This window comes from Spea bombifrons, chromosome 4, assembly GCF_027358695.1.
Source record: "Spea bombifrons isolate aSpeBom1 chromosome 4, aSpeBom1.2.pri, whole genome shotgun sequence".
NCBI lineage: Eukaryota > Metazoa > Chordata > Amphibia > Anura > Pelobatidae > Spea > Spea bombifrons.
Genome location: NC_071090.1, coordinates 7,597,815 through 7,669,903, shown reverse-complemented (window position 1 = coordinate 7,669,903; position 72,089 = coordinate 7,597,815). Strand labels below are relative to the sequence as shown.

General features: G+C 40.5%; 1 protein-coding gene and 2 long non-coding RNA genes across 3 annotated transcripts; all 3 read left to right on the top strand.

The window, feature by feature from the left end:
• Window positions 1-21,104: 21,104 nt before the first annotated feature.
• Window positions 21,105-23,891, top strand: LOC128491276 (potassium voltage-gated channel subfamily A member 2-like). Its single transcript, XM_053463567.1, has one exon. It carries the CDS (start codon window positions 21,762-21,764, stop codon window positions 23,604-23,606), a length of 1,845 nt encoding a protein of 614 aa, XP_053319542.1. The 5' UTR covers window positions 21,105-21,761; the 3' UTR covers window positions 23,607-23,891.
• A 185-nt stretch (window positions 23,892-24,076) lies between these two features.
• Window positions 24,077-62,198, top strand: LOC128491283 (uncharacterized). Its single transcript, XR_008354028.1, has 3 exons — window positions 24,077-24,888; window positions 60,498-60,552; window positions 61,701-62,198. It is a non-coding gene; the product is annotated as an uncharacterized LOC128491283 (long non-coding RNA).
• Window positions 53,718-54,857, top strand: LOC128491284 (uncharacterized). The gene is made up of 2 exons (XR_008354029.1): window positions 53,718-53,872; window positions 54,618-54,857. It is a non-coding gene; the product is annotated as an uncharacterized LOC128491284 (long non-coding RNA).
• Window positions 62,199-72,089: the final 9,891 nt, after the last annotated feature.

Below are 72,089 nucleotides of genomic sequence, written 5' to 3'. Positions count from 1 at the left end.
TCTTCTGGACCAGCTAATATGGGTTGTTGAATAGTTAAACTTAATGGACTAAATGTCTTTTTTCAACCTAATTAACTATGTAACTACTCAACAATAGTTGTGCTGATTGCTTCAAGTTTAGCACTTCTCTGTGTTTTGGACCTTCCAAATAATGCTTGAAGCCAAGGCAACAAATGGTCTCCTATGCTTTAATACACCGTAAAATGTCATTCAAAGTACATGGTTCATCAAACAGTGAGTAAATGCAGGCTCTTTGATGATCAGTTGCTCAGAATGAAACACTACGTCATAGCACAAAAGTAGAAGATGGCTACTTTTGGGTGGAAGAGGAGACACCAATGAATAGCATAACTAAATATCTCGGAAGCTCATGCACCAAACCTATGTTGCTGGTATCCTATAAGGCATTATGAGTTTTTTTGTTTGTTTGTAAGCAGCATACATTGCTTACTTTCATTGAGAAAAGTGTGAACAGTAATAAAATACATTTCACACTTTATAATTAACCCTTTAACCCCGGCTCTAACGCCCCTACTCAATACGCCGGTTAAAAGAGATATCACTGATCTCCCCAACCGACCCATTTACACTAAGGAGGGCTGTGCCCAGGGATAGGCAAAGTGTCCGTACAAGGACAAATAACAATATTGGTGCCTACCCTTGGCTGCGCAGAGTCAACACATTCCTACATAGTTTACTTCCCTGCCATGCTTCCTTTAAAAATGGAGCACAGGCATGTGATGTCATATCCCGATGCTCTGTAGGACAGTGAAAGATGGGCAAAGATGCTAAATCCCCCCCCCCCGAAATAAAATGTATGGGTAATAAGCGTTCATCAGGAAGCGACATATATCTTCTGACTGCTCTGGCCTAACAAGTGTGCTAATTAAAAATTCAAGAGGAGGAAAAACATTAAAACTGTTACAGTCCTTGGAAGGCATCTGCTGTTTGGTATTGTGCAAGTGTCTGCAAACATTAAATGCTGTGTTTTAGCAAATGATGCCGGGTTCTATTAGATGAGATCTCATTAGGGAACTGATGGGAGGTTTTTTTTCTTCTCAAGGACGACTCTAGGTGGTTTTCAGAGGTATAGATTGGAACGGATGGGAACCATTTCCATTGTCAATGTGATATGTGACCTTTGTACGGGGTTGTCATTCTGTGTGACCTGCTTTCTTCCGTTAAACCCTTGTAAATATTTTAATAAAATTTTAACCTTTGGTTAAAAAAATAAACTATTAGCTTAATAAATATGTTCCTTAAGGGTCTATTTAACATGCTCCGAGCTGAGCATTATCATTTAAGATTACCGCGGTTATCTGCTAACTCAGCTGCAAGGACCTGGCAAGTAAAGTCAGAAGGAGCTCATAACACCTCAGACAATGCCAAATTCACTGTTTGGTGAAAGCCTCCATAACGAATATTGTGTGGCCATTCCATAAGAACACATAGGCACAAAATGATGAATTCTGACCCTGGTGTAGCCATTACACATAGCGTTTTAATAGAATTTCAGCCTGGGTGGAATATATTTTGTGAAATGCCGCTCTTTCCCAAATATCTGAGGTGAGCGTTGTGTCTTGGCAGCAAGATGCAAAAAAAAAAAAAAAACCCAAGAGCTCGGCTCCCATTACCTCAGCCTTCGACTTTCACTTTGAGAAGTGATCAATAATTCTGCATTACGTTGTTGAGTGAGGATCCGTAGCGGGCCCCGTGTAGCTTCCGTTCTATCCTTGGGGGAATCGTTTCTTCCTCACAAAGCAATACAGTTTCTTTAATGTATAGAGATAACTCAAGTCATTATGAGAATTTGCCATTATAATGCGTGCCAAAAAGGATCTGGAGCAGGATAGGAGAACTTTTTATAAGGTCAAGTTTCCCAGTAAGTAAAGTCCTGTAAGACATTGGGCCTAAAAGGTAGAATTTTAAAAATGATTACTGGTTCTCGGTGCTTCAGAACTCAGTACGTACCAAAAATCTGTCAAATAATAATTTTTTTTTAAAAAAAAGGTGCTCTCGAGTTGTAATGAGTCCCTTTTACAAACTTTTTGTTATTATTTTATTACAGGGATACGCCATGCATCATATGCACCTTAATGCATTTTTTCCCATAATTTATCACTTTATATTCATAAAAATACAGTAACAATTCCAAGATGATGTGTGAACTTTCTGTAAGCTCATGTCCCAAGTCCAGGTGTTGCACATATGACAACATATAGAAATTACACACAATTGTGATTGTGTACATATACAAATGATTTTGTGACAACATTTTCTGGAATACAATAGCTACACCAAAAGTATTCCTGGGAAAAAAGAGTTGGACAATCACACTATTACAATTTTCTCATACCACTACCATTATTGCGCCACAAATGGTATTTTAGACATTGATGTGTACAACGTATGTTGTATGTGTTTAAAATCCACCAGTCTGTGTCTACACCGCCAGAGGTTTTTAAGTTAGTAATTTTGATGAGGGGAAATATTATTTAAAAGGACTCTCTAGCAACAGCTCATGCATCAGGGAATTGCCACCAAGTAGCCTCTGGATCCATAAAGCTTCAAGACATGGAGAGGGTCCTATAAGTGGCCTTGGTATGGGAATGTGCTGGCTGTCACAGACAATTTATTAGAAGATTCATGAAGGGTTATAAATACCCTCTCCAATTATTTCCACCTCGTACCTCTTCATTTACTATAATTTTGAGATTAAGTGTCTCATTTATAAATGGTTCTAAGGTAACGTGTTTAGTTTGATTTACCAATCCACTCCAAAATAAATTATTATTTAGTTATTAATTTATTTGAGCTGGTTTTACGAGTAATATCTTTTGTGTGTTATCTTAGCACTCCTACGTATATTTGTTTTCCTTGCAAGGATAGCTTTGTTTTCAGTTGCAACATGCATTGTGGAAGCATCTGAATCCGGCAACAACAGCCCAGACATGCTTCACCAATGCAGACAACATGTATTTTAGACTCAGTTCATGCATTCCTCGTTAATCAATAATTCTGGTATCCTCAAGACTAAATGTTTATATAACTGGCTAATTACCTGAAGGTTTGGTTGAACAACTTGGTATTTGCCTTTCCAAAAAGTGGGTACTTACAAGCACATTCACACCAGACGGGCCTCGGAAACCATTAGACAGACCTGGACCATTACTTATTGTTGCACCAGTTGGAGCATATAGGTGGACCAGATTGGAAAAACCCTTAAGTACAGCCTGCCTGGTTCCACTTCTTCATCTCCTCCGCTCCAACATCTTCACCAGGCAGGAACAACCCCCCCCCCCGCCTCAGTTGTCCCACCACATAGGCCTAGTTTTGCCCAAACAGTGCTACCCTCTATTTTCTTTTTTCTATGTCTTACCCTAGATGTGGGGCAGATCTTCTTGGATCCACCAAAATCCTAAAGGAGAGGGGTCAACCAAAAGGTCAGCACACCTAACCCACCAAAGAGTCTTGGAGGGACCTAGATCCACTGTGGCATTTTCAACTATTTCAACATTCAATGTGACACATGCACATTAATAATGGATTCATAAATCAAGAATTTAAAAGTGCAATTCAGCCCAAACCAACAACATTACACACCCATTCGATCTTACCCTTAGGAGCAAGTTCTTCCATATCATAGTGAAGAGGGCAGGGAGGTGGATCACCGGATCTCAAATCTTCCTCTGGAGCCCCACATCCCAAAGGGATGGCAAAAGGTCCTACAGAAAAGCTGAATCTTCTTGGTCCTCTTCCACTGAAGTCTTCGAAGTAAGTTAGGATCCAGAAGGCCAACTCAACATCTCCACAAAAAAAGAATCTTTTGCATGCTGTGACATTATCGTGGGTATTTGTTAAAGTAATACAATTGCAAATTGCAATTGAAAAGTAGTCTTACCACAATGGCAACCAGCACAAAAGTCTACTTTTTATACACAATGAGTATTTAATAATATCAATGTGTGTGACACCACTTACTGCAAGTTGGAGGCTGTAGAGAAGATCAATTCAAAACAGGAAAGGGAATATTTATAATTATGGTTGTTTGCGTCCATGTCTGACAAAATGACTATTCATTACACATAATTATTTTTGGCCCTAGGTCAAGTTTTTCTCAGCCTGCCATAAAATATCAGGATGGTGGTAACTCTGTTCCCAGAGCTACAGGTCGGCCTGTGTTGGCCCTCAGGTCAGAATCAAAAAATAGAATCCAGGGTCAAAACTGTGCAACTTTGAATCCAAACTCACAGGGATCACCCCCGACCTTTGACTTAAGCTAATTGAATGTTAACAGCATTGAAAGCTTCAACTTGGAACACATTCTTTCCAGCAATGGACCTTGTAATGACCTCTACATTGTCCACGTATAGTGGCTTCAGCTTTTAGTGAATTATGAAATAATCACTCCTCCACAAAAAAAGCCTAAAGTATTGATTTCAAGTAAATATTAAAGTCTTTCTTTTCCGTGGTTTTGAATCAGAAGAGACATCCGATGATTTCACAGCTCCTGGGGCCTACAAAAGTGTTACAGCAGCTACCAGACACAGCGGGACTGTCCCACAAAAACAAAGTCTGTTGGGAAGGTATGCTTTACTATAACTTTGTTTACTTTCACATCTACCTGTATATTTTTGCATTTTTTGGACATTTCACCATCTTCAATGTTGTAAAAGGAATTCTCATATTTTGACAGCTGCAATTTTACGGTTGTGTGTTAGAACGAATGTGGAAAGGCCTACGAAAATGATACTAAAGGGGGTTATCCCTGTTACATTTTCCATGATTTACGTTGGCCCCGTACCAGTACATAAAAGGGACTGCGTGGTGATTTACGAAGAGGTCAATGCCTAACAATCTCGACTGGCAGCCTGTGCTATAGGAAAACACAGCAGTATTTATGGCATGTGAAAAGGGAACGGGAGAAACTCCGAAACATGGGATCACTATTGATTAAGTAAGCATTTTAAAGGAGAATTTAGCGTGGATCTTCCATCCATGGATCCCCATTTAGGAGAGACTCTCTCCTCCCTGTTTCATAAAATCTCGGAACGTTTGCTGGATATGAGTACATTACTAACATTTACAATAATGTGTTTATAAACTAAATTGTGACAATAAAATTATTCTTATTCTAATAAATTCTGTAAAACCCTCCCGTTCCATAAACCACATCCTCCTCCCCGTAAAAATATTCTCGTGGCCATTTGAAATATTGGGAGGTATGGTAATAGGCAGAAAGTATTTAAAAAAGAAACAGTGGTTACATCACAGTAGTCATAAATGGAATCTTTCTGCTGATTGGACATTTCCATCAGTTGCAATGATGATAAAATTTTTAATTTGTAACCTCCATTATTATGTAAGATGGCTTATGATTCCCATTTTATGAGGGCCTTCCCATACATTTTCATAGGCTTGTGTCCCCCACTTGCTTCGATGTCCCATACTTGAGAACTATCTAGGTGTGACCTGGAGTCTCCAGGTAAAGCACTCCAAGTAAGTCTTGGCCACCCGCCACCTGATTGGAAGACCCACCTTATGGACTCAGCTGCTTGAAGATCCACCAAAGGCCACGTGCGGCCTGTGTGGATTTTACAGCTTTCTTTGCCAGTTAGGGGGAGGTAAGAAATCCCCGCCTGGCCTATAATCCCCAGCTAAAACGGGATTGTGGCACAGCTACCTGTGACTGTTGGGAGGTATGTATAACGTACACATTTAGCCTATCTATCGATCCATTGTTTAAGGTAGGGATGGACAAATCCGCCATTTCTTTGCCATGTGAAATGCTTCCGATGTGTTCCAGCCCGATTCACCTAAATTGAGGCCATGCCGTGTAGGTAACTGGATTGATGTGTAAATGTAATGAGTCTGAGACGTGGTAGTCTTGTATTGACTCACGTAGGACCTACATAGGACCTGTAATAAATGCAAAGGAATGAGGTATTAAAATTACCTAGGTGAACTCACTGAGCTATGTCACATGATGATATTTAACCCATTGAGCGTCAGCGCGCTGTGTAAAGGCTTGAAAGATAAAACACTGAATCTGTACTTTAAAGGGGTTTTGCTTGGTGACCTAATCTTTATACAGCGTGCATCACTAATTTATGGTATTTTTTTCCCTTTTCCAAGAAAAACACAAACAGAAGGCCTGGGGAATGTTTCCTGGGATCGAAACTACTCCAAGTTCCAAGATTTATTCTTCTGTCAATCAAATCGTTAAGTCTCTGTAAACATTGTGCATGGTCGGACATAGACGGTTCCTTGTGATATTCATCTCTGTCCTTTTTTAAGTCTTCTGTTTTGTATTTGGTAACTATGGAGACACACTTAGTAGTACTTGTATTACCTAAGGTGACATCAGTTTCTTGAGGTCGCAGGGGTGAAGAATTTTGGGATTCCTGCTGTTGAACTAGAATCCCGGTGGACTTGTTTTCTTCTTGGTGTCTAACTTAACAGGTGAAGCTCGTCAATCTTGTTTCCCAGACAAGAAGTATATCGGCAGCTTTTTTTACGGGCTTCCTCTGACAGGACAAAGGTTCCTTTTTAGTTTCATGATATACAGTCCCATGTAACTCAACATTTCAAATTGCCAAAGAGGGGAATACTTGCTTAGTGCGGTGTTAAAGGCATGTTTTTTTTAGTTGACTTGTTTAATCTAACTGCTATGGAACTAAGTATTTTAGAATGAAAACAAACTAATTTGTATAAAAGGGAATCTTTAATTTTGCATACATATCAGTGAAATAATTTCCCATAGCCCGTTTCAAATCTTGGTTGACTTCTTTTGACCACCATTAAACCTTTTTAAGACTGTCCAATAACTAAAATGAAATGGGGGTTTTCCAAATGTTAGGGTGCGATTTATGTTGGTACACTTTGCGTCAAAAATGTTGGCTTGCTTTATGTAATTAGTGTTAATATAGTCTATATCCAGCAAATCCAAGGCAAAGCTTATAAAAGCACAACCCACCCACTCCCTGCCAAGATCCACCCTAGTTTGCCCCACTACATCGTGCCTGGCAATAACACCAGGGAAGTTACCAGATAGGATGAGTGAAGTCTCCATTAGAGAATATATCCCAATCAAATATCTGTAAGTACCTCTCTTTAGTTTGTCCTTTTCTTCCCCAGACACAGTTGCAGGACCTTTATGCCTACTCTAGTTGGTTGTTACTAGGGATGTAGAGAATCATAACAGGGTCCTGCGCAAAAGTCCTCTAGTAGACCTCTATAACTCAGATGTTTCTACCACTAACTGGCCCTGCAGTAATTCAGGAAATCCCAAAAAATTAGAGAAAGTGGAAAGAGGTGTGTGCCAGCACAGTCCTTCAAACCAATGCTCCTGTCACTGGTCCTACACTTATATCCCACAACCGGAGTCCTGGTGTGATGGTTTGTGCCATCACAAACCTCTTTTCACTCTTTTGCTTTTTTATGTGCTGCACGGCTAGTTTGCAGGGATGTCATAGAGACCCCCAACTAGCCCTCCTCTATGTAGTCACCCAGCAGAGGTGCCCCTTGCCTTTCTAGCTTGCCTACACTATATGAACAAAAGTATTGGGACAGACCTCTTAATTATTGAATTATACAGGTGTATAAAATCAAGCACCTAGCCATGCAGTCTGCATTTACAAACATTTATGAAAAAATCGGCTTTTGTGAAAAGCTCAGTGAATTAAAGCGTGTCACTGTGATAGGATGCCACCTTTGAAATAAGTCTGTTCGTGACATTTCTTCCCTGTTAATATTGGAAAGCGGAAGTGTTTAGGAACAGCAGCAACTCAGTCAGGAAGCAGAAGACCACGCAGAGTGGGGCCACTGAGTGCTGAGGCGAATGGTGCGTAAAAGTCTCCAACGCTCTGCTGATTCCATAGCTGAAGAGTTTCAAACTTCCCCCCAAAAATTGAGTGGTGTAAAGCATGCCACCACTGGACTCTGGAGCAGTGGAAATGTGTTCTGTGGAGTGATGAATCACGCATCTCTGTTTGGTGGAGGAAGTATAATGGTATGGGACTATTGGGCCCTTTACTTCAAGTGAAAATAATTCTTAATGGTTCAGCATACCAAGACATTTTGGACAACGCTAAGCTTCCAACTTTGTGGGAACAGTTTGGGGAAGGCCCTTTTCTATTCCAGCATGATTGTGCCCCAGTGCACAAACTAAGTTCCATAAAGACATGGTTGGATGAGTTCGGTGTGGAAGAACTTGACCAGCCGCACAAAGCCCTGACCTCAACCCCATTGAACACCTGGAACAGAGATTGCGAGCCAGGCATCCTCGCCTGGCGGATCTCACAGATGATCTACTGGATGAATGGGCAAAAATTCTAACAAAAACTCCCCAAAATCTTGTGGAAAGCCTTTCCAAAAGAATGGAAGTCGTTATAGCTGCAAAGTGGGACCAGCTTCCTATTAATGTCTATTTAAAATGTGATGTCATAAAAGTCCCTGTTGGTGTAATGGTCAAGTGTCCCAATACTTTTGTCCATATAGTGTATATGATATGGACAATTGGGCAGCTGTTGCCTGGGACAGCCCTAGCTTGGGGCAGTTGTTCTGTGTTAGTGACATACCTACACTGTTACATATGAAGCTGAAATTAATGTACCCATTTAGAAGGTTGAATTCCAAAGCAATTTGATTAATTAGTAGGCTATTTCATCAATTTTATACCCTTGATAATTTGCTTTCAAACCTGAATCAAATGCCATGGGAGCTGGTCATGTTTAGTGAGAGTGTTTATAATGCTGACAATCAAACCGGATAAACATGCACATAAAGTACTGCAATATATTCAGACAGCTGATTGATGTAGGATTTCATCCAATCAAAATATGTTTTAATGCCATTAGTTAAATATAATTAACCTTACAGACGCAACAAAGTCAAAGTGAATTTGTCTTCTATGCTATTAACTTCCATATGAAAAACACTCTTGATTTTAACGTCATGGTACCGAATGACTCTTTCCTCCAACCCTAAATTTTACAGTTCTGTACACATATATGCAGACCCAATCTGGGAGACCGGCTGGCACGCTATGTGAGCATAAAAACGTTATGTTATTAGCAGGCCATGTGCCTTAAAATGTCCGGCCTACCTCCTTATCCCCAGCCCGGCCCTGCATGTATGCTTAAAATAAGCTATATATATATATATATATATATATATATATATATAACTACTTGGACAAGATATTGTGTTATAATACACGTGTCACAGGCTGAGAATGGGATTTACTTTATTACACTATACAACTGAGCTGGTCTTTGGATCAGGAACCCATTGTTGCCTAAGCCTGCTGGTTATATAGGGAACTAATGGCATCTGGTAGTGTCCATCTACTAATCTACTTGGCTACCCTTAATACTTAAATAAAGCTAATGGTACAGGAGAAGAGGTGGCGTGTCATACATCACATGACCTACTGGCCCGTGTTATGCTCTTAGTCAAGGTACAATTTCAAAGGCTGCTAGTTCTGTTGTAAAACAGCCAATGATAGATTGACCATGATCACAACTACTCTGTCATTGGCTGCTCTTTCTATCTCCCTGAGGTTTCCATTTTTTATTTCTGCTACTTTTGAGATCCAATCAAAACTTACTATTATTTTTAATAAAATGTATATGACCTGTAGTGTAGGATACACCATGTAACGTGGTCCATATGTAGTCTTCATAGGTTTCTCATGCTTTTCTTGAAAATCTTGGGTACTTTCAACCAAGAAGTCCAATAAAAGCTTCACTTAGGGTTTATATGTGAGTTGCCAGGCTTTATGGTATCTTCACAAGATACTCTTTAGGTAAGGCCCTAAAAGGAATGTCTATTGAAATCATTGGGGACTGAAAATAGGAAAAGTCATAGAAATGTTGACTTCCTTGCCCTTCAAAATGTGGCCCCATATCAAGAGTTCCAACTTTACTGCTTAGTAATGTCCCAAACATTTGCAAGACATTTAAAACCAACCATTTCGCATAGAGAACCAAATTGGAATTTTCCAGATGCTGAAATCAACTTTTTCCATTGGATTCCATCAACCCTACTTTGTAGGCAATGTTAAATCTAAAACGGGTAAATTTTTTAACTGGCAGAAAAACCCAGAATATGTACTCAGAGACATTTTTTTTTAAAATGTTTCATTCCGTTACTGTTTCAACAAACCATGATGAGGAAATTCTATTTTTCAATAACTTATCCAAGGTCAACAGCGCTTTGCAAACATTTCTTTATATTCCCAGTGCAATTTCTCATGTGTATTTATTCAGCACATATGCAGCCTTTATTAAGTTTGTAATGTTTTCCAGTGTGTTCAGGTTATTATCCCATCATTACTTCCTGAGTCGAGTACGACGACGGCGGCAGTATTCATGGAGAACAGAAATGTTATAGAAAAAGGTTTTGTACAATCCAGACTATATAAACAGTGAGGTTGTCTGTGACCCTAGACATCTGGGACCTCATTCACTCGACTAACCAGAAGGTTTGCCTTTGACAAATTGGTTTATTCATACGTTGTATCCTCAGACTTGGCATTTTACAAGTATCTTAGCACGTAGCATAATACCAGCATTCATTTTTTTTGTTTATTTTAGGGCATGAATGTTGTAAGAGGTAATCATTTATAGACAAGAGCGAGAGAGGAGGGTTACTAAAGAAGCTATAAGAAGAGTCATAAAGGCATCCTTGAAAATCTAATCGTTCTCAACAAAGTATACTCAACTTCTCAAAGAAAAATATAGTTTTTTATGTTTTATTATAACAACCTATATCGTTTATAAATTGGCAGAACTTTGAAAGACTATACCATCTGAATTATTCTAGTTCTATTAGAAAATGCTTAATTTATTGGCAAAAGAAACTAATCATTTTTTAACTCAGAATATAACCAGAATCTTAAAAAAAAGATAAGAATTTATGGTAAAGTTACTGGAGCCATTGACTATTATTATTATTGTTGTAATCTTTTATCATTTTTATCATTTTTTTATCTTTTATCTTTATCTTTTATCTTTTGTTTATATAGGGCCAAAAAAGTTACGGTGATCTACTTTGGGGTACATACATTCAAAGAGTCTGACAAAACTAGAACTCACAGACTAAGACAAACTGATACAATAGGTAAAGTAGGGCCCTACTCGAAATCTTACACTCCAGAGGGGATGGGGTATAGAAAGATATACGTTATTGAGAAAGAGGGCGAAACAGTGCCATAGATGACTGGGAGTTTTATTAGTTTTATTAGTGGCAGATAAGACGCTTCTCTGAAAAAGTGGGTTTTGGGGGGGGTTATATTGAGAGGGAAGGTAAAAGCTCAAGGTTAGGTTGACGTAACAAGAATTCTATATTATATATAGTTTTGGATTTTGTTAATGGCAGATCATGTGATATGAGGATGTACAACCTTGAGTTGTTCCAACAAGTTCAACAAATTAATGATTTTGAAAGCTGGGATGATTATAAAAAAGAGCTTCTTGCCCCCCCCCCAGGCGTTTATGACACGTTCGAGTTGGCCATTGTACATAGGGTAAGATGTAGAGTCACATTAAAGTTCCAGACCTCAGAGGCCCCTTTTTGTCAAAAGCTTAGTTGACTCTTCATCGTAAACTATTAATGCCGGTCCAGTTAGATGTATCACAACCGATTGAATATAGCAATAACCGTGTTCATGACATTCTTGCCTTTTCTGCTTTGTGGCTTTAAAATAAAAATAAATGGCTTAACACTGATTTGAATTAGAGTTGGACTATAATTAGAAGATGGCATACATTTTGGACCATACAGGTGGCATTTAGTCTTTAATGTAACATTATGCAGATTGTCAGCTGCAGATTCCTACGGCCATCTTCCAGGATACAGTTCAAGATTCCTCATCTACATATTTCAAGTGGTGTCCAGTGGTCACCAACTTGGAAGTTGAGTAGAAGAAAAAAAAGGTTCTCCCTATTCTGTTGGCCAGAAGGGATCCATCAAGAGCACAGCTCTCTTCTACCACGCATGATCATAACATAACCCTTGTTAATGGTTTTATAATAAAGAATTATGATGATATCTGTAATAAGTCCTCTTTTTTCTTTCCTAATCACACTTTTGTTTTTGTTTACATTTTCTTAATATTTGTCACACCAGATATTTTACATCTGGAGAGGCTTAAACAGGCCCACATTCTGTCACCAAGATAGTTTCTCAAAACTATGGGCCCAAATGGCTCTTATCTACTGTCAAATAATATGTAAGAACTTATTATGTGATGACGGTTTCCTAAATTCACATGTGTAAAGCACCCTCTTGTGGTCAGAGCTTAATTTAATTTCTGCTGCAGATCCTAAATGCACCGATGATTTTGATGTACAGTTTGTAATTCATCAGGTTATGGAAGACACTGACTCTGTTGAGACTGAAGTATGCTGATCCAACAAGTGGAAATAATGTTTCTGAGAGTTCATATGGAGAAAAAATATATAAATTACCTTGTCATTTGATTCATTTTAGTGAAATTGGACGGATAGATAATTTGAGGAAATGCAAGAGTGATTTGTGTAGCAACAATGTTACTGTTAATGACATTTAGATCTACCAACTCATTGGAGAACCTGCATTAGGAAGAGGTGTTGATGGGTAAGATTTATTGTCCCCTTGTCAAGTGTGCTAATCATACCTAAGTAGCTAAATAACTGGAAGATACCATGCTTCAAATACACTATACGGACAAGAGCATTGGGACACTTGACCATTACACCAGCAGGGACTTTTATTGCAAATACATAGACATTAATATGCGGTTGGTCCCCCCTTAGCAGCTATAACAGCTTCCACTCTTCTGGGAAGGCTTTCCACAAGATTTTGGGTAGTTTCTGTGGGAATTTTGCCCATTCTTCCAGTAGAGCATTTGTGAGCTCAGGCACTGATGTTGGACGAGATGCCCGGCTCTCAATCTCTGTTCCAGTTCATCCCAAAGGTGTTTAATGGGGTTAAGGTCAAGGCTCTGTGCGGCCGGTCAAGTTCTTCTAAACCAACCCCATCCAACCATGTCTTTATGGACCTTGCTTTGTGCGCTGGGGCACAATCATACTGGAATAGAAAAGGGCCTTCCCTAAACTTTTCCCACATAGTTGTAAGCATAACATTATCCAAAATGTCTTGGTATATCCCCTTCAGCATCCAGGCCGGAGAGCCTTTTCTAAACAATATTGAACCAGCACAGGGAGAGAAGAATGCAGCATGGTCACATAATGTTACGTCACGTGACCCTGCGGTGAAACAAGGCTGCGCGGACCAAAAGCTTCAGGAGAGGTAAGGAGGTACAGGTGGTGTATAAGTGTATGTGGGCATGGATGTGTCATTGGTGTGAGATGGAGGGTGTGTTAGCTTGTGTGGTGTGTTAGAATGAGTGTGTTCATGTGTGCTAGAATGTGTTAGCATTTGTAAATTTGTGTAAGTGTGTTTACTTATGTTTTTTTAAACAAAAGAAATAAAGAAAACTAAAAACATTTTTTTTTAACTACTCCATCTTATTAGTCATTAACAATTTACTAAGTTCTACATATTATTGCTGAGACTCTAGTTCAGCCTGGTGGGCCTCCCAGGAGGATCCCTGCTAGATATGTATTTATTCCAGATGAGTTTAGGTAGTATTACGCACCATAAAGGAGTATATTCACAAACAAAGGTGTTTACAAAAGTGGTCAAGATTTCAGCTCACTTTATACTGCCCAGCAAGATCCTCACTGTCAACCAAGGATCTGACCATGCTTTATGGATGTAAACAGGTCCTGTACTGTCGGATACCAGATCTGCATGGGATGGGAGAGGGCATACAGGAGCAAGTAAGCATGGGCAGGTAAGTTAAGTGAAACGTTTTGTTAATCTCTTAAGAGGTAGATTGTGCAGACCTTTCCAAATATAAGTAATGTATGCATAAATATTTTCTTAAGAGCAACTTAAGTACAGAATGTGGGGTGACTAAGAGTCATGCATGAAATAAAATTTTTCTCCTATATTGCTAATGTGCATTATATCTCTTACATATGTAGATGATGGGTATTAGAATGAAGGGTCAAAATAGCAAGTGACCAGTCTAAAATCATGGTCATTTTAAGCACTGACCACTAGATGTCAGCATTGTTCAATGATATATAAATACGCCCGTCTGTATCATGAAGTACTATTATTGATTCCTGCAATAACAGGGAGTAGTGGTCTCTTACCAACTGCAATTTTAATGTTTCCAGCTGGTGCCGCCAAACGCTTAACTCTTTTAGTGCCAACCAAATGTGTGAGATCAGATGGGCCGCAGAGGTCTCCTGCTTCTTATAGGTGGAAAGGAGAGGGTGCAGCTGAAAGAAGGGGTAGGTTTGGCAAATAGAGTAGACACTGGTGTGGGGTAAATTGAACATGAGCAGTGATGATCAAACACCAATCCCTTGCCCAGAGATTAAACACACTAATCTAGAGGGCTGGTAATCGAATCGTATTTTTGGAGCTTTTGGGTAAAATATGGAATTTTCCCAGATGTATAAATTGTCTGATGTCTCCCTCGCACAGACACAAGACTACCTACCATTTGCTGCTTTTATCACAACTTTGTCAGGTCCTCTGGAAAAAAAGGGATGCAAACTTCCTACTTTGCATATTGAAAAGCAGCACCATGTAAAGTAGGAATGCTTTGTTTATACACTTCTGTATATTATGGAATTCTCTATTAAAAGCAATGTGCCTAACTACCGGTATATTAAGCCATTAAATAAAGTGAGTTTATAAAGACACTGAGACATTCAAAGGTTCTGTTTTAAAAACTATTTTACAAACTTAAGAAATTCATTTTTTCATTTGTCAATCAATGTTACACTTGTCAATCATTAGGCATAGCTAGGATCTCCCCAGGGTAGGCTACCCTACTACTCTTCTGCAAGAATAGTTTCCTTCAAAGGCAGGCTGGCTATGTATAGGATGGGGCTGGCTATGTATAGGATGGGGCTAGCTGCATTCAGGTGTAGCTTTTAGTAAGCTAATAAACAAGAAGAGGTTTGAGCTAACTTGTACTCCTTCTCATATGGCAAGCCTGGCATATAGAGTAGAGATTTCTACTGGCAAGTAGAGATTTCAGCTGTGATAAACGAGTCAGTCAAGCACCAATTAGGATGCTCAGATAAATAAGAGGTTATTAAATTGCCGGACCGTCGATGATGAGACAGTCCTGGCACTTTAAGGCCAGCATCCGCGTGTGGCCGGACATAACTTGCCACTGGAGCAGCTGATTGGGAGAGTGCGTGGTGCTGTTGGCTAAGCGGCCCGCCAGGCGTTTGTGTTGTGTTCTGCCAGTGTTCCAGTCCAGGCCTGGGATATTATACGGGAGTCAGCTGTGTGACCCTGAGATCCAGGATCAAACCCCGGTATGAAGAACAGCAGGACAACTTCTGCTGCATATGCTACTATTTCATTGAACATGCTGATGCATATCACAAAATAAGGGTTTCCTTTTAAGATCACCCCTGCAAACTTTGATACTTTAGGCGTTGCAGACCTTGCTTAGTCAGAGCATTTCTGGTTTAGGTTAACTTCTCCTGGAGTGTCCGGGCAAAACCTGGAGAGTTCCTAGGTACGCTCAGGGCATTCAATAAGCACAAGTCCGTACTTGCAGAGCATATAATTAAATACGCCATGCTGTTTATCATCAAGGAGACTGGCCGCTAGCAAATGATTATTTTCTACTCTGTATATTCCGTTAAATTCCCAGTACAGGCCCGATACACACATTTTGTTAAGGGACTGGACAAGCTTGTAGCGTCTCTATGGAAACTAGCATTGTCCTCCTCCTGTGGTGATGTTAGAGCAGTCGGCCTGCTTCAAACACCCATGATTTTCTGTATTGTTGTTGAGTCATCTACATGCTCACAAATCAGATGATCTGTTCCGTCTTTAACCCCTTAAGGACAATGGGCGGTCCCTAAACCCATTGAAAATAATGCAGTTGGAGCCCGTACATGTACGGGCTTTGTCACAAAGGGGTTAACATCTTTTTTTGTGTGATGCACAGAAGGTGGTAGGCAATACAAAAGCTGGAGTGAAGAGGGAATACTGGTTATAAAAAAACATTTGGATAAAAAAAAAAATGGGATCAATAAAACGATCCATGATCTAGATTTTAGAGATTGGCTGATCTTTGTCTAGCACGCATTCACTCAAGAACATTAAAAGGAGTAGATTAATTTGCTAAGAAGGAGAGTTGGATGAGGTTGGAAAAAGCATCAAGCTTTGGGAATTTGGGACCCACTGGTCATTTTACCCAAAGATCATATTCTATCACACAACCCTCCTGTTTTAGTGTAAGAAAAATCTTCAATACATAGAGATGTCATCTAGATAGTCTTACTGCTTTTACTCAAGATTGATTTCAAAACATACTTCCTACCACCGTTTCTCCAAAATGTTCCTTCTTAAAGAAAGAGCTGTTTAAGACCCAAATCCTCCTGATCCTCTTTACTTCCTGATGTCCTGATAAGAAAAGTTATCAACAGGTCACAGTCACAAAAATAGTCACAATGAGGTCCACCTGACCTGAAAAATAGTCCACAGATAATCATTTTTATCTTGATGATTCATTTTTCAGAAGATATTTAATTTTGTTGTGTTGCTGACTACCACCTTTGAAGTACTCCTCTGCATTATAGGGGAATAAAACTCAATTAAATAAAATAGTTCTATGTCGAAGCAATCCCTTATGCTGCAGGGAGCACTATAGGTCATGGGCGTCCAACCTGCGGCCCTCCAGCTGCTGCAGCACTTCATCTCCCATTCTCCTCTGCCAGCCCCTTGGCTTAAAGAGCATTATGGGAGATGTAGTCCTGCAGCAGCTGGAGGGCCGCAGGTTCGTCCCTGCTGTAGGTGGTGGTCACCAACACGTACCTCTTAACAGACCATAAGCTCACAAGACCAGGGTCCTCTTTTACCTCTATACCATTGTGTCTTAGCATTTATTAATTATTTTATTATTTAAAATTGTTATTATTATTATTTTTTAATTATTTATTATTATTTATAAAAGTTATTGTTATTGTCAGTTTTGTATATTGCCAATTTTATTGTTATTGTTAGTTTTTACTTTCCTCTATTGGAATAGTGCTATAGAGAGGCACACAGTTGTATATAAAAAAAATCCCAATTTCACTTTAAAACTGATTTATTATTAAGGGATATAATACATTGTGGATTCTAAAACTCACAATGATATATTTTACTCACAAAAGTCATTCATTATTTTTGTAGGGATTAGCTCCTGGTGGGATGAGGGTACTTCTACAGATGTTTCCTGTGCTTTATCAAGGACTACACATTAATCCTTGCAAGCACAAATGATGCACGTGTGATTACCATCCGGAACCCTGGCAGGGTTAAGAAAACGTATGGAGAAACCGTGTACTGTACTTTCATATTTGTGCAAATAATAGTAAATACTATTTCTGAAAAACAAGGAGAACAGTAAATATCGGCCAACAGAAATAGAAAATAAGCAAACCGCATTTCCAAGAATAAATATTTAGCAATTTATTTCTCAGTTGTTTTAAGATTATTACTTTGATACAGCAAATCAGACAAACTACCCTCCTTAAGGACAATGGGTTGTGCTTAAACCCATTAAAAACAATGCATTGTGAGCGCGTACATTTACGGTCTTTGTCATGAAGGGGCTACATTTGTAATGATTATGTAGAATGGCAGTTGCAGCCTTACAGAAATCATTATAGAACATGTACAATCAAGCCGTTTTGAGAATAGAAAAACAATTGTATAGAATAGTTGCTGGTTTTCTTGACACAAAGGCTAAAATCCCTTGTACACGATCTCCAAGGAATTGTGGTTATTACTGAATCTATCAAAATGTGGTTTTGATGAGTATATTTATACTAGCATTATGTGCCTCATTAATTACCTCCTCTCTCTCTCTCTCTTTGTTTTTCTCTACCTTCTTTCCTCTTTTTCCCTTTTTCTTCTCTCTCTTTATCCTTGTCTTTTTATCCCCATCTTTCTTCTATATCAGCCTTTGTCTTCCCCCCTTCTCTTCTGTCTCTCCCTCCCTATTTCCATGCACAGCTCGTTCCTTGGAGCTCTCCTGCTCCGTGTGGGAGGTGGTGGAGCTAGATTGGGGATGCAGGGATAGCCCCAATAAATAGCAAGGATTAGGCTGAAGCAGGGCTAAGAATGGGCAAAGCCAAACACTCCCTGTTGCTGTTTCCCTTGAGGACTGACGTTCAAATACTATTGAGGTAGTATTAAGGAATTCTTCTCCTAAATACTTGATTTTTTAATATTTAGCGCTCTTATCTATTGCCTATTCAATATGTTTCTTAACAGTGAAATTGTATACCTTGGTAACCATACTAAGGGGAGGGTTGGCAGGGCCAGTCAACTGACCCAGTAATAAAGCAGCACAAAACATAATCACGGTTAACGCACAATATTCAGTCCTGCCTAAAACACATTGACAGAAACAGATTTTAAAACAGATAAAAGGGACTAAAATCTATCAGTCAGATCAGCCCGGGGCAATTGCCCCCTTGCTAGCCTTCCTCTGGATCAGACTTTGGTGACTTGGTACATTTTATTACCACCACTGGCTCACGGGTAGCAGTAATAAAACCTTTTCTCTGGTCTATATTTGAACCTGGAAATGTCTTAAAATAGCGCAGTGTTAATTTAATGTGAATGAGAATACATGGGTGAGAGGTGTCTTTACAAAGTGTGGGGTTGCATCATAAATGACCTTTGTGCTGTGCGCTGGGTTGTCTCCTAACCTGAAGAAATAAATACTAAATTCATAATTCTGCCACATAAGAAAATAAAAACCTTGTCAAGTAACATAAACATACAACATTTTTACCATGGGTAGGGGGGGCAACAGTACTATCCACTACAAACCAGTACTGTTATTGGTCTCAGTAATAACGGCAATCAAAAGTACCCTGATAAATACCACAAGCCACTCAACACTGGGTTGGGTCGTAACTAAGGCTTTTGGCTCCTGGAAAGGCCTGAAGGTCCCAGAAGCACAGGAAAAGTGCTGCCCTTTTTCCCAATGGAAGTTACGGCCCTAGGGTGACCCCCCCTAAACCTTACACATGATCAGCATGTGTGTGTGCAGGAAAAGAAGGTGATAATCCGGCCTACGTGTCATATTATGACTCTCAAGCACCCCCTACACACTCTAACCCCATCTATCAGGTAGATATACCATGACCCATGCTAGGCCATGTCCGCCTGAGCGGCTCCAGGGGTTCCTCTTGAATCTGAAAGTCCTCAAATTCCCTACATTAAACAGCTTAAAACTGTTTTAAGAAGCAAAGTTCATGTCATTCTTTCCCGTATAATAATATCCAAGAGGTTCTGTAAAACAGGAGCACTTTAAACACTTTCAAGGTTCCTGGCACGTTAATTTATATAAAAGAGAAAATGTTTAATGTCAAGTTAACGGCCCTATCCAGAAAAAAAGCTAACCTACTATTTTTTTCACAATAACTTTTTTTTTTTTACAACAATCATTCTTCTCTCAACAATCGTAAGAAGCTCTGACACAATTATGTCCCTATGGCTCCCCAAATATTATAACGCAATTAACGACATTCATGGAATTACTTTTCATTTTCATGCCAAAAATGTTGGCTATAAGCTATAGAAACATAGAAGCCATTTGGCCCATCTAGTCTGCCCCGATGTAAAGACTCAGACCTTAATCAGTCCTTGGTCTCGCCTTACATTCAGGATAGCTTTATGCCTATCCCATCCATATTGGAATCCCCTCCCTGTATTAACCTCTGCAACTTCTGCTGTGAGGCTGTTCCACTTATCTACTACCCTTGGTACGTATGGAATAATGGAAACGTTCAACGGTGACCTCTTTCCATTGACTAAAACGCATCTATCCCTTCCAACCTCTCGTGAGGACCTCTTAGCTCAATAGGTGACGGAGTCCCTGCTGCTTAATCTCCTTATATGGTAACACCACCGAGGACTGTATAATCTGGTTTATGGGACGTCTGGCACCCCTCTGGTTTAAACAAAAAAATAAAGCCCGCTTTAGATAGAAATTTTTAAACAGCACGACATTGAAGGCTAGGAGACGGCACAGGTGACTCTGGATCAGCGAAGAGGTATTTTTTTTTTCATTTTCTGGATTTTATATGCCCGATTAATAAACAGCACTGTATAATCCCATGGTAATTGAAAACCTAGCTCAGGGAAACTCTGTTTCCCACGCTGATTTTAAACATTCTACGGCAATGACATCTGTTTAGCTTTTTTTTTTTTTTTTTTTTTTTCTTCCTTTAAACACGCGGCAAACCTCTCTAACCTACGAATCAATTCTTTCCACGGCAGAAAACCAGCTAATGTATGACACTGGGCAGGCATTGTGTGCAGGAGAACGGTTCTGCAAAAAGACCTACACAATTATTTATCTTACCCTGAATTACATGTGATTTAATTAGTCTGGCTCAGTACGTTCCCATAAACCGTTAACCCGTTGCCTGCCTACTTTCATACAGGGTTAACCCTTTTGTTCGACAATTCTCGCTGCACAAACACACAGAAATCTCATCTGGCACGAAAAGGCTTAACGGGCGATACTAGCTTAAGCACCAGATGTCGTTATTTGTGCATTCACTAACCATTGTTTTTAATTGGTATCCGAGTATCTCTTATGTATTTATTTTCCATGCATGCAAAAGCGCCAACACAGGAAAATAATAATAATAATAAAATAATAACAATAACAATAATAATAAAAAAAATATATATATATTAAATTGTGTTGGGAGGTGACAGACGCCAACCTTAATAATTTTAACACCTTGAACATTAACCAATCCATAAAAAAAAAACCCTAGCAGACTTGTTGATCAAACGTTGTCTTTTTGTTATTGATTGCGGAATTTGTTTTTTGGGGGGCATGTAATAAAAGCATGCGCAAAAAAATAAAAAAAAAAAGACAAAGAACAGATCAAGTGTCTTTGTTCAACTCCATTAGCTCTGTTATATAAAAAGGCGCCTCGTGGCTGACGGTCGACATCCTTATACAATGCCGTATCCTATTATTCTTTGCCTAAGCATCTGAATCTCCAAACTTAGACACACCATTTGAATACTTTGCATTGCTACAGAAACAGCAGTGAAATACAAAACCCCTTCGCACCGAAAAGGCAGCTTTAACTCCTCCCAAGCTGGGAGACGCTGAAAGCTTAAAATAACATCCACACAAATTCTGCACATAGTCTCCAACATATATCATCCGTGTCCCCTGGTACCTGCCACACATCCGCAGTCAGAAGGACATGGGACTCCCATTTAGCTCGCGGCGTATTAGCCTTTCGGGTTAGTTAATAAAGAGCTGGCAGAGACACGGGGAGTAGAAATACAGTCGACAGAGGAAAAAAAGAACAGATTGCATGCTGAAGAGGCAGGCATCTGCTTCAAAGAGATGCCTGGTAACTATGGATGAGGAGAAAAAGCATCTTTGACGTCAGGAATAATGATTGGTCTCTCATCCGGGTTCCCTGTGCTAGAGTTATTTGTGTACACAGAGATTTGCACTGGTCCTACTTTGTGAGGAGTTCTTCGTCTATTCGTACATTTTGGAGACGCTCCAGTTCAGCTTCTTACAATTATCTACCACCCTTTCTCCCTCTCCTCGTTATCTCTCGGAGGGAAGGAGGATTTGTGACATTCTGCAGAATGATTGGGGCTGATGAATATTTCATGGTTCTGGAATGGAGATTGCTTTGGTGAGTTTGGAAAACGGAGGAGTCCCAGCTGTAGCTGGCAGTGGGGAGGATGGGGGCTCTGCTATGGCAATCAGCACAACAAGCAGGAGAAATCTGCTTCAGATCCCTAGAGCTCCATCTTGGCTGAACGATTATAGCCAAGAAAAAGACGACGGTAAGGAAAGCTGCCAGCAACCACCTCAACCTCAGCAGCAATATCAGCCACCGGGGACCAGCCAAGTAGGAGGTGGAGGAGGAGAAGGTGGAGGAGTTGTGGGCGATCACTTGCAAAGCAGCAACATGATCAAGAGCCATACTGGCAGCAACATTAAGGACTGTGGAATTGAGACAGTAATCCGACTGGATGAAGAAGAACCCCATACCCACCAACCCCACTCGGAGGAAGACGAGGACCCCCACTTTGACCTGGGTATCATGGACCATGAAACCAACCAGAGAGTGATTATCAACATTGCTGGTCTGAGGTTCGAAACACAACTATCCACCCTCAACCAATTTCCAGACACTTTGTTGGGAGACCCTGAAAAGAGAATGAGGTTTTTTGACCCCCTAAGGAATGAATACTTTTTCGATCGTAATAGGCCCAGCTTTGATGGCATTTTATATTTTTACCAGTCTGGGGGCAAGATCCGTCGCCCGGTCAACGTTTCCATTGATGTATTTGCAGATGAAATCCGTTTTTATGAGCTGGGTGAGGAAGCAATGGAAAGGTTCCGGGAAGATGAAGGTTTTCTCAAGGATGAGGAGAAACCCCTTCCTCGAAATGAGTTTCAACGTCAGGTATGGCTAATATTTGAGTACCCAGAAAGTTCAAGCTCTGCCAGAGGCATAGCCATAGTCTCCGTGCTCGTAATACTTATTTCCATCATTACCTTCTGCTTGGAGACCCTGCCTGAATTTAGGGATGAGAATGAGCTTCCTCCAGCACTGTCCAAGGTTCTGAACAACACCCAGCAATCTGCTCCCCTCAGTGGCCTCACAGATCCCTTCTTCATCATTGAGACTACCTGTGTCATCTGGTTCACATTTGAACTGCTAGTCAGGTTTTTTGCATGCCCAAGCAAGTCTCACTTTTCTAAGAACATCATGAACATAATTGACATCGTGGCCATTATCCCCTATTTCATCACACTAGGGACTGAGCTGGCCGAACAACAAACTAACAATGGACAGCAGGCCATGTCTTTGGCCATCCTCCGAGTCATCCGCTTGGTACGAGTTTTCAGAATATTTAAACTTTCGAGGCATTCTAAAGGACTCCAGATACTGGGACAGACGTTAAAAGCCAGCATGAGGGAGTTGGGTTTGTTGATATTTTTTCTCTTCATTGGAGTTATTCTTTTTTCCAGTGCAGTGTATTTTGCCGAAGCAGATGACCCAGAATCTCATTTTTCTAGTATCCCCGATGCTTTCTGGTGGGCCGTAGTAACCATGACTACTGTGGGCTACGGGGACATGAGACCAGTGACGGTTGGAGGTAAAATTGTGGGTTCCTTGTGCGCCATCGCCGGTGTGCTGACCATTGCTTTGCCAGTTCCTGTCATTGTCTCTAACTTTAACTACTTCTATCACAGAGAAACTGATCATGATGAGCAGGTGATTCTCAAGGAGGAACCGAGCAGCGGACAGGGCAGCTGTGCTGGTGATCTTAAGAGAAGTCCTAGCAAATCCTCATTCAACAAGTCTGTAGTGCACTTGGAGAACCTTGAGGGTATCAATAACGGGACTGGGTCATTAGAAAAGACTAATCTTAAAGCAAAGAGCAACATGGACCTCAGAAAGTCCCTGTATGCTCTGTGTCTGGATACCAACAGAGAAACAGATCTGTAGGATCAGCTTCAACCCCCCCCACCCCTCAAACAAGCATAAAACGGCTTAATAACTCAACACGGAATTGTAAATGTAACAATAGGGAATTTTGTACTCTCTAAGTAGCAGTTGAACAGTATTTGCTGTTGAAACGCATTTTATACGTTTTACAGTATTGCGAAACACGCGTACATTTTATAACGGGTTAATGTCCTTGAGTGAGATTTTTTTTTTTGGTTCTCTATTATAATAAAGATAGTTTATTTTTAAAAGTTGGTTACAAAATGTAGCTAGGGCCAGAGCAGAACTCTTAAATGCATTTGTAAAATGAACACATTTTTTTTTCAAAGATTACAACTTCCGTCAGACTCCTGCAGAGTATATAATATTTTGTTGGAAATTGCATTTAATTTTGTACTGTTACGTACCTATATAAATATATATATATATATGTATTTTTTGGAGTGTCCAAGATTGGCACGCTTAAGATGAACAAATATTCAAATTTACATTTGTGAACAAAGTTATGGTGAATTATAGTTCTGTGCTGTGAATTTGGTGCTCTTGAACCTAGCAGGAAACAACATTTTTTTTTCTGAGAAAATATTGTATGCTTATATATGTGAGCCTTAATTTATTATTGTAGATATGTCGGTTTACATACAATTTTATTACATTTTATTTTGAGCCCTTCTCTTTTAGTATCCAAAGGCATTTTTTTTACTATCAAATAATGAGGCAACCAGTGGTAATTAGTGATTTTTACGGGTTCAGGGACAACACATTCCAAATTTATAGCGAAAAACCAAACTTTTTATCAGAACACATGTAGCAGTGGTATAAAGCCCTATGTATATTCAGGTCTCTTTTTTTAAAGTTAACGTTTCAGCTCAATATCACACATCGGAAGGATTTTGTAACAAATGGCTGTGTTACATTAATCTAAAGGGGAAAAACCCGAAATTTCAGTTCAATTTTCTTCTGCAAAATCATCTTATGGTTAATGTGAAAAGGTCGGAAGAGACTTTTCTAGTGTTTGTCAAATCTCCGTCTCTGTGAAGACCTGCTTTATGTGATCATCACAAGAGGTTTCCTGGAGTTAAAAGGATATATAAAAAGACTCAAATTGGATTAATGATCTACAGTAACCCAGGAGCACTGTGTTGAACTCCGGGGTCTACATGCCCATCGATGTACCCCTGAAGGATCTTTTATCTATTCACATTATATCTGCAAGCCAAGGACATGAAGACAAAGGAAGAGTGAAGACGCTGACCAGAGGAACCTTGTTCTCAGCAGAAAGGTTGGTCTTTAAATTTTACATTTATATATGATGTATGACAGGTGTTGTCAGTGTGGGACATTGATAGCTTAAGTCTAAGGCTGGACTTCCTTGCTATCCTGTTCATCTATAGTTTGTTTTCTGTTCTTTGGAAGGACATTGACATTGGTCCAATTGCCTTCTTGCCTGGTTTGAGTTTGGTTCACTGGTAACATAATTTGTAGTACCACCATTGGCCACAGGGGGTGTGTTGGTAGAAATAGACAACAAACTACTAGACAGCATTTATTTTGTGTTGGATCCTTTTTGTGCTTACTCACGTATCCTGTTCTACGAGACAGAGAAATTCTGCATTGATCCTTTGCCTCTTTTTGACAAAGATTGTCTGCTTGTGTAAAATCACCTCTAAATTGATTACATTGGTGTTCTACAGGTTTATTCCCTAGTAACTGACGCACAGTAGATTGGAGACATTAACCACAGGGATTTCAGTTATTCACACCTAAACTAAGTGTATGTTTTGAGTGGCAAGACAAGATGTAATGTGGAGGCATAACATTTGGATACTGTAGTTATTTTAATCACTTCCCCCCCCCCCCCAGGGTTAATCCAGCAACATATGGGATGTGTGTGATGTATTTATCTGGCAAACTGTATTAGCAACATGGGGCTCTATCTGTAACGTGTGGCAAGCACTGTAATGGTAATTCCCATGAAATCGCTGTGGAAAGGCCTATTAATTATTCATCTGTGGGAAACACTGCAATTAATGTCACAATGATTTGAGAAATAGGGCACAATCCAAATAATGTGAACTGTATGTACCTAAAATAGGCCTGGGAAGCCTACTATCATATATCTGTTTTTTTTATGAGTACTCCAAACATGATCAGCAAAATAAAAACTGATGGGCATTGTAAACTGGAATGTATTCAAGCCAAGGTGAATAGGTCTAGGCCTAGGAAGGCACAATGTAAATACTGAAAACCTCATACAGATACAGAGATATAAGATTTATGCATCTTATGGATGTGAACTCTCTGGGTGAAGCCCTGCTTCCCTGGGCCTCCTGACCAGTTTCTTCTGTTTTCTGGGCAGAAGAGAAGAGTTTGGCCATGCCAACTCCCCTATCCACTTCCTTCCACTCCACTCCACTCCCTGTAAAAGCTGTCTGGGGTTAAACACATGCTGTCCCGTCACAAAGCCACTCCAGCAGAAGATAGTTCCAGGTAGCCTTCCCTGGGGAGTTCCCAGGTATACATAGAGAGAGAGGGGGGTACTTTTAGTGGGCCAGCATGTTTATAAATGAGACGTAGTCATCTAGCCTTTAGGCGAAGGTGATACTTTTTATAGGGCCTTCAGGACCACTGACGTCTCTTCTTTATGATTATGTGGCTCTACATCTCTTTCTTGGCTGGCCCAATAAAAGGTATCACCTTTGACTAAACACTCCATCTTCTCTCGGACCAATATGGCTATTTCCATTTTACCTTCAGCTTCAGGATTATATCTTCTTCTATAATATCACGGTATAACTTACATTCCCTTATCACATTTATATAGAACGAAAACGTGATGTTGGAATATGATTTTAAGCCAAACATGACCTTGTTCTAAGGTATTGATGTTTAGATTTTAGATCCCAAAGATGGTCATTAAAGTGCAGCTTCTGAGATCAAGAACAGGTATTTTATTCTCTCTTCTAGTAAAGACTAGCGGCTCTTTAATAAGCAGAACACTCCTTAAGCACTTTCTAAATGTAAACACATGCGATCGTATTTATGTCTGCTACAGATAAGCTTAGAGAGGAACGATTTGATAGCCTGTGAAATAATTCATTATAAGCAAAGATGGGGGAAAGAGTACTTCAATGGGTTAGCACACTAACGGTGACACTGAGATAGAATTGGCTTGACAGCTTCCTATGACCACTGGCCAACTGTGTTATCTCATGTGACACAATTTGATTGCAACCCTCTACGTCAGCTACTCCCTGTGGCAAAAAGGAAGAAAAAAGACAAACATATGTACTTGAAATCATATTAGCTCCTACAAAAAAAAATAACATATATATATATATATAATATTTCAAAATTTAGTCTTATCTGAATTCATTTGGGCCATGTTAGTTACTAAAACACGTAACATTCTTTCTTATTTTATTTTATTCTTTATAATAAAATAGTTATTTTAGCAACTATCAACATTGCTAAATTAATTTCATTAAAAAAATGTCCTCCTTTAACCCCTTAATGACAAAGCCCGTACATGTATGGGCTCAAAATGCATTGTTTTCAATGGGTTTAGGGACCGCCCATTGTCCTTAAGGGGTTAATGAAATTATTCACAATAAAATGCAAGCTGCATGTCCAATTGCAATAATAAAAAAATCCCCCCAAAAAATTATTTTGGGGGGCTTCACACTTTCCACAACGCAACGGTTACATGGAAAGAAAATGTCAGACGGATGTTAATCGCTAATCTTTGCGATGGTATAAACACCATCTGAATCACTGCCTTTGGCACGATGTATGGGATGTGTTGAATAACAGAAGGGGGACATGGATTCTTTCTGAAGCGTGTTTGTCCTAAATCCTTAAAAATGATGGTGGAATAGTTAAAAAAAAAAAATAAAATACGGAAAGATTTCAGTATCGCATGTGGTGCTCAGCGACAGATGTTGCCTGTGACGTCGCCGATGAAGGGTGGGAGAGGAGAATATTTAGGGGTTACGCACGTGGTCTTTTGCTCTGCATACGTTAGCATAGCGTAACCCCGAAGGAATTGAGATGGCAGAACGAATTAGCGAAATCAATTATTTTTAACTCATTAGTTAGCGTCAATAAAAGGCTACACGTATTAGACGGTGATTCACTCGACATAAGAACGTGATTAGTGTTTAACTATCTTTTGATTCCTTGGCAACAAGTAAATAAAATCAATGCAGAATATACATTTATATATATATATTTAATCATATGCATTAAAGGAGCGTGCGATTAAGCATTACATTTGTATATCGCTGGAGTCTGAGTAACTGTACCTATTTTCCTGCAATACTGTAGTGGAGGATTTCTCAAGTCTCCCTTGATACAAGTGGGACATTATTTAAAATATAATTATTTGCCCATCATTAGACACATTAAAGGCATTTAGCATCGAATCAATTTTGATGAGCGCTCAAATAATCAATATTTTAAAAAGCACTTTTTAGTTTCACAAAATGTGCCAGGAACGTACTTTACCGCACTGGTTTGGCGAGAGATGTACTATAAGCAGCGTTTTATGGTTTTGTATAGTTACCCAGAAAAGTACATCTCCCGACACTTATTTCTGTGTTTTTAAGTGTGGTTCGAGGCATGGCTATGGGGCAGGGTTTTTTTTTATTTTTTCCTTAAAGTGTGAAGATCGGTGATGAGTGCTCCAGTGTTATAGGGCCACAGTGGAAACCAGATCCCCAATCTTCTTCTTCTTCACTTCCGAGCCAAAGCCTAAAGCAGGGCCGGATCTCCTAGAACCACCCATGGGACTCACTAAAGTCTTCAAAGGGTGGCAGGAAAAAGTCATGGCCTACCCCCCCCCCAGCAAAAATACTGGACAATGTGAATCCATGTAGACAATCAATTACAAACATGCTTTGCTGTAAAAAGAAAAAAACAGTGAAAAAGGTGCTTGTGCCAACAGCGGCATGGGTAGCCCCCATATTCCCCAGTCTACGTCTTAGGGATCTGACAACCCCTTCCTTCAGTCCTCAGCCAGAAGCACGTAGGTGGGCTAGATCTTCTTCTGTGGGGAAGGACCACTGGAGTCAAAGTCTGTGAAAGGCGGGAAGCCCTAAGGCTGCCAGACCTCCGTCACCCCCCCCAAAAAAACAAATCTCCGGGAGATCTGGTTCTACTGTGACCTTTTATGGTGACTAAAAAAAAGTGTAACTAAAAAAAAAAAACTGTGCCAATGAAGACCCCAGCCTATTAGGCTAGGCGTCTAAAAAAAATAAAAGTGCATGAAATGACCGGAAGCGCTTTATGCAAGTGCACTCGAAATAAAATACTGTGCCCTAGACCTTGGTTCAACCAAAAAACCACCCTGAGGCTCCAAGAACTTTCGACTTTAAGGCCAGAGGGGTAAGCTTTCCCCATAAACAATATTGTGCCACAACAGACCCAAGACCCAAAATGTCTTAATTATATAATTCAATGCAGCCAACAAGTCTTTAAAAAACGTAAAAAACAGCAACGCAAGCTAAACAAAAGAGACTTTACGGTAAATCGGAGAATACGATTTGCACACAAAGACACAAGTTTGGCGCTTTTTTATTCCTTCCTCATGGTTAAACGGGCTCCTCGTTTGCTATTACCTGTTGTTTTAGACACAGCCTTTGAGCTCAGCTCATTATTCTTACTTCTGTGACCACAGATAACGGTTAAACCACTTTAACTACAAATTCTCTCACTTTAACCCCTTAAGGACAATGGGCGGTCCCTAAACCCATTGAAAACAATGCATTTTGTCATTAAGGGGTTAAAATCTTGTTATTTCTCCTTAATGCTACCACTGCCTGCTTGCCTGTAGATTATGCTTTAACCATAAAAAACTTCATTTCTCAAATGATTTTTTTTTTTTTAAGATCATCTTTTTCACCATTGGTCAGATGCTTTCATAAGATTCTAGACAACGAGTATAAAAATAACTAGTGACATGATCCCCGTACATAACATAATCACACTTAATGATGTAATGGAACGACAAAATGTTTAACATTATTGTATAAACGACAGAGCCGACGCATCACTCATTTTTTGCCCGTCCCGTCAATCACGGCTGATTTCATCAACAATGCAATCAAATGCATTAAGGATAAAAATACGCTATCATGGTCACAACGATATTTATGCTAAAATGGCGAAATGAATACATTTAACTGTGGGGGGGTTTCCGTGATTCTGCAAAATAGAGTAAAAAATATATATCTGAATGCATCTGGCAGATTACAAAATTCGGGCTATTTTCTTTTATTTTCGTATTTGCTGTACAGAAGGCAGGGAATATTTGTTAATCCTCTTTCTGCATTCAACTGTTAAAACACTTATTCTTCTAAATGATCTGGTACAGCTTTTTGCATGGTCTCCCATGGCAACCAAGTTAAATAGAGGAGAGCTATTTTTTGCATGTGAGAGTTGCTAATATGGAAATACATCATTTTGTTCTAAGCAAGCATTCCGTTGCCACTGTCCCTTAAAGAGACACTCTAGCCGTTATACGCCCTTTAACTTGGCATTTTGTGACGTCACCGAGTAGAAAGGCAGCGCACTCGCTCTAACACTATGCACACACACTAACACTATGTAGTGTTATATATATATAGTACAGGCAACATTTGGGGTATAAACTGTTTTATTTCAGGGTACTGAACTTGAAACGATAAAGAATTTTCACTCTGACATACAATTGTCCTGGACTAAATATAACAACTTTATTTAACCCCTTAACGACAATTTGCATGCCTAAAACGAAAGGAAAATCTGAGGGTGTCGAGTCGATACAGGGAATATAAACATTTCATTTGGTGCTGCCGGGTAGAACCTCTGTGTATATTACATTTTTTGCTAGTTTTTTTTTACTCGTAGCCGTGTTCCCTTCGCTAAGCCTTGTTTAGAATTCAAGTTTCTGAGCAACATTATTTTTGCACAAACTTTCAGAAATAATTTACGCAGAGGCATGCCTGAAGGTGTCAGTGTATTTTAAAGTTCCTCCGGAAAATAAGATTCTTCCTGCTCAAGATGGTATCCATTCTACTGTAAACAACTGTGTCGCCTTCTAGTCTATTCAGTACATCTGCTTTTATCTTTTTTATCTTTTTTTTTAGTGAATCATAGCTTTTTGGGCAAAGTATTGCATGGTCCGAGAACAGCAGCGCATCTTCAGGCGTAAAAAAGAGGAGCCAAATATTTTCTCTACAAAACATCCATTAAAAATGAAATTCTCTGGGATTCCCAGTCCCTTCTGAAAGACTTTCATCACCAAAAAGTTCCCCATTACCTAGCTTTAATAGCCATGCTGCAAAACCCTTTTCTTCTGCATCCGTTCCCATGTTCTCAGTTAATTTTTTTTATCGTTTATACCCCAAATGTTGCTTGTGAAAGTTTTGATATGTAAGAATTATCATCCCGTCCACTGTGTCTGCTGTTCTGCAGGCTTTATTGCATTTTAAACAGCTTTTAACAGTTGAAACTCTGTTGCCTTGTCTAATTTTGCTGTTACTTTAGCTTTAAAAAGCAGTTAAAGCCCTTAACGAGATCTTCCGTTTTAACTCCTTAATGACAAAGCCCGTAGATGTACGGGCTCAAAATGTATTGTTTTCAATGGGTTTAGGGACCGTCCATTGTCCTTAAGGGGTTAAAAACAATATAATAACATACCGCGTTACTCAGTTAGTTATCCAAGTCTGTCTTTTTATATATATATATATATTTATATAGTGTTAGTGTCAGTGGGTGTGCATTAGTGTATGTTGATGGATTTCAAGAGAATTGCTTGGAGCCAAGATGTAAATTCCTTGTACAAAGGCAAAAACTGTTTCCATGATCTTACAAATCGCCTAACATGTTTTCTCCGTTAGCACAGACTTAATCATAGGCCTCATTGTTGGATATTGTGTGGATGTATATAAGAGTGTGGCGTTAGCGTGCGTGAGTGTATAATGTTGTGTGCGTTACTGTATGGCATTAGCATGAATGTGTATATCCACGTATACAGTAGTGTTAGAGTGTGTGTAGAGATGTATGAGGTTAGCATGTCTTTGCATGAGTGTATGGTGTTAGTATGGGTGTTACAGTTTTTGTGAGCATATGATGTTAGCATGTGTATGTCTGTTACTGTATGGTGTTAGAGTGTGTAAATGTATGTTAGTGTATGGTGTTAGCCTAAGTGTGTGTTAGTTTTTGGTGTTAGCATATATGTGTGGGTGGCTGTCAGTGTATGAAGTTATCGTAAGTTTGCGTGTCGGCCTATGATGTTGAAGTGTCAAAGGTTAGGTGTGTCTGCGAGAGGAAGAAGAGGAGCAGGAGAAAGAATGTGTATGTATGTATGTAAGTGTAGAGTGTTAGAGTGAGTGGTTGTTCGATTGAGTTTGCGTGTTAGTATATATGCACGTTAGTTATGGGGGGCCTTGAAGAAACACTGCATCCAGGGGCCACTAACCCTATCTTCGCCCCTGTGTGGGAGGCAGAGTGATGGGCGGAGCAATTGGTGTCCAAATGGGTTGGACATGGGAGGGGCAAGGGGGCCCAGGCTTTAAACCTATGCTGGGCCCCAAGATTTCTGATGGCGGTCCTGAGTGTATCCACCATTGTGAAATTACATTGGTGCACTTTAAAGTAAAAGCAGTCTTACAAATATGTATTAATTTATTTAGCTGAAATGTGTGTTTTTGCTTCAGTTGCTGTAAAGCATGTGTGAATCCGATTACACCCACAATGCTCATATTGTGTGCACTGTACTGTAAAAAACAGGCATTCTCTGCAAAGGAATGCAAATTTATTTTTATATGGATTGTTTTAGAGGAATACTGGTCTTTAGCCATGAATGTCACAGGCATCATGGGGCCCCTGCAACCTCCCTGTCCAGTGGGCATACCTGGGAACGTTATGGATCCAGCTACGCGGAGCCCCACTTGCGGGTTCCGTGCAAAAAGTCCCTCTGATGTTATGAGTGGTCCAGCTGACATCGTTGGGCGCTCTCTCTGACATTGCGGAACACACCGTTGTTTAAGGGGTAAATGTGTGGGAAGTTGGGCATGTCACAACGCCACTCCTGCGACCCAGAGCTTTCTGGTGGCCGTCTGGAGACCCGGAGAAGCAGCGCAAAACCTGGAGAGTTCCCAGGTATGCCGGTGGGAACCCAAAAAAACAGCACCGCCAAACCCTTGCTCCCTTCAGTGCTCCATTCCCGGCAGCTTACCTCCAGCCGCCAGAATACTTTGATTTTGATCAGTTTCTTAAAGTGCAGTTGAGGCTGTAGATGCGTATGCCGGCTCACAGGTCATCCAAAAATCGCTTGACCCTGTGCATTGGTGTATTTGTTTCCCCTGCACCTATTTCTATTAATCAAGCCTGTTAGAAGGCACTTTAAAGACAAATTTAATAATAAAAAATGCAAACTATCCTGGAGGCTGGAATTAAGGGAAAGGAGGGTCGGTAGGATTCATGGGCGAAAGACGAGGAGGTACGAAAGCTATGAAAGATAGGTATGAAAAGGTACAAAAGGTATGAAAGATAATTGCCGGGGGTATGTATATACCGTATTGGCTCGAATATAGGCCGCACTTTTTCCCCCCACTTTAAGTCTTTAAAGTGGGGGTGCGGCCTATATTCGGGGTCTAGCGCCCGACGCCCGGGACATGCAGTCCCGGGCGCCGGGCAGGCAGCGGGGTTAGGATACAGATCCCCCGCAGCGGTGCAGGGGACCTGCATCCTACTCCCCGATATGCTCAGACAGCCTCCCCTGCCAGCACTTCCCACGGGGGGGTGCCGGCACGGGAGGTTGTCTAAGCGCATCGTGCGGACCGGGGGACATCTACGCAATACGCGTATGCAACTTCCGGTACCGGCACCAGAAGTTGCATACGCGTATTGCGTAGATGTCCCCCGCTGGCCCCGCAAGACACCCGGGAGTCTGCTCCGGTAAGTCGAGGAGGGGGGGCAGAGGAGGACAGTGGCAGCGTATCTCGGGGGGGGAGGAGGAGGACAGTTGTAGCATATCTCGGGGGGGAGGAGGACAGTGGTAGCATATCTCGGGGAGGGAGGACAGTGGCAGCGTATCTCGGGGAGGGAGGACAGTGGCAGCATATCTCGGGGGGGGACAGAGTGGCAGCATGTTTTTTTTGGTGCTTTTTTAAAGAAAAAAACTTTTTCTTTAAAAAAGCACCAAACTTTTAGGGTGCTGCCTATATACGGGGGCGGCCTATATCCGAGCCAATACGGTATATTAGATATGGTAGACCAATCTGTATTAAGTACGTGCTTTGGATCTCCATATTAGCAGCACCTTGGTTTCTAAAATATGTCAGCCTATTGCGATCTGGTACTAAGGAGCTGTTGCATCAATTAAACAGAACCGGTTACGTCTGCTAACACATGTTCATATGTACAAAGAAATAATTAGACTTCATGTTCATATCAGGAGCATAATATAAATTAGCTGATCGTGGAGTTTCCTAAGCAAGCCAGGGCTGGACCTGACTGGTGGTAAGTATATTACCTGCCGCCAGATGTATTTGAATATATTTGAGGTTTCTCAACAGCTTTCAACCCATGAGCTTTCAATAAGACTTATTTACTGAACGTCTCTAATGTTTATCGACAGTCGTACTTAAAACGTGTCTAATCCTCCTCGCCATTCCTGCGGCACCAGACGTTTCACATGTCATATTTGGTTAGAAAAAAACAGAAGACAAACAAACTACATTCTGCATACCTAATCTTAAAATGACGTTATTTTGGCTAAGCTGTGATTATACACACAAGCAAACATATTAGACATATAGGCCAATTATGTGCCTATCTGCTAAAAACAGATCGAAATTCTTCCAGTGCAAACTCTGGCAGCCAGCTGTTTCTAAATTTGGGAAAGGGACATGAAAATAAGGACATAACAGATATGCCATTTTCTTAATCATATTTAGTTTTATGATCCTTTTAATCGTATGTGCTCGTTGCTATAAACATTGTCTTTGCAATAACAAACACGAACAAGCAATAGCCACCTGCCTTTCTCTTGGAAAAATCAGCGTTATAGTGTTGGCTTTTAATAGTACGTAATGGTTTTTTCACTGGAGAACGACTTGTAATTGACCTGTAATGAGATAAAATGTTCCATATCCCCAAACTTACCTAGGAAATATGAAAGGCAAAGCATGGAGTACACTGTATAAGTTACCCAACATTACTAAGTTGTGACCAGGGGGGTGCTGGCACTAACACACACTCTCACACTAACACACATACTTACTCACCATTCGCTCTAACACAAACTTTCTCCACCATACACTCCAACACACTCACACTAAAATACTAACACTTTATTTTCACACCTTTTTTTTTTTAAAAAAGGTTGCGAACAACTCAAAAGAGGAGAGACAGCTGCTTAACAGCCCTCTGTACAGCATGTCCCTGCTTAGGAACACTTTTGCTATTACGGAGACAAAAATCAACATATCAGTCTGATCCTACCCACACAGGCAGTCTAAATCAAAATGTGAGGAAAATTTTTTCTGCACAAATAATCCAACAACACCAGACATACATTTCGGCCTTCATGTTACTGGGATGTGGTTAGTGTTCCTTTTCTGGCACAAGTGAGCAATGAGGTCCATGTCTAGCCTAACCTTTACACTTGGGGGCTAATGATTCCCTCATGCAGTTTTTTGCGGGTAGAGTCAGACCGAGTGAACTAAAACTTGAAATGTTCATGAGACCCCTCTAGGCCCAAGTGAGCAAGGTGGGTTTCAATAGATTCCCAAAGGGTGACATGATGTACAATAAAAAAAGGTTGAGAACAATTCAACCCATGACAGTCACACCAGTTACACCACCCCACTGCACTCTCACCTCAGCAAGTGGGCTAGTGTAAGTCACACTGGTCCTGTTTGGTCAGTCTTACTCCATAGCCCACTGGGTTAGCCTAACCCTAGCTAAGTCAGTAAGGAGAACTGTTCAACTCAATTGCAAACTTACATTTAAGTGTACATCTCCACTAATTAATGTTTGGGTTCCTCCATTGAATGGGGAACTCTCTACTGAAATCAGCCTGTGTGCATAGTTATTGGTCTATACATCCAATAAATACCTGAAAACTGTCATCTGTAGGAACATGTTTGTACTTCACAGGTACCACACGTGTATCGTGCCTTCCGTGTTTTAAGACTACCAATGGCTGCATCCTTTTTATTTTGAATTTGAAGCAGCTCCCTCAAAGAACATAGAAATGATGACCCTCGTAATACATATTTCCCATCCTTATTTTCAACAATGTCCAAGTCCACTGTCCTGCTTAAACATCGATGGGGGGCATGATCTAATTGGAGGGATCTTCTAATCTTCCCTGGCCCACCTAGGGAGCTTTAAAATCAACACAGATCTCTACTGAAGCCCTCAACTGGCAAATTGAGATGTTCTCTTTGGGTATTGTGGGTGGCTCTGCACCTGACCACATCCCTTCCTCGGTCCAGCAATGCCCCTGACCCCTATAGATGTCCCAATTTAGACATCGAAAATGTTGGAGTGTGTGTATAATAATATAACTTATTTAAGGCAGGGGTCTTTTGATCCCCTCTATAGTCTATCCTGCTTTGTTTTTCGCAATAGATAAATGAAATTATGTTAGCATACTAATAGAATCAAGCATGCTAATAGAATCAAATCAGTTTCCATGGTATTACATAAAGAGATATCAAAATTAAGAAAAAGAAAGATTGTATCATGTACCTAATTCAATCATTCCAAATAGATTTTTTTGTCAATTTCTACGCCAAATCCTAGTGGAAAAAAAAAAATACGTAATATGACCAAAGGATTGTAGTCAGTTTAGTATAACAATGAAATGTCAAATGTAACAATCAAAATGGAATCTGGGAAGGATTAAGAATGTAATTGCTTCCTTTGAAAGGCCAAATTAAATTCTTAACTGTATATTTTCAGGCTTGATTCACTGTTTCATGTTAAGTTCAATTATACGGTCTCTGGTAAATATGCCTCATTATTAAATTTAGTTGGGGGCACGGGGTTTGAAATGCAGAAATTTAAATTGACCTTAGCACACAGCTCATGTTTTGAAGAGCTTACAAGATAACCTACGCCCTGTAGTAAAACATTTATTAGCAAATGTATAACACTTTATAACATTTAATTAAAATACAAAACACAGTTCTCATGGAATCTAGACTTGATAGGAGCTGTACCGTTGGCCAGACAGATATAGAAAAACAGACCTTAACCAGTCCTTGGTCTTGTCTTAGATTCAGGATAGCTTTATGTATATCCCATTCCCTCACTGTATTAGAAAACTGGTACAAAAGCAGAAGAGGGACCTGCTCTTGTGAGCTTGCAACCTACTTGGTGGTTGACGGGGAGGTAAAACAGTAGAGAGGACAGCTTGGATGGGGATGAGTTGGTAGGGTCTGGATCTGTAGAGGTTGTTGGTTGTTGGCTTGATTAGGAAGCTGGCTGACTGTTAGGAAGAAAGGTTGTACATTTTTCAAAAACAGGTGAGTTTTCAGAGAGCTTTTAACATTGGCATGCGATAGAGAAAGTCTGACAGAACGGGATAGAAAATTCAAGAGAAGGGTACAGCACATGTGAAGTCTTGAATACCAGAGTGGGAAGAGGCAATGATAGTAAAAGAGACACAGTTTATAAGAGGAACAAACAGGGAGATTAGGGGTGTCTTAGTATGTAGGGGATGCAGCGTTGGTAAGGGAAGGGTAAGAAGGTTGAATTTGATTCTGGATTGTATGGGGAGACAATGAAGGGATTGGCACAGTGGAGCAGCAGATGAGGAATGGCGACAGAGAAATATTATTCTAGCTACAGTGTTGAGGACAGACACTCTAGCAATGAAAGGGGAGAGAGGGGGAGACAATTTAGTAGGGAGTTGCAATAATCAAGACGGGATATCACAAGAAAGATTCATATTTTGGTTCATTCTTGTGTGAGGAATGGCCGAGAGATGTTTTTCAGGTGAAGGTGGTAGGGTTTGGTGAGGGACTGGATGTGAGGGATCAAGGAGAGAGCAGGGTCAAGTGTGACACCAAGGCAGAGAACTTAGTCAGTTGGTTAGATAGTAGAGTTATCAACAGTAATGTAGATGCCTGGTATTGTGGACAGAGAGGATGGCGGGATTACCATAAACTCAGACTTTGAGATATTAAGCTTCCATCCATGATGCAATTCCAGAAAGACAGTCAGTGAAGCGAGTTAAAAGAGAGGGTGAAAGGTCAGGAGAGGAAATGTAGGTAAGGGTATTGGAAGCCAAATGAAGATATGAGTTGTCCAAGGGAAGATGTGTACATGGAGTAGAGGACCAAGATCTGAGCCCTGAGGGGCAGCAACAGATAGTGGTAGGGGAGATGAGCAAGTTCCAGCGAAAGAGAAACTAAATGTGCGGTAAAAAAGGTAGGATTTGAGCCAGGAAAGAGCTGTGTCATGGATGCCATGAGAGTGAAGGGTTTGTAGAAGACTGCAAAGAGGTCCAAGCGTATCTAAATTGTTCTATCTCCTCTCTTCTTTCCTTCAAGTGAGACATATTGAGATCCCTTAATCAGGGCATGCACTTCTTATTCTGTATTGAGTGTGCGTTTTTCACCTGTTAGTTGTACTGAATGATGCTCTGGGTTCTGATTAAATCAACATATTTATTATAGTTGTAAGCTTGGACACTTTAGTTGCTTCACTGTGCCTCCTAGCTCTCTGGATCACTGTCTTCCTGGGGCATCCCTGCACTTTTTGTTGTCTGACCCTGAACGAACTTATTTGAAGATTTTGGGCCACTGTGTAAAAGCCCGTTCATGCAGTTTAAAAGTAATTCCTCATAATGCCCCTGATGTTCCTCTTTTCTAGAAGCTCAGAATGTTGGCTATGAGTGTATTACGGTGTTCTACAATGCACAATAATGCGTATAGAAACACCAGAAAATTTATTTATGAATGTAAGTATTTCAATAAGACACATTATTACGCTATATGCTTTAATTACAGTGGGGAAAGTCACATAAAAAGACATGGTACCAATCAGGGCTGGACTGGGAATAACCAGGGGTCCTGCCCCTTTAAGGCTGGTGGCTGCCTAATGACATAAGCGTGGCATATGGCTGGATAAGTTACGTTTTTATGCTCAAGTAGAGTGCTCATGTAGGGTAGGGTATATCTAACCAGTAGCCGCGTATTGAGCAATGTTGGGCAATGGCCCACTGGGCATTTGCCAGGTGTGCCAGATGGTGACGCCAGGCCTAAGAGCCATTCCTGTAACCACACCTTCGAAAGACACCTGAACTGCCATTTGAAATGCTGGGAGGTATGCAAAGTACCATGAAATGGGCTTAAAAAATTATAAAAATAAAATCAAATACCGGTAATTTTAAAAAAAAAGTGCTCTACTCAGGGGCGTAACTAGAAGCCTCAGGGCCCCGGTGCGAGACCCCTGTTAAGGGCCCCCCCAACCCAATCTACCCTCCTCTCACACCATCTACCCCCTCTCCCCCCTTCTCAGGCTATCTACCCTATCCCTACCCCCTTCTATCTACATTTTTTTTTGTTTTTATTTCCTTTTATTCGCCAACCTGACCCCCCCCCAAGTTATGCAAATCTGCCCCAGGCTTGCCACTCTGCCCCCTGATATGCCTTTTAACCCCCTATATACCTCTCTGCCTCCAGAAATGCCTTATACCCCTATACGCCACTCTGGTTAAAAGGCATATAATGGGACAGAGTGGCATATAAGGGGGCATAAGGCATTTCTGGAGGCAGAGTGGCATATAGAGGGTTAAAAGGCATTTATAGAGACAGAGTTGTATATAGGGGTTAAAAGGCATATCATGGGGCACTCTGCCTCCAGAAAAGCCTTATGCCCCCCTATATGCCACTCTGCCTCCCTGATATGCTTTATACCCTCCTATATGCCACTCTGCCCCATGATATGCCTTTTGACCCCCTATATGTCACTCTGCATCCAGAAATGCCTTATACCCCTTATGCCTTATATTAAAAGGCATATCATGGGACAGAGTGGCATATAGGGGGGTATAAGGCATTTCTGGAGGCAGAGTGGCATATAGGGGGACACACTTACATACACACACATGCCGATTTTTTTGTTTTTAACAAATACAAAAAAATATTATACAGTTTGTACAAAAAATACATTAGTTTACTGACCTTCTACTTCTCTTTACTTCCGTCCTCTGGTAGCTGCACACGGCTCTCTTCTCTATCCTGACAGGATGTCACTGACACGACATCCGGTGCTCCAGCGAGGGGGCGGAGCTTCCACCTCACGCTGCTCCCATCACTCTGCGGCCATCAGATTGCTGGGAATGTAATCTAAACAGCCGCTGGGTGCTGATGCCGCCGGCCGGAGCTACTTTAACAATTTTTTTTAATGTAATATGGCAAGCTGGACATATAAAGTTAAAAAAAAAGTATTAAAGCAGAACCGGCCGGCGGCATCAGCACGCATCGGCCGTTTAGATTACATTCCCAGCAATCTGATGGCCGCAGAGTGATGGGAGCAGCGTGAGGGCTGAAAGGTCCGTGCGAGGGGGCGGAGCTTTCACCCTTCACGCTGCTCCCATCACTAGGCGGCCATCGCACACGGCTGCTGGGTGTTGATCCGGCCGGCGCTACTTTAATACATTTTTAAAGTTTAATATGGCAAGCCGGACCAGCTTGCCATATTAAATAAAAAAAACAAGTATTATAGTAGCGCCGGCCGGCCGCATCAGCACCCAGCGGCCGCTTAGATTAGATTTCGGGCAGCCTGGGGGGCAATTGTCCCCCTGCCCAGCCCGCCCCTGGCGCCGGAGGCGGCTCCCAATCCCGCTCCGCTGGCCGAATCTACGGGCCCACCGGGAAATTTCCTGGTATCCTGGTGGGCCAGGCCGGCCCTGCTTGGGCCCCCTTGAGTGGGAGAACTCCAAGGCCCGGTCGCAGTCGCGACCCCGGTAGTTCCGCCACTGGCTCTACTGCTTTAAATGCAAAAGATTGTACTGTTTCTGACTCTGTGTACATGTTTAGTATTATAAAAATATCCAATTATAAATAGAGTAGAAATCCTTATCCCAGACAAAATAGTGTATTATTGTCGATGCTCTACAGGGTGCAAACCGCTAACGTAGTCTGACATGTAGGATGCATTTTATGAATCTGTTTAAATCTTGTCTGAATGGAAAGCCTGCGGTTACCAAGGAAACAGGTTTTAAACATTGCACATGGCACTCAAACCTCCTACATCGCTTAAACCCCTGAACATCCTTCAAAATGAAATATTTAAGAAAAAATAGTTATATAACTCTCGCCAGCACAGAAAAGACGCGGATAAAGCAGGGGTATTATGTACTGGTTATTGGCACGGAAATTTGTGTTCAAATACATATGTTTCCATTAGCATTAGGACCTGGTTAATAAAAAAAAAAGCATCTGCAAAATCTCCAAACCGGTTATAATCATTTTGACATCTATTAATGCTTAAGCATTCATTAATTTATTAATTTGCATTGCTGATTTTTATTTTTAATTAATTACCCAGGAGATTTAGTCTCCTTGGTCGGGAAGAAGCAGAGTCTACAGGTTCCTGCGTTTGATATTATTTGGGCTCATTAAACTCTTAATTCGTGGAATAGATTGCATGTTGATTGAAGATGATGATAATGGATAGAATTTGGCAGGAGGTAAGAAGCACATTATCGTAATAATGTTCTCTGTTTCTTTACCCACTTAGTAAGAGGCCTGCTCTATGGCTTGAGTATTTTCAAGTAATAATAAGGCAATATGACCAGTACTAGAAACTGGGGGCTCTTGCGCCTCCAAGTTGCGCAGTGATTAGTGCAAGAAGAGCCAATATGGGCCAACACCAATGCCCCTCTCTTCCTTCTTCACGAGGAGCATACCTGGAAGTCTTAGGGGTAACAGATTTTTAGGGTAACAAAGTCTGGAGCAATATACATATTATATGATTTAATGATATCTGAGCATCCCAACTTGTGCTTTCCTCCCTGCTTGAAGATGTTGAGAATGTCAAGGCCATACTGGAGTTGATGAGGTGGCCCTGGCACTTTATGGCCGGCAGCTGCCTGATGATGTAAGTGCTGCCTATGAATGGATAGTAGCCTGTGGCTGGGCATTTCCAGTAGTGGAGAGGCAAAATAGGTCAATGTCGGCCAGAGTCCCACCATCTATTAGCCTAGTGTGCCAGATGGCCAGTATGGGGTTACTTCCTGACGAGTAATTATTTTCAAAACGGCTGACAGTAGAACCATTTGGTGGACTATTAAACGGTTAATATTTGGAAAGGTCTAAGGGTCAGCAGTTTTAGAAAGTTCCCAGGAGGGGTGGAGTGTGAGTTGGAGCCAAGCCAGGAGCAGAACCCTCTAGAGCTCCTCCACCCCAAGTTGCCTATAGAGGTATTAGTTAGCTGGGAACCTAAGGGGGCCAAATACCACCAAATTCAGCATGTTTTGCTATGTTGAAATAAAGTAAACCATTATATTTAGTTATAAATATTATGATCTAATTTATTCACAAGAATTGTGTAGGTAAAATGGCTCCTTTAACGCTTAGCAATCAGTCAATTTATGGGATTTTCCGTTTTCACAGTGTCTGACATATAACAGGCCTTTGATATCGTTTCACAGATGCCTCACCGAGCTGCAAAAATCACGCAGCGATTCCGAATGTATATATTATATTCACTAAAACAAAGGTGTTTCTGTTTTAACATGTTTTCGCCGTTGTCATGGAAGGTTTTCTCGGCAGGTTTCACAGTTGCTATGCAAAGATACTGTTTATATACGAGAGAAATGTACTTTCGGTATACGGGAAGTTAAAGGCATTTCTGGACTGAATATATATAAGTGCCAAGAATTGTGTCATATGGTATGTTACATAGACGGCTTTGGGCCGTGTCATAAAACTCTCCCACATTTAGAAGAAAGCCAGAAGCCATTTAATATATTATACTTTGCAGAAATACAATGACTCCTGTTTTACTCCTGTTCAGGAAAAAAAACATCAATTAGAAAGCTTATTTTAAATAAAAACCTAAAAAAAAAAATTTCAACCTTTTAAAATGGATGTGTCATAAATTAGAATAAATTTAAAAAAAATTACAGAAAAATTTTTTTGGGGGGGAATTATTAGGTTAAAAAATGACAGTATAATGTTTTTTTCTTAATGATTTTTAAAAATATATATTTTTAGTAGTTTTCCACATTACATTGGATATATATTACGGGGGTTAAGGCTACACCTCGATCCTTTTTCATCAGCTTGGATGAACATGTAAATAGGCTTGAAATAAATACAAATAAAAAACTTTAATAATAAAAATATATATATTTTTTTATAAAAAGGAAAAATATTTCAAATTTGAGAATTGATGAGTCATAAATAAGAGAATATTTTAAAAGTTTTTTAAAAAAAACAAAAACAAAGTATTATATTAAGAATAAAGTGTTTTTCATTATGATTCAGTAGCATAGTTTAATAAAAAAATTGTAACGGTTTTCACTATTAGCTGGTTTGGAAGACAGGATTCAGTGTACACATTGACCATTCTTCATAAAATATATATTTTTTTTTAAATAAATAGTTTTATTATTTAGTTACCTACTGGTAGGTTCTCAGTCTTTCCCTTATTTATTTCCTTTAAAAAAAAAAATACAAAAAACAATGATCATTATTTAATGTTAATATGTTTATCTAATAAAAAATGATTAAGCAATCTAATGAAGAAACAAATCAAGAAGACGGTAGCATCTAGAAAATATAGAGTTCAGTATTTGAATTGTATAGTATTTTAAAAATGTTGAAATTCTTAACACAAACAGTGTGTATAATGCTAAATTAATTTGACTATTTATGCTCTTTTTAATACAGATTATTACTTTGTGGACTATATAAATATATAGAATATGTTCTACTCTGATTTGATATTCGAGCAGTTGGTGCAGATCAAAACCTGTTTGAATACAGGTGACATTTGAGAATATCTTTCCCTTCTGACATGCCATGGTTTCCGTAAGAATCATTATTAGAATAAATTGTGAGGAACAGTCCTGTTTCCTTATTGGAGGTGGAAGCTGATGGGGCTTCATAAGGATGATAGGGCTATCCACACACACATACACACACACACACGCACACACACACGCGCACACGCACGGCTAGTTCCAATGTATTTGAATAGAGCAGGGAGTGTGTGAATCATGTCAGTAGGTCGAGTCAAATGGTCCTCCACAGAGATTAGATGCTGGTCAGATTCTTGAAACCTCTGGCCAAATCAAAAAGTCCCCCTGTGTGGTTCTTAGAAACACCTGACTGCCTCTATTAGCTCACCAGTCTCAGGATTGGCCTATTTAAAATGGTCACAAATATGGTATGTGGGGCCCTTTAACCTCAATACAAAAAAACTAAATAATCTAAACAGTCAACACTAATTCAATTGAGTAATAATAATTTGGAATGTGGTATTGTACCGTTTACATAATTTTAAAACATTATAAACTGTTATAAACATTATAAAAGTTGTTGCTTCTTGCACAAGTCACATACAGTATATACCAGGGGTCTTTTAATTCTACATAAGCAGGGGCAGGATGGCCCGGGAGGGCAATTGCCAGTTTGACTTGGGCTGGCCCACTTGTAGAGGAAGGAGCTCACTAGAGTCACATAATAGTACTGCCACTAACGCAGTGTTCAAACAGCTATAAGCCTTCAGCCAAGGTGTGAGGGTGTGTTAGTGTAATAGATGTGCAATTGTGAGTGTGTATGCGTGTCTTAGTGTGTCTGTTACAGTGCGTGTGTAAATGCATGTGTTCTAGTGCCTATGTTGGTTTATTGGGGAGGGATTCCTCAGCTTTATTTGCCCCTTGGGCCAGAAGCTATCATCCCTCCCCTGCACAAAAGATGGCAAGTCTGAGTTTTAAAAATGATTCAGACTAAACATACACATTGTTTCTTTTGGACGAGAAAATATTTGACGTCAAAACTGTCAATTATGGAAAATGTCCTTGAATTTTTTAGCTCTTTGGTTTATTTTTAGCTTCGCCGTGTGTCACTTTCCTAGAGTTGTGTATATTTTTATTCCTCGGCGAACATTGCCAAATTATAGTAACTTATTTTAGACATATGTGGATCCATGTGGTTCTCACATGGCAGAATGTATTTACTAAATCAGGGGTATAGTCGGAATACAGAACAAACAAAAAAAACAACAGGTGGCTGTTGTCTTTATATAGAATACTTTCCATTCCATATTTTAATTCTTGTGAACAAAAAAGTTATCTTAGTAAATCACTACTGGGTACAAAGCGTGATTTCATCACTAATATTATATGTATATATGTGAATATTTAAGTACATATATTCATATAATAGTATTTCTTGAAACAAGAAGGAGTAGGCATTGGTATCCATCTAGACTTACCTCTGTAACCGACCATCCTAAAAGGCATACTTGAGAGCCTGGGAACCTGGCCTGGAGTCTTCAGGTGAAGCTCGGCCTCCTTGGTTTTCCAGGTCACTCTTCTAAATTTTTGGGGCATGAGAGTAGAGTTTAGACATGCCCATTCCATGCCCAATTCTCCTCTCAATCCCAACCAATTTAAAGCTATTTCGGGCCAACCTCTGTCCCTTCCATGGATAACCACACTCATTGCATAGCTAGCCATGCCCCTTTGCAAATCATCCCTCTCAGAAGAGGGAGAGCTCCGGCGACCCTGTCCTGTAAAGCTCCAAATATGCTTGGGAGTTAGGCAAATTAATGAATTACAGTTGAAATTAGTAGGTGTTTGGTTCTAAACAAATATTTGTTGTATAGACCACTGAGTGTTAGCAGCAGATTGGGACCTGTAGTGTGCGGCACTCTTATGTCATTCGGCGGCCTTAGGCCTTAATGTGCCAGGGCAGCTTAGATATCCCCAGTCCAGCTCTGCTTGTAACAGTGGTCAACCCGGCCTTATCCCAATCAAAGGCTGGTGTGTTACGGAGAAACAAAGTCCTCTCCTCCGTCCGCTTTCCATACCTACAGTATGTTTTCCATGTCCAGACAATGAAGATATAAAAGTAAAACACAACATTAATTGTGAAGACAGGAGGAGAAAGGATTGACAAAATGTGTTTGAATTAACATAGCATATGGCCCAAAATGAATGATTATTTTTCTGTTGCTTTGATCGAATTGAAATGGCAAAACTCACTAATACAGACAGAGCTCTGAGAATTCTGTACTCAGCGTTGTTGCCAAGAGGGAGTTTCTAAGCTAGATACCCTTGTTTACAAGATTATTCTTAACCTTTCATATCATGGAGGAGAGTGAGGCTTCAGATGTATACTGCTCTATTATACTGTGCTTCTACTGAGGTTGGCAACCTTGGTAAATATGAGCAAAGAATGCTGTGAACGTGTGTCATTGTTTAGCTCTTTTCTTTAGAAAATACACAAAATATCCTGCTCTCGGATCACGGGTTTATCAAAAAACATATGGGTGGCAGAATGGTTGTCAATACGTTGTGCTACCTCCCTTTCCCAAGATAACATCTCTGGGTCTTGTCCTATGATGCCTGACAGGCCCGGACTGGCCATCGGGCAAACCGGGCGTTTGCCCGGTGGGCCGGGCCGCGGCAGGGCCGGATTGACTTAGGGGCTGATGGAGCTGCAGCTCCAGGCCCCTACCTTAAAATAGGCCCAGTCAGGACCGAACTGACTGGGCCTATGCGGCCTCTACGGCCACATTAACGCAGGGCATAAGCGGCACCTGCCCCTTAAGCCCGCCGCAACTGCGACCGGGTCCGCCACTCTAAGGGGCCGGGAAGCCCCCACCAGGGCCGGCTTGGAGGATGTTAAATAAAGTTAAAAAAAACAAAAAACGATGTTTTAATGTAAGCCCTGTGTGGCCGCAGACCCCTAAGGCCAGCCCTGGTGGGGGCTTCCCGGCTCCTTAGAGTGGCGGACCCGGTCGCAGTTGCGGCGGGCTTAAGGGGCAGGTGCCCCTTATGCCCTGCGTTAATGCGGCCGTAGACGCCGCATAGGCCCAGTCAGTCCGGTCCTGCCGCGGGCCCGGCCGCAGTTGCTGCTTGCTCCGGCAACAAGGTAAGTAGGGTGAGGGAGGGAGGTGCAGTGAGAAGGGGCACCGGATTGTTGTTTTGGAATCTTTCTGACCCTAAGATGCAACTAACTGTTCTCCAGCTATGATCCTTGGAGATTTGTTAGCCACTGGAACCATCCTCTTTACAGTGCATTGAGGCAATATAGACACATATCCTCTTCCAGGTTAAGTCATAACATCTCCAGGTGACAATTATTGCCATGAGAGTGGTCAGGTCTACTGAAATCAGTGGGTGGTCCACTAATGTTGCTCGGCGGCTGTTTACATCAGTGGGCAGTGGTGATGTAGTAGGAGGGGAAGTGGGAGGTGAGTAGGACGTGCCGCCATGCTCCCGCCAGCCGCCCAGTGTGCAAGATGACCATTCCGACATGTTTCCTCCTACATACAGCTGTTTCGCTTTGGCTAGATCCATGCAGGAAAGGAAAAGCTCTGACTCATATATGCAAATCTGAGAATGGAATTAAACCCAGTCACGTTTACAGATAGAGGATATAAATTAAAGGAGCACAGGCATTTGGCCGGGGTTATCTACGAGCTACTGACTTTGTCACGCGTAATCTTTTTTAAATCCCCCATCACAAAACAAATGATCACAATTCATTCATGAACAGCTTTATGGATTTGCACCAGACAAAAAGGGGTCATGCCTTAAACCTCTGCAGCGTTGAAAAAGATTCATGTGAATATTTTCTCCGTTTTGCAAGCCTACCACTTATTTTTACATAGCATTTGTTTTACACTTGGCTAATGTATTTCTAATGTATTTGTTTATGTATAATATTTATTGTAACTTTTAGGGTTGAGGAACAAGCACTATATCTTGCCTATTGTTATTGAATAATGATATACAAAATATACTTATTTCCTAGTGATCTCAGAATAGACGCTTCCATTGGATGTGGGTGGAAGTCCCATGCTTACGACGTTAAACCATCTCCGGCTTATTTATCATTTTCGCTATGAAAATGATGTCCGTAATTAATTCTGAGAACGGCATTGTGGGAGGTGTTTTTTTTTTTTCTGATTCAGTGTCATTTGTATGTAAGACTCGGCTGGTCAATCAATTTCACTAAGTACATTCTGTTCTAGAGGATTTGCCAAGAAATCCCCATTGATGAAAGGCAGAGTTTACCGAGCATAATGGAATATGTCCCTATTTATAAAAAAAATCACATGCATGCATGTATGTGACAAACTGTGAATCTGAACTTGTTGAAGTCAGTGGTGAATGCCAGGCTCGTTATCTAATACCTTCCAACAGTTCTACTTTTCGCAAGACAGTCCTGATGATCAGGCACGGTCCTGCTCGGCTGCCTTATTGCCCCGCTTTCACATGCAGTGTAGGGATCGTGAGCTGGTTAGGGATATCAGAAAATCGCCCCGACTGACCCACCGCGCTGTAAAATTGATTGAGGCCAGTGCTTTTGCAACACAGACCTTAATTACAGCTCTCACATAGCATATTGAAGCTGTGCCTCAGGATTTTAATTCATATCCTTACCCTCTGCTTGTGTCGTGAGGTGGTAGGGTAAGTGCATGGTCCTACCCCCTCCTGGCTATTACCATTCCTCGGTGAAGGTGTCCTGCCTTGGGCACGTCAAACGTTATTATACATTTTTTTAATATCTCCCATTGAATAATTAATTATAATTGTAATAATTTATGGCTATGTGTATATATTGGATAATGCATTATTGATATATTGATATATGTATATCATATAACCTTAAATTTCTCTTCTCCACGTGGATGCCTCCAGGGAACCAGTGACCCTTATGGACATTATAGGTCCCTTGTAGGCACCAATTTAAGAATACGTGAAATTGTTTGACTTAATGACATTGTGTACTCATTTATTAGGGGTCCGTGGAATGTACTTGTATAGAATGGGCAGGGAGCTGGACATTGCACTCCCACAACCCTGAGATTCTTATGTATGCTTATCATTCACCATCCCACCAGGCATCTGCCCACTGTGCGAGATGACCATTCCAGGTGGAACCCAACATACTAATGTACTAATTTATTAGGGGTTTGTGAAATCACTTGTATGAACTGGGCAGGGAGTGTGGCGTTAAGTCTGAAATAATCCTGAACAGTTAGGGCGATGTGCAAAGTGTGCGCTAGGTCGCAAACTTGCACCCCAGCCTTGTCTAAAAGCAGTGCTTCATTATGTTAGAATTACAATTTTGGCTTTCTTGTTTTGATACTGAGCCATTGGTGTTTCTTTATGTTTTAAGAGCTGACGATTGAGTTGATTGAACTCATTGGTATAGTTTCCGTGTGCACACGGTATTTGACAAAAAGTTGAGGGCATTGCATTCTCCAAAATGTCTTGGTATGTTGATGGGGACACACCAAGACATTTTAGACAATGCTATACTTCCATCTTTGTGGTAACAGTTTGGGGAAGGCCCTTTTCTTTTCCAGCATGACTTTGCCAAGGTCCAACCTTGAACTCAACCCCCTTGAACACCTTTGGGATGAACTGGAACAGAGATTGAGAGTCGGGCCTTCTCCTTCAACATCAGTGTCTGACCTCACAAATGCTCTACTGGATCAATGGGCACAAATTCTGACAGAAACTCCCCCAAATCTTGTGTAAAAGCCTTCCCAGAAGAGTGGAAGCTGTTATAGCTGCAAAAAGGGGGACCAACTACATATTAATGTCTATGCATTTAGAATGTGATGTCATTAAAGTCCCTGTTGGTATAATGGTCAGGTGTCCAAATACTTTTGTCCACATAGTGTATGTTTCACGTGAATACATGATTTATTGTCTCTCATTTTCGGGAAAAACACTTTCTTCATATTTGACAAAATTCGGCCATCTCAGTCTTCTGTTCAACTCCAATATTTTCGTTTTCGTCTGTCCAGGTTGCCATGGAAACAAGAAATAAGCGAGTGGAAGAAATTGAGTTAACTCCTCTTAGTGTAGGTAAAATGGCGGGCGTGGCGACTAACGGAGATTTTCATATTGCGCACTTTTCATTTTTGGTTTCTTTCATCCAATGTTGCATTCGTTCGTTTGTTATTCAGGCGAATGGGCGAAACGGTAAAATATGGCCCGAAAGCGCATTTGTACAAAAACAAATGTGCAAATCTACTTCATGTGCTTTGTTAGGTTCTGTGTAGTTGATTTCTCCTCTGCGTTTAGTCTACCTTGTGTAGGATACGTATGTTTGGCATGGCCGTGTTCACGTTAATAAATATGGGTCAACATTTTAATTTAAAATACAGCTTCTCCCTGCGGTGCTTCCAATATCTGCATAAATGTTGCTTCCTATGGGGACTTTAAAGCACTATTTCATCATTATTCTACTGGGACAGAAAAAAGAAATCGCAGAATCATAATTGGATATCTTATTTTTTTTAATAATTTATGCTCCCTAAAGCAATAGATTTTTTATTTTTATGATTTATTTATCATTAGCAAAATATTTTTCTGTGTTTATTTTCCATTAAAACATTCGTAAAAAATGAACCAACCCCCCCCCAAACATCCATGACTCATAACAGTGGCTTATCAAAAACGCTATAATGGTAGAAACAGATATTAACCAGCTTTGGGATTATTTTTCTACCCATTAGCTAGTGACACGCGGGGAAGATGGGAAAATAAATCTCAGCTGTGGTGTAACTACCAATGGGGTATTTTAGTTCCACTAACCCTGGTGTGTGCATGCACTGAAATGTAGTGGGAATGCAAGAGGCCCAAAGGTCACAATTGGGTTTCAAAGTATGGCGTTTGAAATCTCGTACTTGGGTTATGCCTAAAAAGTGATCCTGTCAAACTGTGAGAAGTGGTCTAATCACCACAGCAACCATTGGCATGTTCGTACAGAGTGGACCATTCCATTAGTTGCTATGGAAATAGAATCACTTTTCATTATTGAGGGTTTTGAACACTTTTCATCCCTATATAAATTTACATAGGGAAGAAAGGAGTAGTGGACCTTGGATTAAGCGGTAGGTAGATAGCAGTAGGTCCACAGTAATTTTAATAAGGGTGGTCTCACTAGAAAGTCGAGAGCGAAATCAGATTTTAGAGGGTCAAGAAAAGAGTTGAAGTCAAGAAACATATTTATTATTTGTTCAAGCAGCTCTGACGCAAGAAAGACATGGGATGGTAAACAGGGAGGGCTTATTCAAGATTGGAGTTATGAAGGAAGAAGATGGAAGGAAGAAGGATGGGGCAGATCCAGAATAAGGGAGCGGTTGAAAATATGATGTAATGTAGAGACACGAGTAGATGAGAGAGACCGTGTAACGATGAAGGTATTGAACTGAGGGGACATCTGGTTGGACAAGAGGAACGAAGAAGAACCTCATCTTCAGTTACAAGAGAATTGGTTTAATGTAGAAGAAGAGTTGCGTGAGTCAAAGAGAGGACAAGGGCAGCAGAACGGCTGCAGATATTTTACATCTGATGGTTCCACTTTTATTATTGAAGTATGTGGCAAAGTCAGAGGCACTAAGGTTGTGATAGGGTGAAGAAGAGAAGTATTTAGGAGGCGTTTGGGGTTATCAGGGAGAAAAGAGGTAAATGAGGCAAAGTAGGTTTTCTCAGTAGTGGTAAGAGCAGAGTAATAGGAACGCAGCATGAATTTATTGTGCAGGTAGTATGAAACTTCTGCTAACTACGTTAAGCAGTGTGGGATCTAAGGTGTCAGGTTAGTGTTGTCTGAGAATTTTTGAAGATTGAGAGAGCTGGTTAGGCGAGGCTGTTGGGAGTAAAGAAAATGAGTAAGCGGCAAGGTGAGAGAGCAGGAAAGGAAGTGATGGTCACAGAGGGGGAAAGGGGGATTAGATAAATTAGTGAGAGAGTACATGCTAGAAAAATAAGATCCAGAGTGTGACCATCGTTGTGAGTAAAGGAGAATGCTGTGTGAGATCAAAAGAGTAGGTAATTGCAAGGAGTTTTGAAGCCACTGGGCTAAAAGGGGGTGTCTACTGGGATGTTGAAATCTCTAAGGATGACAGTGGGGGCAGAAGGAGGAGAAGTGGTCAAGGAGTAGGAGGAGAAGTGGTCAAGGAAGATATTAGCAAGGCCAGGGGTGCAGTATACAACAGCGATATGTAAGGAAAAATGATAAAATAGCCAGATAGCATATACTTTAAATGATCAGAAAGAAAGCGATGGAGCAGAGGGGATTTTTTGAAAAGTGGAAGTTGGGGAGAGTAGGAAGTCTACACCAACGCCCTTTGTGTCATCAAGTCTGGGAGTGTAAATGAGGTGAAGGCCACCATATGAAAAAAACAGTGGTAGATGCAGTCTTACATGAGGTTAGACAGCTATGAGTTAAGTATGCTGCTGGGTGGTGAGCAATGCTATAGGCATAAGCAGTCATGTATTATCTAGGATTCTGTGAGATTGCACAAATGTGTTATATGAACATGGCAAACCTTAATAGGCTGAAATATGCAGCTCATGTCGCTTCACTCCCCTCCTCTTCTTTTTGTGTGTGCATGTTATTATCTACTGGGAATAAACAGGGTAGCCAAAGATTGGTGGTTCCTGACACTCAGCAGAAGAAGGACTTTTTACAGTAAGAACAGTAAAGTTATGGAATTCACCACCTATAGTGTAGAGGCAGTTCCATGGGATGCTGTATGATGCAGCTATTCATGCATTATTAACTGGATGTATAGGTGGATCTGTGTAGTATGCAAGTATGGCAGACAGCCGGTATAGTAACCAGTATGGGTTCCTGGAGAACCTATAGTGGCATGGGGCAGTCAAGCTGCATTTAGTCTCACAGTGCCATGCACACACAAAAAGGTCACAAACCTCCTCTGTCAGGGGACTAGTAATGTCCATCAGTTCCGGCACATGCGCATATCTGTTACAAAAGACATTTAGACAAAAAAGTAAAGCAAGATCTAACCTTTAGAAAGCAGAATGTTACGGGGCAACCCTAGCTTGCGTTAACTATAGTATGAGAGCAGCCATTCCTGGAATTACTTGTCAAGCGGCTACTATTTCTATCTAATAACCTTGCTCATCACTCATTATAATATTACATCCCAACTTAAAATAGCAAAATAGTTTAAATTGCAAATTGTTCGTACTTTAAATTAAATATCTATACTATACTAACCAATACTATACTATTGTTGATAGATCATATAAAATAAGCCAGTATTTATTTATGATAGCCAATGAAAAAGATTTTTGTTCAATTCCGTAAGCTACGTAATGACAAATGTAGCTTGACTTGGATTTTGATTGGTTGTTAATTGTGTAAGCCAAACATTGTCTGTTCACGTTTTTCCATTTTAAGAATTTGAACATGTTGACAGACCAACATACTTAATATATCTAGGGAATCTGTTTGACACATGAAATGTAAATCTGTAATACAGTGCCCGTGGGTGAAAGGCAGCATATCAAGGACAGTTTATGCTATAAAAATAGGGTTTTTCTTTAACAAAAGCTGAACATGAAGTTCCACAAGTTACTATCCTTGGTCTTTTTTTATTTTTTTTATTCCCAAAAACATCATTTCAAAACAGCACAGAGATTTAGTATAACATGTTTTTGGACAACATGATATCATTTAATGAAATAGGAAGTTCAACACTGATAATGTAAGGTTATGCATTTGTGAAATTGTAGCAAAAAAGAACAGTATATGATTTACAACCTTGTTTAGTCTCAGAAGCTTTTAAAGGTTAACACAGTTTAAATACGTATTCCAAAGATGGATAAGTGGGTTCGATTAAAATATATTTTGTTTTATTGTTAAAAAAATATACTTTTTTAAATGAAAGAGTCAAATTATTTAAAGCATAGAATATATATATATATATATATATATATATACGGTATATATATATATATATATATGTATATATACCGTATATATATATATATATATATATATATATATATATATAAGGATACCCTGTATCTTTTATGCGCATAGTTTTTTTGTTTTTTTTACCCTCGTACAATACTAGTCATGGAAGATATCCGGTTGCTATTTGAGAGCATTATTGTTCAGCTAAATTAAGAAAAAATTAAGGTTTTTTTAAAAAATAAATATATTATTGGTAAATGTAATATGGTTGTGTGATGTACAGTGTGTAATGGAAAACGTTCAAGGTTTTCAACCCAGGCACATTATGAGGTCAGGGCCGGCCTTAGGGGTGTGCGACCTGTGCGACCGCACAGGGCGCCATGGTTGCAGGGGCGCCTGACCGGGACTTAGATTAAAGCATCGTTTTTTTTTGTTGTTTTTTTTTTAAACTTTATTTAACATCATTGATGTTAAATAAAGTTTAAAAAAAAAAAACGATGCTTTAATCTAAGTCCCGGTCAGGGGCGCCGTGAAGTTCTCGGCAACCGCTCAGCGCCCCTTACTCTCCGTGACTCCGTCGCGGTGCCAGCATCTCATGTTGAGCGCCGGACTATACCGGCGCTCAACATGAAATGCCGGCAGAGCGAGAAGACGGATGCCTCCCGCTCTTACCGCAGGACTCCGGCAACAAGGTAAGTGGGGGGGGGGTAGTTTGAAGGGGCAGAGGGGGGGGTAGTTTGAAGGGGCAGGGGGGGGTAGTTTGAAGGGGCAGAGGGGGGGGTAGTTTGAAGGGGCAGAGGGGGGGGTAGTTTGAAGGGGCAGAGGGGGGGTAGTTTGAAGGGGCAGAGGGGGGGGATAGTTTGAAGGGGCAGAGGGGAGGGGTAGTTTGAAGGGGTAGAGGGGAGGGGTAGTTTGAGGGGGGGTAGTTTAAAGGGGCAGAGAGGGCGGGTGGTTTGAAGGGGCAGAGAGGGGGGGTAGTGAGGGGGGGGGCAGAGAGGGGGGGGTAGTGAGGGGGGGGCGCCAGAGGAGTAGTCCGCACAGGGCGCCACAACGCCTAAGGCCGGCTCTGTATGAGGTTCAAACATTTTGAAGCTGACACCTTCATGTTCTACTCTGGTTTAGTGATATCTGAACATCCTAACTGTGTGCTTTTTCACTAAAAACCCCAGTTGACACAATTTAGAATATCTTTACAACCTTGCAATTGGTGTTTCCTTTTTTTTTATTTTAATAAGGACCAATAACAAAACCATTAGGTTGCCACCATTAGCAAATCACTACAATAGAACTTGTGTTGGATCATGTATAACTACTAGGCAGTTGGATTATAAAACAATACATGTATTAATATATTTCAAAAAAATGCAGTTCATAATAAATCGATCAAGAGTAGACACATTGAAAATTCTATAAAATCCGTTAAAATGTGTACCGTAATATTTATGATCTGGTGTTATGGAGAACCTGACGCGTTTCGCCAAATTCTCTTGGAAGCTAGGCAGGTCAAGCCACGGTCTGTACCCTATGGGCAACTGACTATGATGCGGTGGGCTACAGAATTTCTTAGCTACGATAGAATCTTTCTGACAGACTGATTAAGGGTTAATATTTAGAGCCTCTCAGGGTCCCATCTATGCAGATATATTTCATTGACTGTTAAAGAGATGACATGCAGAGACAGGGCTACTTATTCAAATAAAGATTTTTTCCTACCAAAGGATCAGGAGCTTAGCCGTGTTTTGGATGTTGGGCTGTTTTCTATACACGGTTTGTCAGCTACATTTTTTGCTGTCAATGAATAGCTACAGTTACAGGTTGCTGATTAATGTCGGTATGGTGGCCATGTTATTACAGCCCTTGAAGTTTGGCCAATAGCCCTACTGTGCATGATTATCATGCAATATGTTATGCACTGACAGGGAGGTGACTCGTAAGTCTCAATTTGGCAGCTGCTTTTCTCGGAATAGTCCCAGGATGATCAAGCGTTTGTACTAACCGTGTAAGATTCCAGCTTCCACTTCAATAATGATTTAAACCTTACAGGTGCTGTTCCACTTAGACCGTAACCTAACTGGGTTCTATAGCGTGTTTAGCAAATACACCTTATCAGATCTGTCATTATATGCATTCCTCTGAAGGTTTACTTACAGAACAACAACCCGTCAGTGCCCGCTTTCTAGTCACATGTCAATTAAAGGTGCCGTTCCGCATAATTTGTAACTACGTTCAGCAATAGAAACATATTTCCTAGTACTGTTCAACTCCCAAAAATTTTTAATTATGTAAAGTTTTGCCTTTTATAGATTTTTTCTGGGAACGCTTTATTGCCATGCCACCCCAACTAAGGTACTGATAACTTGTTACCATGAAAACCGAAAATGCTTCTTATAGTTTTTGTAGTTTTTTTTCATGTCATTAAACATTTAAAGGGAAAAAAGAAAATCACAGATCTGCTAATTTTGTAGTTAGCGTGCAACACAGTGAAAAAGCTTTAAACTCGGCAAGGCATCTGGAACAGTGCTTTCGATCCCATTCTGTGGGGTACTCTGTACTCCGAGGGGCCGCAATCTCCGATAGCGGGTTGGGTGCGGCAGTGTGCGGCCACTGGTTGGGTATACCCAGCCGCCGTCCAACCGTCGACCTCACTTACTGTATATCATTTGGTTGCTGCTGGCCTGATAGTGCCAGGGCCGCCTCGTCATCCCCAATCGGGTCCTGGCGATATCTGATCTTCCCAACTGGTCCAAGCTGGCCATAGACTACATTGGATGCAGTAAAGGTGATGTATGCCTTTATGACACAGAGAGCCATGATATCACATCATAACTCTGTGTTTCGCAGGGCTGTGCCAAGGGTAAATGTGTCAAGTGACAATCAGGGCCGGCCCAAGACTTAATGCCGACTGGGGCGAAGTTTAAAATGACGCCCCCCCCCGCCGATGCCGGAGGTGGCGGCATTTTAAGCTTCGCCGACGTCATTATCTACCCTCCCCCTTTGTACTTACCGTTAAACAGTCCTGCGGCGAGTCTCCCTGCTCTGCCACGGTGCCGGCTTGTAATGCTGAGCGCTTGAAATTGACGTCATTTCCGGCGCTCAGCATTACAAGCCGGCACCGAGACCGAGCTAGAGGGCTCGCAGAGGAGAGAGAGGGGAGCCGAACGGGTAAGCGAAAACCACTCGGCGCCCCTCTCTCCTCCGCTTCAAAAGAAAAAGTGCCGCCCCTTCAAAAGTGCCGCCTGGGGCAATTGCCCCACTCGGCTCCATTGTAGGGCCGGCCCTGGTTACAATAACTAAAAAGAAATACTGCAAGGTTCTCTTTAAAGTACATTATAATGGTTACAGGTTTTGGATTTGGCAGAATTGCTTTTTATACATGAAACTATTGATTTAAGCATTCAGGCTTTATGAGAGGAGTAATTTTCCTTTGCTCCGATTCGGCCAGTTCCTGTTCTTGATGTTGGTGCTAGACACAGCACGGATTTGGAAAGAAAAACCTATTTTTCCAGATGTATTAAACGTAATATTCAATTTATATATATGTGAGACTTAGTCACTAATGATTTTGGTAGCAGCAGATGGACCTCTAGGCCAACTCATCAAGCCCTAAGCAAGTGCATGAGTTGAGTTGTACATTTGCCCTTTAGAAACTGAGATCCCCGCAAGCGTCCTTTCGGATAGAGGCCCAAAGACGCAAGGGGAAGAAGACGTTCTAGCTGGCTCAGCTCCATCTCCCGTTCTTGAGTGTGATGAACAAAAAAACATATTTAATTGTAATGATAAACAAAACATAGTTACTTCTAATGGAAAATACAGAAACCCCAAACTGATTTTTGTTTTCCTCATTTTCTTCAATTTAAACACATAGGACAATTGCCCTTAAATGAGATTTTATTTTTACAAGGAAAAAAAAATAAAAGCTAAAAAAAAATATATATAGATTTTGTAGCGTTCAGAAACTTAAAGTAGAAGGCTGTACATCTCAGTGGACTTCATACTTAACCCCACCAAAAGCTGTTTCTCACTGGACCCTCTGTTTAGCTTGTTTTAGCACTAGTGATGTCAGAATAATCTAGTAGTCAATCTGACATCATTCTTTAACAACTAATGCGTTAAAGAACACGGTGTTCGGTGTCATTTCACCAGAAGTGGAAGTACTTTTTTTTTTTTTTGCACTAGATACCGATACTTATTTTCAAGCCCAAAACATTTACTTGTATCAATTATATTGTATTTTTTGTTTTTCTTCTAGAGGAAGTAATGTTCTGTAGCCAAACATTTAAATGTTATGAAAGATGACATTTGAAACTGCTGTATATGCTGGTCTCTCATGGAACCACGTGTTCTTTGACATTTTAACAATTTAACATTGCTGCATACCACAAATTTAACACACGTGACCTTCAGGGTAAGCATCCTTTTAATTTATAGGTCTTCATGAGCAGGATAGACATGGGGTCTCCCCAGAGACTATTTAAAGAATGGAATACACATTGAACATTCAAAAAAGTCCTAAGTCAAGGAATGTCAGGGAAATGCTATGGCTGGAGACACTGCTAACAGCGTAAAGAAATTCCTTAACGTGAATAACATGCATTGCCAAACCTCAGCAAATTATTATTAATAGTAGTAGTAGTAGTAGCCGTAGCTAGCTTTTTTTGCACCCGAGGCAAGAATGGAAATTGTGCCCCCCAGCTATGTTTTTTTTTTTACAGAGGTTGTTTTATTTGCACTGCCTTTACACACACCTGTCCATAAACACACATACACATTGCCTTTACATACACCTGCCCATTAACACGCATTTACACATACACTGCCCTTACACACACCTGCCCATTAATACGCATATTCACATACACTGCCCTTACACACAACTGCCTTTACACACATATACACACACACCAGCTTCCTGGCACTCTACAACATTTGCCGGCACATAGTGATTAGGGAGAATGGAAGCCAAGGTCTGAATTGACAGACCTCGCACTCCTTAATGTTGGGCTGGTTTGAGGGGGATTGCGATCTCCCCAACCAGCCCTGCTCATCGGGCATGCACTGCCCACAGGGGCTCCTGATGATGGTTGGAGAGAGCTCAGCAGTCCCCTGAAGACCAGCCCGGGAGGGGTGGCCTTTCCGCTCACCTCCTCCCCTATAGAATCGCTACTGTTTTTTAGCTTCATGGTGAATCAGATTGCTGGCAGGAATGTGATTCACCACGGGGCCCTGTTGAGCTGGGTAGGGAGATCCGTGATCTCTCGAATGCTTCACCCTCACCCTTTCTATGGCCCTGAGAAGTAGTAGTATCTTTTATATATAATCAGAAATAATAGTCTTTTTTTTCTTCTTGTTTATGTATTTAATAATCAAATACCCAATAATATTCCATCTTTTATATTTGGATCTTTACCATGTTTAATCTGAAAACTTTGCTGCAAGAATTTAATAGTAGACTGAGTTGAATTGAATGGCAGCGTTTTAATTACAATTAATTATGTGTTTTCTTAAACAAGCAGTCAAATTACGCGTTTCCGAGGCTGCAGATTTCAATAAATGCTTTTATAAACAAATGGTATCCCACCCGCCACCAAGAAACTCAAATTGCCATTCTGCAAATAATTTATACGGAACCTCACTTCTGGATTAATACCTGCCATATTCCTGTATGACAAGAGAATGCAATCCCGGTGTTTAGCGGTACTGTAGGTGTGAGGTTAGTTATTAGCTGGGGCGGGAGGCAAGCCTGGCATATTAGCCCAATAATATAGTAGCCCAGAACACATTTTGCATGCCTTCTATACCCTATCATTTAATGTGATCTTCCCAGATTTGTTCAATATAGAGTCCATATAGAGAACATAGGTTGTACTCAGAAAGGATCTAGGAAGGGTGGAATTGCTTTCAGATATCCCGACTGTGTATTACTATTGAAGTCCTTTTTTATCTTTTTTTTATGTATTCTTTCTAAATATAGCTTCTCAAGGAACTATCTCCTTGTACCACCTGCTCTACCTCCCATGGTAATTAGGTTACTAGGCACAACGTATATGATTTATGGTTCCAGACCTCGGGTTATACTGTCGGTGCTGTGAAAGAAGAAGTATATTTGGAGTAAAATCTCCATTTTGCCTGGTGGGCCAATAGGGCCACATACTTATCAATACTGCCACCCTTATGGATCCCAGGGTCACTTTATCATCCACAGTCCAGCCCTGCACACACACACGCTTCTAAAGGTACTGCTGACCATCTGGATTCTGATCTGTTCAGCTGTACCATTCTATAAATGCTCATTCTATGTATGCATCTTTGTATATCTCCCTCTCCATCTCAAAAGGAGAAAGACATAATTTGGATGTTGCTCTGAAAAAGAGAGAGAGATACAAATCTCATAGGAGCTTAGAGCTGCGAGACAGAAAACCAAATGATTATTTTCTCACCTCTGAAAATGATCAGCTGAAATGTCGTCAAACTGACATGATTCATACGCTTTCTGTATAAATACAAACCCAAGCTGCACTGAGTATAAGCAGAAATAAGAGCGCAGATCTGACCAATGAAAAAAACAAGTTAGCCCTTGCCATTTTAGCGTTTTTAATTTGTATGTGTATGTAGGCAGTTCCTTGGCGGCTAGTAAACACAATATTTAAAGTCAAAGGAAAAACATCAAATACTTCTACTTGCTGCTGTAATTAAACCCATTATGTCTACAGTTTTGAGCACATAATGCAAGCATACTAATACTGTTTCAAAACTATGCTTGAAGAAAAATATATTAAGGCCATTCATGATCTGGTGTTTTGAAATGAAGCTAGGTTGATGGAGACAAAAAGGTTGGATTAAAATGTCCCATTTGACCGATATAGTCATCTGCGTATTTGCATATAAACATAATCTATATGTAAATATACATCAGAGCAGAATGAAATCAAATGACTCTGTTTGATTTTTGATGCAGGTGAAAGTGTCTTCATCATCAGAACACATGGGAGGACAGATTAGCGAGACATAAGGTGAGCTTTTGGGACATTTCCACTTTTTAATTCTTACTCATACCTATTCGGTTTGGTACAACTCTAAGCCACCAATTCCACAGTGAAAATCCCTCGCCCTACAACCTCAAAGAGGACTATTCATTAAGTGGTGATCTGTGGGAGAGGAAGAGTTGTGCTTTCATCTATTGGACATCACAATTAGGACAGTTTAACCCCGCTGAGCTTCTGATGTAGAAAGTGCGTGGCTGGCTCTGTATAATGCATAGTTAAATCACTGAGATGTCTTCAAAGTTTCTTCGTTTCTTACATTATACAGGGCCAGCTAAGCCTTTCTTGCTGGAGAAGCCTATCAGCTTCGCATCATCTATTCCTCACATTTTATTTGCCCTTTTATTTCCCTGTCATTTCTGGTGGACACTACCGATATTGGGTTCGTTGCTCTGAAAGCCTAGACTATCTCCTCAAACCCCTTCTTCTGCACCAGATCACTTTATTATGAGAAACTATTGAACGAAACATTATGATATGACTGAAAAACAGTACATTTAATGCTCGTCAAAGGGCTTTAGGCTTTTATACAACAACACATCTCGCGCTTGGTAGTGCACATCTGTGGGACACTTAACACCAGTCAATTCTTGTGCTGGATCTCATATCCATCTACTGGTGGATTTCAATGGGACTTCTTTCCTACCAGTAACGCCATTGCCTACACATCTGACGCCACAGAAGTACTTTCATATGTATTCGTGTTTGGTGAAGCCGTTTTGGGGCAATAAGCTGTCTATTTTTTTTAAAAAAAGCTAGTCAATCTTCTAAGTTGAATTTCTGTTACTGGGGTTGGGTTTCCCAAAAGCACACTTGGAAGTCGAACGGTCTAAGGGCCATCTTTAAAAATATAGAAGCTGAAAGGAATACATTTGAAGATTCCATTGATTTGCAGTTAGAACTTCAGGCTCTGACTTTCTCACGCGTTGTGTTGATCAATAACTCCCCACTGAGTTCAGAAATGCCCCTTGCTGACCATGCTTTGTGCACATTCCGCCATCTTTTTGGAAAGAGTGCCATAGACACTGTATTTCTGTTTAGGCGTACATTGATTATAAATGTCGCCCCATGTTTTATGCATTTTCCCCTTGTGATGATGGATCTTTTTTCTCTTTTAGGAAACCAACCTGGTTCTAGTCCCGATCCGGCTGTCAAATCGGAGAATCAACAACCTGTTTAAAGACTTGTGTGCAATAAACTGACACAGCGAGATCTACAACTCATACATTGTTTCTTCTTACTTCAATTATTTATATCTTTCTAATTATTGAACGATTCCACTGCAGGAAAATATTCTTCCCATAAATATGATATAAATTTAAAGCAGACTTGTTGGTAGTAAATATTTTAATATGAAATTTAACCTTATATATTCATATATTTAAATGTATTTAATATATCAGGTGCCATTTTCTTTAAATTCATTTTTTTTCACAGTTCTATTTATTCATTATATCAGTTTTACTAAATTGAGGTGAAAATAAATTAGAGTTGTCATCTCCATGAGATTGTTATTTTAGTAAGTAAATAAGGGTCTTTGATTGTGTTGTTGTTGTTGTTTTGTTCCTTATGAATTACGGTATATAAAAAGGTGTAGCAAATTGTACGGCCTGCAATTTATGCTTTAAATTCTCCTGATTTGATACTTAATTTTTCTTTACTTGAGTTAATCCAAATTTTTTTATAATTTGTGTTTATAATTCATAATCAATGACTGTGATGTGCCTGCCATGGGCGAGCATCATGAATGGTCAATAGTAGGGTTGTGATGGTCCTAGAAAATACATAGTTGAGTCGGTAAGATGATGTTTACAGGGCCAGTTCAGCTGTTCTTGGTATGGAAACCCATTGGGATAAGCCCCACATAATGAATAGTCATAGAGGTAACATGTTCCACTCTATCGCAAAATGCTAAAAACACATATGACACATGTATGTGACACGTGTATATGAATGGGGCAGAAGAAAGCTTTGTGAGAGTCTGGGGTTTCCACGAGATACATTTCTGTTCATACAATGGAGTCTGACACAACCTGGCTAGATCCTAGTAGAAGAGGGGATTCAACATTATTACCGTATTTGGTCAATTATAAGATGACCCCCCAAAATCTGAATATTAATTTAGGGGAAAAAAAAGAAAAAGCCTTATTTAATATAAACTATGATTGTGAAAAAATGATTTTTTTGTTTTTATTTTCTTTTATTTGCCAACCAGCAGATTCTGTGGCGCTCCACCGGTCATACTAGGCAGAGTGGACCTTTCTGGAGCTCTCCTCTGGGAAATAAAAAATAAATATCTTCCGTGCTGATATTGGAACCAAAAAGTAAAATAATCACACAATAGCTTTAAAAATGAAGTATTCATTATCATTATAATAATATGCACAATGTGTTAGCTGCCTTTTCCTAGTGGATTATTAGCTCGTTTCGAATAAGTATTTTAGCTGTGTGACCAGGCAGCCGTTGGATACTCCTCAGCAACGTCTCAGCCTCTACGAGATCCTTTCTCCCGTTCCATGATGTGCCTGGGAGCAGGAGGTAACGCTGGTCTGTCACTTGTCTAAATGATGCTGCCTTTTTCTGAGATGCCAACCTAATCCTGGGGGGAAATACAAGACCTTAACTTAAAGAAGATAAAATCAAGGCTGAATAAAAACAGAAACTGTGAGTCTGCAAAAGGGTTTTCTTAGGAAATGGCTAAATGTGAATAATATGTTCAATTAATTTATTTTAGTTTTAACTCAAGTCCCTGACGGTGACTGTAAATCATTGTGAGGTTGTGAAAAGTCTGACAATTCACTTTCGTATTCCTGGTTTTGAGTCATTTGTGTGATATTAAGGATTGCAACCAGGCCCAGACTGGCCATCTGGCAAACCAGGCAAGTGTCCAGTAGGCTGCTGTCCAACATCGCTCCATACACACCCGATCTGACGCTCCAGCAGTGTGCTACAGTATGCAGCTCATATTGAGCTGTCGGCCACACTTATGTAATTGGCAGCCGACGCCCTTAAAGTGCCAGGTTCACCTCATCACCCTGGTCCGGCCCTGGTTGTAGCACATGAAATTTTGATGTATAACAAATGGGTACCCTAAGCCCTACATTATCTGCCAATGGCATCAGATAGGATGGAACAGGAGATCTCTTATTCTGTCACTTAGGGGCTACTTTTGCTGTGACTTGCAGTGAAAGTACCACCACTGCTTTTAACCACTAGTATATTATCCACAACAGTGGTCACATGGCTAGGGCCCTACAAGCACAGAGACTCACCCAAAAATTAGGCATAACACTAATGCTTTGGAGGTAGTGATCATTTAATGACATAAATGTTTGACAGGTTTTCAAACAAGGAGACTGGGGGCTAAGGTCATTCCCATTGTCTCTTTAGGGGTTTACACATAGCTGACAACAGTCTAGAGTCTCCTGAGACAATCCGCACACTTATATCCCAGGTGTGTCTCTATCACGGAAATGCTGACACGTCGACGTGAACAAAGCCGGTATCAGTCTTTGCGTCTCCGTAAAAGTGAGATGGATTTTCCCATAGATCCCATGTTGTGATGCCCTCATATTGGTGCCAGACCTATGCATGACATCACATGCCCTCAAGTGTCCAGAAAGAACCCAGAATTATTATAAGAATGTTTATTTGGGATGGGTATGGCTGTCGGCCTAAGAGTATGATGGCTGTAAGGGTCTTCCAATAAAACCAGGGGTTGGATCAGAATAAAAAACAGCTTTATTAAATAATAAAAGCAAAAATGGATAAAACACAAATCTATTTAGGGGAGATTCCTGGCACGGTTTGTGTTGCTTCCTACACCTCCTTTCAAAGACTACTCCCATCGCTGAACCTTTTTTTTGTATTTATAAGAATGTTTATATTTACTTGATACAGGAGCTTACTGAAATACTGTATCCCTGGGTAACGTCAGTCCTCCAGTTTCCAAGTAGCAGCATCTTTCATGTCATTTTCAAAGTTAAGTTTGCTAGTATAAAACAACATCTTATTTAAAATTTTTGAAATAGTGACAAAACATCAACTTAGTTAGATTCCCATCACCTCTATTTAGTGCTAATTTTTCTTGATCACTTAATGTAACTAATCACAAGCATAAAAAGTATATGCCATAGAATACTTGTGTCTAATTAGGGCTTCAGGTAAGCTCTGAAGAGGAGGCATCATGCTTTTCACTTGAAGAAGACATCAGTTTATGCTTGCGGATCCTGGCTAGTACCTTTTGCATGATTCCTTTCATAGGTGGTGCTACTATATACCTTCAATATTTGTGAGAGAAGCAGGCCTAAGTGAAGCAGAACTATCATAATGTGTTCATCTTTTGTAGTGCCCGAGGCCTAAGCCAGTCCACTGCTCTCCCTTGTGCCACCATCCTTCTTCTGGGCTCAGCCTTTTAATGATTGACAACACCAGGTGGTGGGCCAAAAAGTGGGCCACAATTCCTCGACAAAGAGATTGATAAAGTCATACAGAAAACAATTAATTCAAGTTATTGCTGCTAAAGGTTATACAAGCCAATTAATCATCAGGTGTACTTAGTTTTTCGTACATGGCTTCTCCATTTTGGCTTTATTTTTGTTGAATAAATCATGACACGGTGTAATATGTCAAGTGTTGTTGTTCACCTGAGGTTGTATTTACATATTTTTTTTAGACCTGCTGGGGATAGATTATTGTTATTATGTTCTGATATGTAAAACCATATAATTCAAAGAGGGTGTACTTTCTTTTTCATATATCAAATCAACACTGTGTCTGTGATAATTATAAACTTATTTAATACACAAATTAATAGTTGTCATTTTTTAATTCAAATTAAATCATTTTTTTAAATCTCTGTGCTAAGCTTGGCAAAGTTTGTATTTATTCATATTTTTTAGTTATAATAACAGCCAAATAAAATTAAACATTCTCTTATAACATGACATAATTCTGACTGTACCATGTAGTCTTATAAGCAAATTGTTACAGAAGGATCCATTCACTAAATATTTGATGATAACTTTAGGGAGACTTAAAGCATCTCCCAGAATGTATGAATTGTTATTTGTGAAGGAACGCAACCTTTGTGAATAAGGGTAAGAAATAATCTTCAATGAGCCACTGCATGATTCAGCCACAACAAATATAAAATCTCTTTATCACACAGGTGCTTCCATCACTATTTTCATGTACAGCTATTATAATGTACTAAACTAATGGCCCAACCTTGTTAAACTATGGATGAGCGCCAGGTTCTCATTGTGGAGATAACAGCATAAAATCCTTATATTTTATTTATTAATTAAACAAGTCTAGATTTAATTAGAGCTAATTCAATTGCATGATATACCTGAAATTTGGCACTCTAAATCCCAGTGGTTGTATAAACAGCAGAGAATGTTTCTTACATTTAAGCTATTACACTGGTAAACCTACTCCATACTCCATACCTTAAATAAACAGCAGAAAGTCAGATGTCTCATCATAGATAATATCCGACAAGAAAGCATTGCTTATTCACAGAGATGAAATTACGCCACCCGAGGGAATTAATTATGTTATTCGATGCATTTCTGGTCTAATCCTTGAACAAAATAGAACACATTTCTATTATCTTGGTATTTTTTTTTATCTATAGTTGCAGCAGTTCGTTAACCTACGGTATATACAATAATGTTTATCATGTTTTATTAAAAAACAAAAAAACAAGCCATACAAACATGCACTTGATTATGGGGATATATAAAGTGTATGAAAGAGCCTATCCTGCTGTAGCTTAGAGCTTCTAAAAGTAAGTTAAATGCGCCATCTAGTGTTTGATTAATGACTCATAGAAACATAGAATTTGATTGCAGATAAGAACCATTCGGCGCATACAGTCTGTCTGTTTTTCCTGATAATAAAGACTCAAACCTTAGTCAGTCCTTGGATTCGTCTGTGAATCATGTTCTTGATTTAGGATAGCCATATGCCTATCCTTTGCATGTTTAAATAGCTTCATTGTTTTAGCCACAGGGACGAGCTAAGGTAGTGCAGGCACTCACTTAACAAGGGCGCACTCCAGGTCTTGTACCCCCAAGAGGCAAGGTAGATCATGAGATCTCCCTTCGGCGGCCCATTTTAGAAACGTAAGTCTGTGAGGCCATGGCAAGTCCCAGCAGGTCTGTATCGGAGGAGATTAATGTGAGGACACTACAGGGAATAATGGGGACATGGCAGGTGCTGATGGGGACAATACAGAGGCTGATGGGGGCATGACAGGGGCTGATGGGGCATGACAAGAGTCTGGGTAAACGTGGCAATGGTTGTTTGGGACATGGCAGGGACTGGGGTGGACATGGCAGGGGCTGGTGGTGGACATGGCATAGCTGATGAGTACAATACAGGGGCTGGTGGGAAGATGGCAGAGGCTTATGGGAAAATAGCAGGGCCCAGTGGGTACATTTTATGTTCATTATATGGTAGAAGTGGACATGATATGAAAGTTGAAGCATGTAACTTGGTGAAAAGAATGAAAATATTAAGGTTGGCATATGTATGGATTTTCAGCTCCTGGTTTACGTCACTTTCAAACAAGACCCCAATATGTGTTCAGCAACATCTCCCGAGGACAGTCATATCCCCATGCATGGGTTTGTCGGGTTGTTTGGGAGGTAAAACTCCACATTTAGGAGGTGCTCATTTTTTGACTTGGAACTTTTACATCTGCATGGCCCCCAACTGTCCCAATTTACGCGGGACAATCCTGATTTTGGGTCTCTGTCCCGCTGTCCCGCCTATCCCTTCCTCTGTCCTGCTTTGCAGGGGCAGAGGAAGGGTGAGGCGAGAGTGATACTCACCTAAGGTGCAGCTGCGGGGGACGCACAGCCGCCCTATCAGCAGCTGCAGCCTGCAGACTAGCTGGGAGATCACAATCTCCCTCTAGTCGGCTCAATATAAGGGAGCGCAAGGTCTGTCACTTCACTCCCTAATCACTACGTGCCTGAAAATAATGAAGGATGGTGGATGGTGGAAGAGGTAAGAGATGGGGAGATGTGTTTGTAAGCTTGTGTGTGTGTAAGGGCCGGTGTGTGTAAGAGCAGTATAGGTATTTGTTAGCTGGTGTGTAAAGGCAGTGTATGTGTATATATGTGTGTGTAAGGGCAGTGTACATGTATGTGTGTGTGTGTAAGAGCAGTGTACATGTATGTGTGTAAGGGCCGTGTACGTGAATATGTGTGTGTGTAAGGGCAGTGTACGTGTATGTATGTGTGTGTAAGGCCAGTATATGTGTATATGTGTGTGTGTAAGGGCAGTTTACATGTATATGTGTGTGTCTAAGGGCAGTGTACGTGTATACGTGTGTTTATGGGCAGGTGTGTGTAAGGGCAGTGTAGATGTGTGTGTAAAGGCAGTGTATGTGTATATGTCTTTATGGGCAGGTGTGTGTTTGGGTCCTGGGAGGGAGGCTAACATTAGCCTTTTTTCATTAAAAAAATCTCTGCTGCTGTGGACTACTCTTCCAATGATGCTCAGTCAGCATTATGGTGGACACCTGGCTGGCTTAGAATCATGGGAATTTTTGTTCACAGCTAGCATCTGCAGTTTTACTGTTGCTGCACTTCCCATGAGGCTCAGCCAGCATCATGGAAGTGGTATGTCTGGCTGAGCCTCATGGGAATTCAATTCAATGTGTTGGTTATTTTTAATATGCATGACTGAGCTGACAAAAAGGAAGCGTGTTTTAAGTGGTGATGCAAGCGCGACATTGTAAAGTGCAATTGCTTGTATTGAGTTCTGCGAGATTAAAAAAATCTCCCTCTTTCACATTTTGAAATGTTGGTAGGTATGCATCTGGTCCTACAGCCCCCATGTCCTAATAGGGCCATCTTTGAAGCCGGCTAATTCAATTTACCCCCTCAAACCATATATTTTTGAAAACTAGACACCCCAAGGTTTTTCAAATGCTAGTATTTTAACCCTTTCCAAGCATGAGATTCTATCACCAGCCATTGCCAAAGTTTGTGGTAGAAGCTTTTTTGTGTTTTTTTTTCACACAAATTGTACTTCAGGTATAACTTTATAGCTCCAGGTATACATCACTATCAAACAACACCCCAATATGTGTTTAGCAACATATCTCGAGTACAGTGATACCCCCCATGCATGGGTTTGTCTGGTGTTTGGGGGCTAAAAGCCCACATTTGGGAATTGCGCCCCCCCCATTTTGGTCAGTCTTTGCCTATGCCCTATCTTTGAACCCGGCCACTCCAATTTACCCCCTCAAACCATTCATTTTTTTTTTAAATTAGACCCCCTTCGATATTTGAAATGCTTTTACTTTAATTCTTTCCAAAGAAAGAAAGAAAGCTGGGCTACATTGACTTGCATGGTTGAATGCAGTACCTGTATTCAACCTGCAAGTGGAGCCAGAATTCTCAAGAGGGTCTGGAGACCCTCTAGAAAAGTTTTCCAACTTTGTTATTTTTTAAAGGACCCGCAGTGGTGGTTGCACGTCCTGGAGTGACCATTGAAGTCTCCTAAACCCTAAACGGGAGTCTTACAGTGTATGGCGGATTTTGACACCCCGGGGAGGGGCCAGACATGGCCCCTGATGCAGGCAAGTCATTGGTCGCTACCTGACCGTTTGTGTCTGACGTGCCTGGGCCGTCATTGGGCGTTAAGGGGTTAAATTTCCTTTTACATACAACCCATATATGGACCTAAATAAGTATGCATAATCAGATTACAATCAGATTCTCATTATATCCCTTATTAGGTGTGACTTTTGTCCAGGTTTAAAACAGTTGGCTAGTCTGGCTTTCTAGATGGGCATCCAAACCGAGCTGCAGACTTACAGAGCTTACCTGTTAGTGGTTGACTGGTCTGCTTCTGTATAATTATAACTAATTCCCAAACCCATAGAAATAAGCACTTTGTGTAGCTTTGTCTACTTTCAGCTGAAAGTGTAAATTAACAAAAATAGAATAATCAAAATTTTATAAGGCAACCATTAGGTCCATATAGGTTGTACGCTGGGAGATTCATGGTGCAATTGGTAAACATCTCAACCAATAGGATTGCAGGTAAGTATTTGAAACATACTCACTCTATCATTTTCTTGCTTCCTTGGTGGTGACAAGTGCTCTCATCAAAACTCAGACCTTTACAAGTATCAATTTAGGAAACTCTTCTGGTATTTATGAGAATTGTAGTATTTTTTGTTATATTAAGTCGCAATTCAGTGTGGAACGTGTTGTTGTTCTAGAAATATCCACTAGGTGGACCTACAATCACATAAAACTATTTCCTGTGTACCAGTATAATAACGGCAAAAGGGGTCCCCCTACGACAACTCATTGTAAATGATGAAGTATAAAACTCATATGCACACTTATTTAAGGGGAGAAGAGAGACTTATTTAAGCAGGACTTATTATAAAGTCTTTGTAGCAAATCATTTACCATATGTACTGAATTTTATAGTGTACATGTAAATAATGGAACAATAATACACAGTTTGTTGTGCTGCAACAGCACAGGCCTGTATTGATTTTACTGCTCCCTGATTTGGTCAGGGGAGATCAGACGATTTCCTCAACTTGCCCATGATCCCCCCTGCACCCACAAATGCAGACTCCAAAATATAGGACCCTTCAGGGAGGATGGAATGTAGACCAAGGGCAGATTCAGACCACCATGTCAGGGGGGGGGGCACAAACACACCCATAAACTCACATTAACACACCCAGAAATTCACACAGAAAGAGGCACTCACACTAACACATGCAGACATAGACACTCACACTAACATACACACCTAGACATATCCAGTGCTAGGCCTCCGCAGACTGCACAGCTCCTTTTAATGCATTCAGGATGCTGATTGCAGAGGGGGGTGGGGGGCACTGCTCTACGTTGGGCCTAGAGCAGTGTCCAATGAAAATACGGCACTGCTCACACTAACATACCCTAATATATACAAACATATGTGTGCACTAACATACCCACACACTAACACACCCTAATATACCCAGACACACACTTAATAACTAACCTACACACACACTTACACAAACATACCCAGACACAAACACACTAACACACACACACACACAGTAGCATGCCCAGACACAGGGGATTTAAATATGGACTGCATATGGCTTTTCTGAATCTAAGACAAGACTAAGAACAGATTAAGGTCTTATTTTATGCTTCTGAACAGGGCGGGATAGGGGATGACGAGGCAGCCCCGGCACTTTAAGGCCAGTGGCCCCCTAATAACATAGGTTTTGGCTGATACAATTAATACTTTTCTGAAATGTCCTGGGTGGCACAAAGAAAATATTCATGGATATAACAATTTTTAGATCCTTTGGAATAAAAAAAGATTGATTGTCAATTGTATGCCAAAGTGTTTTTGTTTCAAGGGACACTCCGGCCATCATATGAACTATAATGCATATTATATTACTATGAATATTCTAATATAAATAGTTGTCTTTCCTATTCTTTGCTTTCATCAACAACAAAACCTTAGAGATCACCTCTCTTTTCTTTAATGAGTCCTCATATAATGCGTTGGCATCGTGCCAGTTTTCTTGACCAACTAATATCCTTCCTCAATTTTTAAAAGAAGACATATATCTGTAAATTAACAAAAGATGACAAAGTCACCTTGAAAGCACGCGCGGTAATTGAGAACAAAATTGCTACAGTCTAAATCATCTCTCCATGTCGGTGCTGTATGACTTTCGATCATCAAAAGGAATCCTTTCCTGTGTCTCATATGTGAAGCTTAATATCTCCCCATTTAATTGAACTTTTGGAGTATGGAGCTCTAGTGAAGAGGGAATGACAAATGCTGGAATATGATGATCACACAATACTACCTCACATAGCGTCTAAATGTTCACGGACGCTTCTTTCTGATATTCAGCCGAATGAACCGGGAGAACTGTGGTCTTTTTTAAGGAAACTGGAGGAAGGAGAGCTTGAAATAAATGTATCCCTGTAGGTTGTCCAAACCCCCCCCCCCCCATGGATGGACAATGGAATTATTAAAAATGCCCTTTTTTTCGATTGTTGAGTTCAGAAAATTTCCGAGGGGTGGCAAGTGTCGTACCCCCAATGCCTATAGGCTATAGCATGTGAATTGTATCTGCCGATGTACCAGCTGGAGGACCAGCAGGCTTCAGAGATTATATGAAATTCTTGGTGCCCATAATCAAGGGGCAGGTGCCCATAATCTTAGCATTCAATCTTAGGGCTTTTGCTCCAATCTCAGGGTCTCAGAGCAAAGGGGGAAAATATCACAACCAGACAGTCATTCATACTATCCACTGATATGGATGATATCCAAGACTCCCAACTACTGCTTTTGTATGTCATAGTCGATATCATTGTTTTACTTAATGAGGGTAAATTTAAACAATGGCACGTCAAGATTTCCATGAGAATGGGTACTTGAACTTGAATTGCTTGTGTCTTCCCGGGTCCTGAGTCACACCACCAGTTGGTTAACTA

Coding starts and splice junctions, on each gene's coding strand:
- LOC128491276 (XM_053463567.1), top strand. CDS start 21,762: ATGGAGATTGCTTTGGTGAGTTTGGAAAACGGAGGAGTCCCAGCTGTA.